General features: G+C 34.8%; 4 protein-coding genes across 9 annotated transcripts; 3 read left to right on the top strand and 1 right to left on the bottom strand.

The window, feature by feature from the left end:
• The first annotated feature begins 22,841 nt into the window (after window positions 1-22,841).
• On the top strand, window positions 22,842-30,638 carry LOC136223821 (uncharacterized). Its single transcript, XM_066011994.1, has 5 exons — window positions 22,842-23,000; window positions 24,433-24,546; window positions 25,956-26,035; window positions 26,642-26,766; window positions 30,406-30,638. The coding sequence occupies exons 1-5, from the start codon at window positions 22,948-22,950 to the stop codon at window positions 30,475-30,477; spliced, it is 444 nt and encodes a 147-aa protein (XP_065868066.1). The 5' UTR covers window positions 22,842-22,947; the 3' UTR covers window positions 30,478-30,638.
• Window positions 30,639-36,933: 6,295 nt separating this feature from the next.
• Window positions 36,934-37,873, top strand: LOC136224686 (SPX domain-containing protein 1-like). The gene is made up of 3 exons (XM_066013093.1): window positions 36,934-37,221; window positions 37,301-37,430; window positions 37,543-37,873. Exons 1-3 carry the CDS (start codon window positions 36,934-36,936, stop codon window positions 37,725-37,727), a joined length of 603 nt encoding a protein of 200 aa, XP_065869165.1. The 3' UTR covers window positions 37,728-37,873.
• Window positions 37,874-55,913: 18,040 nt separating this feature from the next.
• Window positions 55,914-58,744, top strand: LOC136224716 (uncharacterized). 6 transcript variants are annotated; one of them, XM_066013122.1, is made up of 3 exons: window positions 55,914-56,147; window positions 56,572-56,659; window positions 57,828-58,744. In XM_066013122.1, exons 2-3 carry the CDS (start codon window positions 56,644-56,646, stop codon window positions 58,538-58,540), a joined length of 729 nt encoding a protein of 242 aa, XP_065869194.1. In that variant the 5' UTR covers window positions 55,914-56,147; window positions 56,572-56,643; the 3' UTR covers window positions 58,541-58,744. The 6 variants fall into 6 exon arrangements, with proteins under 6 accessions (XP_065869194.1, XP_065869197.1, XP_065869198.1 ...); XM_066013125.1 differs by having other exon boundaries at window positions 56,554-56,659; XM_066013123.1 differs by lacking the exon at window positions 55,914-56,147 and adding an exon at window positions 56,154-56,436.
• A 6,138-nt stretch (window positions 58,745-64,882) lies between these two features.
• Window positions 64,883-67,921, bottom strand: LOC136222333 (septin and tuftelin-interacting protein 1 homolog 1). The gene has a single exon (XM_066009979.1). It carries the CDS (start codon window positions 67,794-67,796, stop codon window positions 65,238-65,240), a length of 2,559 nt encoding a protein of 852 aa, XP_065866051.1. The 5' UTR covers window positions 67,797-67,921; the 3' UTR covers window positions 64,883-65,237.
• Between the last annotated feature and the right edge of the window lie 4,168 nt (window positions 67,922-72,089).

Raw genomic sequence — 72,089 nt, 5'->3', positions numbered from 1 at the left:
ATTAACTACCCCCAAACTCTTGGCTAGGGTAAGACCAGAATAAATACCCCACAATTCAGCCATGAAGGAAGAACCTTTGCCAAGATTATGAGAGAATCTAGAAATCCAAGCACCCCCATCATCTCTCAGGACACCACCTGCAGCAATGTTACCATTGGCAAGACAAGAGCCATCCGTATTCAGCTTTATCAAACCCTCCCGAGGTCTTCTCCAGCAAAGAAGGTGAATATCCTTTCTTTGAATACATCTATCAAGAGAGTCTTCCTTAAAACTATCAATAACCTGATAAATCTTTTTAGCAAAAAAGTCAACCAAGTTAGGGATATTAAAAGAATTAGTATCAAAAATTTCCTTATTTCTCCAATCCCAGATTTGGTGACAGACAATAGCAAAGAAAATTTCACCATGGTCCAGATTAGTAAGCAAAATCCCATTCACACCATCCTTAAACCACTCCAGATTGGAATGGGGGAAGAACATATCAATCATATGACTAGGGAGAATTTTCCTCCAAATAGCTTTACTTCTCTCACAACCCCTAAGAGCATGACAAATGGTTTCTTCATGCCCTCTACATCTGCTACAATCTCCAGACTCCACCAAATGGCGCCTTTTTCTATCTGAATTAGTGAGAAGTCTGTTTTTTATTCCAAGCCACAAGAAACTTCTAACTCTATATGGCACTTTCATTGACCATAACACTTTCCAAATATCTGAAAGAGGGTCTTCATCACTGTTGCTAAACGCCTCAAAGGCAGACTTACACGTATAAGCACCATTATTGGTAGAAGCCCAACAATAATTATCCTTATCCTCATCCATGCTACTAATCTTAACTCCTCTAATACTTATTTAATTTGAATAAGGATCATGTTTTAAGCATGACTAAATACCTACATAAACTTACATTCATTCTCGTTTAGAAGATTAATTTACCTTATGTGAATTAATGAACATTGATTCTACATTAAACTCTGTTTAAAGCATTTATTTGTTTCATTACTCCAATTTACTAAGGATAACCCTTTGGTTTACCTTGAATTTAATGTTTTAATTTGTGTTCTCAAGTTTCAGGTATACATGTTTTCATTTATAGGACAAATTTGCACATGAATTTTATCAAAACGGAGTTTATTTTATTCGCGACCCGCGACCTGTAGGGGGGTTTGAGTCCGATTTTTGACAAAAATTAAGTTTTTCCTATTCCTCCCCTAAACTCCTAAAACACCTAAATTCATACCTATATATCCCTATCACTTACACAAATATTCCACAACTCTATTTTAAAAACATTTCTTCTTCCATACTTAATTCCACACCATATCACTTTTACTTTTTACCACATTTTTATCTAACCCACATACTTCAGTCAATTACACACTCTATAACCTACTCCTCTATTTTTATATCTCACCTAAACATAAGAAGGTTACTCACAAGGTTTCCTCTACCTCTAATAAATTGTTTGCATGTTGAATATAGATCCATTCAGCATTATTTCAGATTAGGACGGCAAGTGGTACAAGCATTATTATGGACATCGTGCATAGTGAAACACATATTATTGTATTGGTTACTCTTTCCTATTCTAAGAGGAATGTGAGGATTACATTTAGGGATTTAGGTTAATTTAATGAAGTTGGGGATGACGAGATGCGTATTTGGTTTGGATATCATACAAAATAATTTATTGTTAAGCCCTCAATTTTCAAACTAATCCGGTTTGGACATATTTTGCCTAGATTAGATAAATTTATTGGATCAGGATTCGCCGTCCGGCTTTGTTTGTTACTTTTGGATTACATCTTCAAGAATTTCGTCGTAGGTAGGATTGGACTACTTTTGGACAATTAAGTCCATGTTTCCATTTTCAACCAATAAGCACGTTACTATGTGTACTTTGATTCCGAGTTTTGTTTTGGATGCTACGAGTATTTTGGACTGGTTTTCCATCACTTACTCTAAATTATTTTCCGATGTTGGATTATGCCACAACTTTTACACATTCATTTAGTGGTTAGCCAATGTTGGCTAGTTTTCCAAGTTCGATGTTGGTACTTCAAGTTCACATGGTAATAATATTAACGAGGATGGTAATGAGCAGGCGAATTTTGGTAGGGGTGCCGATATGCATGAGGATGAAGAGGATGAAGAGGATGAAGAGGGTACGGAAGAGGAGCATGTTGAAACACAAGTACAAGAGCTTGTTGAAGAAGCCCACTGTTGATGATCAAGTTCATTTGCACCAAATTTTGAACCAAATGCATGCACACAACCGTTAAAAGGTTTATGCGTCGATGATATTATGAAGAACAATCACGAGATGAGTTCACGCTTCAACGCGGTGGATGCCTATATACATACTTTCCGGAGCGATCATACGTCAACCCATTGCAAGTTGTTATCATTTTTTTCCGTCATCACAACGTTCTGACCGCACTGTCTCCACTGGTTACACCTTCACAAGAATAGGTTTTATCTTATCTTTTCTCAACTCATTTATTCTTTTCTGTTATTTTTTTATTAAGTTTGGCACAATTTCAAATTCTATTTATGTTGGATAAAATTCATTTCATATTTATATATTTTCTTCATTCGTATGCTTTATTTCGTACAATTTTTCGTGTTTTATCATTTTTGCACCAATGAGGACATGGTCCAATTTAAGTGTGGGAGGAGATATTACATATATCATTTTATTTTTAGTACGAATAATGCAACGAATACTTTTTATGCAACATTTATAAATGCAACACTTGTTTTATGTAAATGCAACATATATTGCAACACAATTTATTTAACATTATTTTTATAAAACTTTATATTTTCATATGTTTAAAATATTTTAACTTATGATTATTTTTAGGTTATCGTTATCGTTAGAAATAATATTTCTATACGGGCAACATTTTTCAAATTTTTCATAAATCTCCGATACGATTTTAAGTATAAAAATTGTCTCGAGTAAATGTATTAATGTAAATAAATTCTTTTCAATCTCTATTTTATATCATGCAATTCATGATACGATAAATCTTATTTTAAATTTTCAATTAGGTTTATAGGCATTAAATTGAACTAACAATTTTTAGCTCGGTTTGATTTCGTCTTACATTAACACCAATTGAAGTTTTTAAAAAAACTTTAGCCATAATACATGTTGAATTTTAAGTCAATATAGGATGAATGTGCTATCTTTCTTTTTCCCAAGATACAATTTTATAATTCATATTAATTAATCAATTAGTTGAATTCTTAACTTTTGGCCACGATTGAGACCAACCTTATCACAATCGAGGTATGAAAGGGAAGAAAATTAAGTACCGTTTACTTTTGGCCACGGTTGCGACCACCCTTATCACAATCGAGGTATGGAAGGAACGTTTAAACAAAAATAATAAGCGTGTTTAAGTTTAAAGTAACGATTGCGTCCACCCATGGCATGGTCGGTACCTCTTAAGCAAACACAAAGCAATAAAATACGTATAAGGTTACGATCAAGACCACCCTTATCTCGGGCGTAACCAAGTAAATAAATTAATCCAAGTACTTATTTAAAAATAATATATCTCATATATTAGTTTAGGTTTGGGAAATGAAATTTTTTGCTTTGAAATACCTTGAGACGAAAGACTCAATAACATGCGTGCTTATATCGTCCCGAATACTTCAGTTTTAAAATAAAAATACAAGACGAATGATATATCGTATTTATACTAAGTTAGTTTGATATTTTGCGTATAAATTTGCCATGTGAAGTTAGTCTTTTCGGCTTAACTAATTTAAAAAGGAATGCAAAGATATATGTTTTATTTTCATAAAGAGATTAGTTAAAGAATAAAATCAGTGAAATTTTGCTCGGGACTAGCAAAAGATTAAGTGTGGAGATTTGTTAAGCCCAAAATATACCTAAAATATCATCAATATTTACATCAGTTTTGCTATGAATTCGTGCTGTTTATGTCTGTTTAGAATATTTTTACGTTCGAATATGTTTCTTTCTTGCAAGGTACCTAAATATTTGGTAAAATCCAAATAGGAACTAAAAGAGGTCAAAAACGAAGGAAAAACCCTAAGTTAGGAGCCAAAAGACGAAGAAATCAGCACACCGATATAAGGAAGACAAGAACGAAGTCAGAAATAGGAGAAAAAAATTCTAATTCTCGGTTGAGAATCCAAATTCTCGGTAGAGAATTTGGGGGCCGCGACCGAGAATCCCAAATTCTCGGTCGCGACATGCGTCGGCCAAATTTCCCTTCCTTTGTTTCGAAGACCAAAAATCACTTCCCCATTCTCGGCCGAGAATTGCCATTCTCGGTAAGATCAGAAATTCTGCCAAGCACAATAAACACATGTTTAAATTCCAAGAAACGCGTTCGTTCGGGTGGATAGAAACGTCTCTTCACAACGGACACGACTCTTCAATCACGACTCTTCAACATCTATAAATAAAGTATTGATTTGAGAGTTGACATATATAGAGAGAGTTAGATTTTAAGATTAGTGCAAAAGTTATGCAAAAACTCTGACTCAGAAATGAGTCAGAGATTAGAAGTTCGATTCTGTTCAAAGCAATATCATGTACACACATTGTTTATTCAATAATAACAAACACAGTAGCGTTTAGACATTGTTCAAATTTAGTTTACATTTTGGTAGTAGACAGACCCCGTCTCTATTACGAAGATTCAACGAGAAGATTGAGTAGAGTATCCGCCCTGAGCCTGACAAACTCTAAACGAAATCCAAGGAAAGGATTGACAACCCGTTCACTTGCAAGTCGTCGAATGTTTCCATGCTCCATGTTCTCTGTAAACTTGTATCAATTTATATTTCATCTAATAAAGTCTGTTCTATTCGATAAATTTTTATGCAGCACTTTGGTAAAGGATCCGAAGTGGATTGATGCTGGTGTTTTCATTAAAACGTAGTTTAATTCAAAATCTTTACAATGAAACTTTGTTGAACACTTAGACAAATTATTATCTTGGTAGAGTTTTAATTTGGTTAAGGAAGCAATCTAAACCAGTTAGGAGGATTGTTGCGTTCAAAGCCTAAAAATTAGAGGTTCCGTCATTTATTTCATCGTCATAATTTATACAAAGTTTAAAGTTGTTTTCTTTGCTTAATGCAAACGAATATATTTGTTTACTTTTCTAAAAAGTACTAAACGTTCCTGTCTTGCAAATTCATTCTTAAAACAGAATATTTTCTAACGTCTTCATACTCTAATCTAATTCTCATTCTAATTAATATTGAGGGTTATTAATTTGGTAAAATAGTGGGAGCAATTTAAAATAAAATTAAAGTCCTATGTTTTAAATTGAAATATATTAAAGCAAATGAATAACATCCGTCACTCTATCTCACTCTCAAGTTAAAGTAAATACTCTGAATCATCATATCTAAAATGGATCTACATAATATTTTAACAAATTGAATAGTTCAAAATTCACCGACTACTTTGGCAAACTCAAAATTGTTTTGAAGTTCGAAAAGATTGGGCATGCCGATGCCCAATGCCCTAGTAGATGATGCTCCTGTCAAAAGATTGTTGTTTACCGGAAGCACCAATCAGATGACAAACGTACAGGATGTATAACACTTGCAGCTATGGCACTTTGTGTCAAGACGATTGACTACATCACCGAAGCTTTGTAGTATTAGCTTTGTAATGGATAATGAATTAAGTGTCGACTTAGTTCTCGATCCTTCTTGGAGATTTATTCATAAGTTCATCATGAACTGTAAATTGAATAACTTAGAGACCTCTATAAAAGAGCTCTTGAATATGCTCAAGTCAGTTGAGCCCAAATCTTAAGAAAGTGATGTCAACACTTGTTATTGAGAGATCTAACGAGAGAAAAGGAAGTTTATGTTGGTCCCTTATAACAGTGCAAGTATAGTTCCAAGGGGGGGTTAGGAACTATTTAAACTTTTTCTTAAGTTTGGGCAAACTTCTTTTCTTAAGAGAAAAGGTTTTAACAGCGGCGCTGAGTGATCAGTAAGATACTGGCTTAGTCAACTGGTGACTAGGTCAGTTTCTTAACTTGAGTCAGGAGATAGCACTTAAAGTCTATTCCTGAGCTCAGATGTTCGATGCGCACAACTCAGCTTGACCTTTTTACTTGGTTAGTTTTGGTTATTTAAGCAAGCAATATATATAAGGAGTTTAAGGTAAGAAATACGTTACTCAGCAGATTTATCCAGGTTCGGCTTCTTCTAAGCCTACGTCCTGTCCCCGGAACACGTTCCGAGATTTCAAATCCTCTACTGAGCTCTTTAAAGGTAGAGCCTCAAACCTTTTACAATCTTAGCAACTGAGTATAACAAGAGTACCTTCCTCTATACCTCTACTCAATCCTAATCTCTTGCTGAGTACTATAACCGAGTACTCAGCCTCTCCTTTCTAATCTCTAGAAATGATAAGTGTTTGTCCTAAACAATGATTTGCTAAGACACCTTAGATGATTGAATAATCACTCTAGACTTTTACACAAAAGATATTGAATGTAGTGTAAGATTGCTTTGCTTTTTGCTTGCAGAACTTTGCGTAGATATTTGGTCAGCGTAATGGCTTGATCAAGTTCTGTAAGTGTTGAAGCATCTGATGGCACTCTATTTATAGAGATGTCTGGGCATCGGTCATTTCGAATTTCGAAATAACCGTTGGAGGGAAACGGCTTCCTGTCGTTGTCATCCTGACTTGCTCAGAGCTTTCTTTTTCTTCTGTTGGGACTGACTTGACCCATGCTGTGTTCTTGCTGATGTTCTCGCTTGTTTTTTCTTCCCCATTTTGTCAGCATCGGGAGGAGGAATTCTAAAGCTGTCGGTTAAGACAGCCCTGGTTAGCTCGTTGGAAAGTGCTTTAAGTCGGTCAACGCTTTTATTTACACCATCAAAAATGGCAACTCCCTGATTTGAGACTTCTTCAGGTATTTTGAGTTCGGCAGCGCTGATCATACTGACGATGAAAGCTTCAGACTTACCAATCCATATAAGTGCATCAGTCAGTCCAGCAATGACTTGATGAAAGGTAAAAGTCATATGTCACGTCTGACATCCTATTTCAAAAAAATTTCTTTTCCTTCTGATGTAACTGCAGGCTTAATTTCTTTTCTGTAGACTCATTCTGTGAATTTCATTGATAATCAAATCTCCAGGTTATCTTTGAAAAAACTTAAATTTTTTTTTATCTGCAAACGTTAAATAACAACGAGGATTTAGTCTTAGTGACCAACCTCAAAATAAAAAAAACTATAAAAATAAATAAATACATATATTATAAACCAAGGTTCGAAATAAAACACGAAAAATCTAAATTTTTTTTAAAAATTTGGCGTTCCCCGGCAACGGCGCCAAAAACTTGTTGAGCGATTTCCGCAAGTGCACGGTATACGCTTGTAGTAATAAAAGATATCGATCCCACAGGGAACGTTTTTTAACAAAAACTTATTTTGAATTGGTTAAATATACTTTTAAGATTTATAATAAGGAAAATCGTTAAATCAGATTTAGTTTTGAAATTGTTAGAATGAGAATTAGATTAGAGTATGAAGACGTTAGAAAATATTCTGTTTTAAGAATGAATTTGCAAGACAGGAACGTTTAGTACTTTTTAGAAAAGTAAACAAATATATTCGTTTGCATTAAGCAAAGAAAACAACTTTAAACTTTGTATAAATTATGACGATGAAATAAATGACGGAACCTCTAATTTTTAGGCTTTGAACGCAACAATCCTCCTAACTGGTTTAGATTGCTTCGTTAACCAAATTAAAACTCTACCGAGATAATAATTTGTCTAAGTGTTCAACAAAGTTTCCTTGTAAAGATTTTGAATTAAACTACGTTTTAATGAAAACACCAGCATCAATCCACTTCGGATCCTTTACCAAAGTGCTACATAAAAATTTATCAAATAGAACGGACTTTATTAGATGAAATATAAATTGATACAAGTTTACAGAGAACATGGAGCATGGAAACATTCGACGACTTGCAAGTGAACGTGTTGTCAATCCTTTCCTTGGGTTTCGTTAGAGTTTGTCAGGCTCAGGGCGGATCCTCTACTCAATCTTCTCGTTGAATCTTCGTAATAGAGACGGGGTCTGTCTACTACCAAAATGTAAACTAAATTTGAAAACAATGTCTAAACGCTACTGTGTTTGTTATTATTGAATAAACAATGTGTGTACATCATATTGCTTTGAACAGAATCGAACTTCTAATCTCTGACTCATTTCTGAGTCAGAGTTTTTGCATAACTCTTGCACTAATCTTAAAATCTAACTCTCTCTATATATCTCAACTCTCAAATCAATACTCTATTTATAGATGTTGAAGAGTCGTGTCCGTTGTGAAGAGTCGTGTCCGCTGTGAAGAGACGTTTCTATCCACCCGAACGAACGCGTTTCTTGGAATTTAAACATGTGTTTATTGTGTTTGGCAGAATTTCTGATCTTACCGAGAATGGCAATTCTCGGCCAAGAATGGGGAAGTGATTTTTGGTCTTCGAAACAAAGGAAGGGAAATTTGGCCGACGCGTGTCGCGACCGAGAATTTGGGATTCTCGGTCGTGGGCCCCAAATTCTCAATTTGGATTCTCAACCGAGAATTGGAATTTTTCTCCTATTTCTGACTTCGTTCTTGTCTTCCTTATATCGGTGTGCTGATTTCTTCGTCTTTTGGCTCCTAACTTAGGGTTTTTCCTTCGTTTTTGACCTCTTTTAGTTCCTATTTGGATTTTACCAAATATTTAGGTACCTTGCAAGAAAGAAACATATCCGAACGTAAAAATATTTTAAACAGGCATAAACAGCACGAATTCATAGCAAAACTGATGTAAATATTGATGATATTTTAGGTATATTTTGGGCTTAACAATCAACATCAATTTCTATACTACTAAAGAATACTTCAACTAATTTGAAGGGACTTAGATGAGAAGAGAAATTACAATAGAGAGTAGATAAGGCAGGACACGCAGGTCATATTTTCCAAAATACCAAAAGACGAAATAACTATTATAGAGGGTCCAAATATGTCCATAACTCCAAACATGTAAAGACTCAATTAAATAAATTTAATTGGTTGATTACATAAACCCTTTATGTAATATTTAAGTTAATCAAATTAAACATTTAGATTAATTACATTTTCAAATTAATCTTTAATTAACTTTACTATCTAATTAACCTTTAATTAATTTTGTATCATCTATATTTTATCTTAATTAAAATATATCAAACATAAACTTAATTAGACAATTCAAAATACAACTATACAAAATATTAATTATTTGTGTTCAATTATTTTACCAAGATTATTTAACGTGTTTAATTCAACTGTATCACATACAAATAATTAAACTTTGTAAAATCAATTCCAGAACACAAAACTTTTAAGATGAGAGATTATACATCATTGTGTTTAATCATTTTACCAAAACCGTTTAAAGTGATTAACTAATATATCAAGTATATTTACGGTTTGCAAAATCAAATTAAAACACATACTATTACCATATCCTTTTATTAATTATAACGATTAATAAATTTATATGGGCTGATTCATTGTTTCTAAATTTTAATTTTGTACCAATGAAATAGTTTATCTAATTAACCGTATTAAAACATATTAATTAGACAACTGAATTCAATCTATACAATTTAAAATAGACAACGATTAAATCATGTGGATCAATTAATTCTATATATATTAATTTTAGTTTTCTGAAAAAATCAAAATATTTCAAGAAGAATTAAAACATAAAATAAACATGACGGGACGAAAACCGGATTCGTCCCCATCGTGGATCATATCCACAGCATTGGGCGGTGTTGCTGCCAAAATTTACAGCAACCTTTTATTATGTTTTAGAGTTAGGGTCCAACTCTTCAAAAGAAGTTGGACCCAAACTCTTCTCTTTAAAAGAGAAGTGGCGGACACAGTAGCTTTTGCTTCTGTGTTCACCATTATTATTATTATTTTTATTTTATAAATTAAAAAAAAAAACTTTAATTTATTATATATATATATATATATATATATATATATTTATAAAAACTGATTTATATTTATATATAATATTTTCAAATATATATGTAATTAATCGATTCTAACCATTTCGTTTAAATCGTTTTAACAAAATCAAATTTTTCAAAATTAATCTAATTAACTATTTTAACGATTCAAACAGTTAAAACCCTTAATCCACAGAACACGTATATCACATATACAAATATTGTTTTAATCAATCATTTAATTATACAAACTGCTTTGCTAATTAACCGAATCATAAAACATCTTAATCTCGTCTTAACCATTTATCTTTAGATTAATTAAAGAAATCAAATTTGTTAATTAACCTAATAATAAATATGTTCAATCTGATTGAACACCGTTTTATTTACATATATGAAATAACAGATTAACATACGCTCTGATACCAATGAAGGAAAATAGACAAGCCTAGGCGCAGCGGAATAATAAAATTTTATCTATTTTATCTATTTCCCTTTTCCCAGATCTGTTAATTGTTATTTCATATAAAGAGGGATAGTATGAAAATACCTTTTCTGAAGAACTATCTACAGTTACAAACGAAGTGCCCACAACTCTTAATCTGTGTATCACGAACAACAAAAGAAACAACACAGAAAAGAATAATTAATTAGTAATCAACCTTTATAATAGCAATCGCAATGATTGCCTCTAACAGAAATCGATACGAGATCAAAGAGAGAGTAAGAAAGATTGTAATTAGCCGAGACGGTTTCGGAACGGTTCCTCTTGCCTCCTTATTGTGTTGGGTCGAAATTATGGGGTTAGGGAGTCTATTTATAGACTTCTCAAAACCCTAATCCCAGTTGTGTTAGGTAATTAAATAATTGGAATCTTATTCGGAATAGGATTCCTAATTAGATAATTAAATAAACACTTTACTATTATCTAAATAATAACTAATTATATCTAGATAATTAGACGAAAGAGTAAGAAAGAAAAGGAGAGAGACGTGAATGGCGATCTAGGGTTTTCCGCCGCTGCTTCAATTTTCTGCCACCGCCGTTTGATTCTATCACAGCCGATCTCCGATGATCCCTTCTAAGGTTGCCGCCGCCGACCTTTGATTCTGATGGTGCTTTCGCGTTCGACATAGAAAGAGGAAAGGGCATGTTTTGCTTTAATGGAGTTTCCGCCACCGATGATAAGGGTTCCGCTGCTAGGGGTGTCGCCGCCGATCTCTGCTAGGGTTGCCGTCGCCGATCTCTGCTAAGGCTTCCGTCACCTCCGATCCGCCGCCGATCTCTGTTAAGGCTTCCGTCACCTCCGATCCGCCGCCGATCTCTACTAATGTGTTTCCGCCGATCTAGAAAATCAAGAAAAAAATGAACAGAAATTAAATATTCTTTCAAAATTGTAGAGTAAAAATTTAATTGAAATATTTCAGAAAAGAGATTGAAATGGTGATTATTTAGAATCGATGATCTGATATCTGTCTCTCCTCATGGAGTGTATTATCGTCTTCTCTGTATGAGATGCAACACTAAATCTAATTGGTTTAAAACGTAATCGCACCGTCATCACAAAATAACCCTATCCTAAAATATATCCAACCAACCACTTTTTGCAGAAACCTGAGAAAAGAAACTGTAGTTTATCATGGACAAAGCGAAAAGCTTGGCAGCAACATATGCTCGATTACAAATTAACCCTGCCGAAACCGATGAGTTGGAGGTTGGGGAGGAAGCCGTTATCGATGAAGGAAAGCAATTCTGGTTTGTGGTTGGAAGATTTTTGAACACTCGGACAATGCACTTTGAATCTATGAAAAATACATTGGCTTCAATCTGGAAACCAGTAAAAGGCGTTACCATTACTGAGACTGATGAGGAAGGAAGATATCTCTTTCAATTCTATCATGAAAGGGATGCGGCTCGAGTACTGAATGATGGACCATGGACTTTTAACCAGAATTTATTGATCATCAGAGCTCTTGACATACAGGAATAAGCAACGCAGGTGGAATTATCAGAATTAATAATATGGGTGCAAGTATCAGATTTGCCTATTGGTTTCCAAACTCCAACGATATGTAATATTCTAGGAAATAAGTTAGGCACTTTTTTGGAGGCAGATCCAAGAAATTTTACGGGTCAGAGAAGAAGTTATCTTCGCATCAAGGTAGCCATTGATATCACCTTGCCTATTCGCACTGGTCAGAAGATGAAAAGAAGTGGAGGTACTTGCTTTTGGGTGGATTTTCGCTATGAAAGACTACCACAGTTTTGTTTCTACTGTGGAATTATTGGACATACTGATAAATTCTGTAGCCTACTGTTTGATAATCCTGACAATCCCACAGAAAGGATGTACGGTACTCATCTACGTGCGCAATTGAGGAAAACAGGAGTACAAATAGGTCGTGAATGGCTAAGGGAGCAAGTATCAGATGGAGAAGGATATTCAGAATCTGATGGAGAGCCAAAAAATCAGATACAAAGCGATAAAGAGATGGAGGAGGCGATAGCCATCGATCCCAAACGAAGTAGGAAAGAATGTACTTCAAATAGCAACACAACAAACTGTACCGTACAGTTAAAACACGGTCAAGTAGCAGGTTCTGGAGACCAGACCCGTGAAAACTCATGAGTTGCTTAAGTTGGAACTGTCGTGGAGTGGGCAATCCACGAACAGTGAATGTCCTTAGGGACTTGATTCGAGCCCACAAGCCGTTGATTCTATTTCTTATGGAAACAAAGGTTAAATCGGAAAAAATAAAAAGATTATGTACTAAATTGGGATTTCATCAATACTTCAATGTGGATTGTCAGGGTATTGGAGGGGGATTAGCACTTATATGGAAAGAGTCGGTTTCAGTACAGATTTTATCTTCAACACAAAATTTTATTGATGCACAAATTTCTACCCCTCAGTTACAAATGTGGCGTTTAACTGGCTTTTATGGTTATCCGGAATGAACAAGAAGGCGCGAATCATGGGACTTATTGAGATCTCTGAATACCAACCCAACTCAAGCATGGTGTTGTATTGGGGACTTTAATGATCTCCTCTCACTGGATGACAAACGTGGTGGTAATCGTCATCCAAATTGGTTGTATGAAGGTTTCCGAAACGCTGTTACGGACTGTCAGTTATCAAGTATGAATATGCAGGGGCATCAGTTTACGTGGGAAGTGGGACGAAACACGAATCGCTGGATTGAGGAGCGTCTTGATCGTGCCTTAGTTAATTCGGCATGGAAGGAACGATTTGCGAACTCAAAATTACACAACCTGATCACTGTTGCATCGGATCACTCGGCACTATTGTTTGAAGTAAAAGCATGGTTACCAGTTAGAGGGACCAAACGTTTTCGCTTTGAAAACGGATGGCTGCGGGAACAACAATGTGGTGAAGTAATCAAAGTGACATGGGAAAATATGGGTGAAGCGGAATTACAATCCAAAATAAAAGCATGTCAGGAAGCTTTGCAAAATTGGAGTCGAAAATTGGCTCAAAATTTTCGAATTGACTTGGATAGATGGCGATGGCAGATAAAATGATATAGAGGCAGTAGAGACAGATATGGGATTGAGAAGTATCGAATTGCTTCAGTGGCATATGACAAAGTGATTCAACAGCAGGCTGATTTCTGGCAACAAAGAGCAAAACTATTCTGGCTACAGGAAGGAGATACTAATTCCAAATATTTTCATCTACATGCTTCAGCCAGACAGAAACGGAACAATTTCACCCAATTACGTGATGACAATGGTGAGTGGCGGGACTGGAATACAGGAATGTTGCAATTGTTGATTGACTATTACAGCGATATCTTTACATCTCGGGGCTGTTCCGACACACCAATAACATCACTAATTCAATCCAAGGTTACTCAGATAGACAATGAAGCACTTATTTCAACATTTACTGATGAAGAGATTAAGGCAGCCTGCTTTTCCATGCACCCAGATAAAAGCCCAGGACCTGATGGGTTAAATCCGGCATTTTATCAACATTTCTGGGGTGTGATTGGGTCTGATGTAACCAAAACCTGTTGTATGATCTTACAGAATACGCATATACCAACACTAATGAATGATACTCTGATTGTGTTGATACCAAAGAAAGCGACAGTTGACAAGGTAACCGATTTGCGCCCTATTGCTTTATGTAATGTTATTATTCGTATTCTTTCCAAAGCTATAGCAAATCACTTTAAACAAGTGCTACCTAAGCTCATTTCTGAATATCAAAGTGCTTTCCTATCTAATAGACTGATTACGGATAATATCATTGTGGCTTATGAGGTTATACATAAGTTGAAAGGCATGAGACAAGGGAAGCATGGTACTGCTGCTCTTAAATTAGATATGAGCAAGGCTTATGACAGGGTTGAATGGCAATTCTTACAGAATATAATGGAAAAAATGGGTTTTAATACAGTATGGATTAATTGGCTAATGATATGTGTCAGATATACCATCACTCATGGTGGTAATGAAATTGGGCCAATTATACCATCAAGAGGTATACGCCAGGGGGATCCACTGTCCCCTTTCCTATTTTTGGTTTGTAGTGAAGGATTATTAGCACTTATTCAGGAAAAAGAAAACCAAGGAGAACTACATGGTTGTCGAATTGCTAATACTGCACCTTCAATATCCCATTTATTCTTCGCGGATGATAGTTATTTGTTTTTCTGTGCAAACTTGCGGGAAGCTTCTGTCATTCAGGGAATTCTTCAAGCTTATGAATTAGCATCAGGTCAGAAGATAAATTTTGATAAATCCACACTATTCTTCAGTCAGAATTCAAATAATACAGTGAGAGAAAGTGTAACTTCAGCACTTGGGGTGCAGGAGGTAATGGATATGGGATGTTATCTATGTGCACCAATATCAGTTGGAAGAGGTAAACTTAGAGTATTTAAGTATCTGAAAGAGCGAATATGGAATAGAATCAATGGATGGAAAGAAAAATTTCTCTCAAGGGCAGGCAAGGAGATTTTAATTAAATCAGTTTTGCAATCTATTCCATCATACATTATGAGCGTGTTCTTGATGCCGATACAAATCTGTTCAGATATTAACCGAATTCTCAATAAATTCTGGTGGGAATCTTCAGGAACAACGCACTCTGGTATTCATTGGCAGCGTTGGGAGATATTATGTCGGCCAAAATGCAATGGTGGAATGGGGTTCAGAAATCTTCATACCTTTAATTTAGCGCCGTTAGCAAAACAAGGCTGGAGGATATTATAAAACCCAAACTCACTGGTTGCAAGGTTATTACGAGCCAGATACCATCCTAATACTTCATTTTTATCAGCAGATTATGGTCACAATCCATCTTTTATTTGGCGAAGTATTATTGCTGGCCGTGAATTACTGTGTAAAGGAATCCGATGCAAAGTTGGTGATGGAAGATTGATAAATATATGGATAGATCCTTGGCTACCGGATTCGGTACATCCGACTCCAACAAGCCTGATTCCTCTTACTCATCCGTCAGAAATGGTACGCAGTCTGCTACTTGATTCTGGACTTTGGAACCAACAGATACTCAATCAGCATTTTAATAATCGTGACAGGCAACTGATTATGGCTATTCCACAAAGACATATGGGTCGAACAGATGGATGGTATTGGATGTTTAATCAGAATGGGATGTACACTGTTAGTAGTGGATACCGAATTGATAATCCCTTGCTTACTACTACCCCTCAACCAGTGGATTGGAATGTATGTTGGGCATTGAAGGTACCTCCTCGAGTCAGAAATTGCATTTGGCGTTTTTTCGCTAATACACTTCCTACGGCATCCAATCTGATTCGCAGACATGTTTTAATTGATAATATATGCAAGTGTTGTCAATCAGTTGGTGAAGATGAGGAGCATATATTTCTTCAATGTCCGATCGCCTCCGTTGCATGGGAGGTATTTTTTGGTGATAATCGGATGCGAAGAGTGGGATCAATTCGAGTGTGGCTGGCAACGGAATTGAACAAATTGAATAAAATGACAGCTGCAACAGTGGTAATGATAATCTGGTCATTATGGAAGGCACGGAACCTATATGTCTAGGATCGGAAATGTACATCTCCAAATCGGATAGTATGTGAAGCACAACAGGAATTAGAAAGCTGGCGGAAGGCACAAGCAACACGAGTAATTCCTATGAGTTACCCGACAGCAGCAAACGCTACCTGGCAGAGACCACTTGAGAATCATTGGTATTGTAATGTCGACACAGGTACGTTCAAAGAGGATGGATACTGTTCTGTTGGATTCTTAATCAGAAATCATCAGGGCCAGTGTGAATTTGCAATGCATTGTGCAATTGAGGGGCATTTTGAGCCAATTATAGCCGAGGCTATGGCAGTACGTGAGGCGTTATCCTGGTTGAAATCCATTCCACAACGACGAGTTACAATTCAAACTGATTGTTTATCAGTAGTGATGGCAATCACACAACCATCGGTGCAGTTTTCTTATTTATCTGATATCATTCAAGATTGTCTTTCTATTATGCAAGATTTAGATTTTATAGCTATTTCTTTTGTTAAACGTTCAGCGAATCAGGCAGCTCATACTCTAGCTAGGGCAGTCAGGTCTAAGTCTGTACGTAGTGAGTGGGATAGTCCTCCTACTTTTTTGTTTGATGTTCTTCGTTCAGATTTAAATCAATATAAAGTTCTTTGATTAAAAAAAAATCTAGATAATTATTATTAATCAAATTAATAATTAATTAATTTTAGGTATAATTAATTAGAGTTTCAATCACATAAAAACTTCTAATTAATATTATCAGATAATCTTTTAATTAAATCATAATTATAATCAAATTATAATTATCAATCAAATTAATTTATCCCCTAATATATATATAAATTTCGGCCCATATAGTGTGTCTTTACTAATTACATTTTCGTCCTCCGATTCCAAGTCCCATATGCGACCCATTAGGTTTTTGCCACTAGCCGTATATATCCTTTGAAATTATTCATCACGATTAATTCCAACATGTATATAACGGAATACCGTCGCGAGCTGTTACTAGCAGAACCTATGATATTCCCCTAGAGCAATTAAGAAGTCAGGTTGATAACTGACGTCAACCTTTCTGTATTAGGTACAGTATAATACGATCCTTCATCGACTATATCCTGTCGGTCAATTCCTTATAACCATGGAATGTGTCAAGGTTACATATAACGAAGAGTCCGGTTTTACTTGTACAGGTTGAATTTACTCTGAAAAGATAATTTAAGTGAAATGTTCATTTCTACTCTTAACTGTATCACGTTGCAAGGATTTCAGTCAATTCACCACAAGCGGCCATTTGGATATATCTCCCACTTATCGGGAGTGACGAATGCTCAATTTGACATTAACCATTCTGCAATCACATTGCGTGATACCCAACCCTGCTCTCACACACCCTAGGCTCTCACCTATTGGATCGTGCTCGCACAGAATCAAAGTACCAGACTCCATAATCCAGAATTACTAATTAACGAATGTTTCAGTCTGAGGATTAGTTATACCTACTAACACCAATGAGATGAACAGTTGACACATTAGATAAATCAATCCATTCTGTTATCTCAAGTCGGGTCCCAATCCTAATGAACTCCTTCACCGGATCCATGTAACTGTCTAGATATCCGAATATCTAAAGCTTGTGAGATCAGCTTTCTGTCTCGACAGAAAACACGGTTACATGCAAGTCTCAACAGTAATATGCCAACCCTTATGACATATTACTTGACTTGGGTTTACTTTAATTTTATTGGTCTATTATAAAGTACAGTCTCACTTCATGCTTGTATGAACACTTTATAACTACTTAAATAAACTTAGGGTTACTTTCTTTATGAAAGATTTGCGCCTTTATATATAGTTACATTTTAATGCTATATATCTGATTAAACAAATGATTAAATAAACAATTTATTCATTAATATTTATATCCTAAAACAATTGTCTATAGGACATAAACCCCAACACGTCCCGACTGGACTGGACCCGAATTTTATTTTATTTTTTATCCGTTTTAACTTCTTTGAATTTTTCTTCAACATTTTAATTAGTAAAAAACGGAACCTTATTTATCTCCTGGTCTCACTCCACGTTCTAACATGTATATGAACGTTCTAACGTTCATATTTCTGTAGCCTATAAATACAACAAGTTTCCAACTTTGAAGACACAGTTTTTTCTTTTAATCTCTTCAATCAAACTTTCTGGGCAATTAAAAATACTCTCTTGCTGTTCCATCATCTTCGACTTTGAGTGCACAAGTTCGAAGGTTTCTGTGTTAACCTTGGGGAGCGACCGGAATTACAGATTGCACCTCGGTCTGCCGAAATCGCTTTCAAGGCAGTGGCATCCGCTACGGCACAGTTCGATTTCTGTTCTTAAATTCCAATCGGTTTTTTCTGTAACCCTTATCCAATTCCTACAAGCAGTACTGACACATGTATACTTATAAATTTTAGCAATAAAATGTATCTAACTACAAACGATCCAAATGAAAATATCCAATATCAGAGAAAATTCTCGAGACTCAAATGCACAAGTAAACTTATAAGAGAGCAACTGGAAATTTCTAAAATCCCAAAAGCCAATTAACAAAATTGGATCTTCTTAATTTGTAAACTCAAAATTCCAAATGGAAGCTTGGAATTCTTTCTAAATTCATAATTATCAACTAAATCTAAATAACTCATATGTTTAAATTTTCTTAAAACTGCATTACAAGGTCATAACATGCCTTTAACTGTGGATATACATGTAAGGTTACTAGATGCCTAAAATTGAAGTTCGAAACAGTATATTAATGCTAGTTGCACCCTCAACTTATTATACATGACTACCATGAACTAGGTACACTAATTACACAAAGAATTACTAGATGGATTAAGTAGTTTCTTACTCCACAAAGCAAATTCATTTTAATTGATAACAACATATTACTTACAAAGAATATGATAACAAGAAAATGTATTTCAAATATCTAAACACAAGAAAAAACAAATAATAAAAAATTAGCAGCCAATAACACCTGAACCAGACTAATATCTAAGCATCAAAGTATGTAACAAGTTGTATTTCAACAAGGTAAGTGCATAATACAAAATACAACAAACCTAATATTTGTTTTAACAATAAGAAGCGTTGTACCTCGAATTAACAAATACTCGCAGAAAACATATTGAAAAAAATTGATTGTTATTGCCGCAAACTACAGTATCTCAAAATCACCCCACGGCCTCAACCCAAGTTGCAGTTCGTTATTGGAAAGGAACTGCTGACATTTGTCTTCAATTCACCAATTTTTTCTGAAAGAAAGAAAAGAAAAAAGATTGTTCTGTTTTGGGAATTTTGATGAAGGAAGGAGAAAATTGAGAAACGATCAGAAAGATGAAGCAGCAAAACCTCAGGCAATGAAGGGGCTCGATTTGTAAAGAATGAGTTAACAGAAGAATTTATTTTTGAATTAGTAACCAAACTTTATTGCTATTAGGAGCAGCTATAGAGGTTAATCGACCGGCAGGAGGAGGCTAGGTCATCGGAGCAATGATGAACGGACAGTTAAGTATTTAGGATATCTGAATTATTGAATGGAAAAATTATTAGAGAAATGAGAAAGAGAAATTTGAGGAGGTAACTGGAACAAAAGGTAACAAGAAATGAGAAAGAGAAATTTGAGGAGGTAACTGGAACAAAAGGTAACAAGTAGAAATGTGTAGAATTCTAAAAGAATAAGAGGTGATGTGTTTCTGTATTACAACAAAGTACATGTACTTTGTAAATCAAATTTTGTTTAGCCTTTAGGAATAATAAAAGTATCTAATATAATGGTTGGAAACTAAATTTTCGCATCATGCTCTAACAAAAATAAAGTTCAGCTAGCATCTCATTTCTAAAAACAGATATGGGTGCGTAATTTAGTCGAAAATATATAACTAGTAAGAGCAAGACTCTAGCCATTAAGAAAACTTTCAAGTTTTTCATCTGAATTTTGGGATTTTTCTCAGCTTTTAGCGGGAAGATAAGCTCCTTTTTTATATTACTTTGGTTTTTTTTATTGAATAATTTTTTATCAATCTACTACTATGGTACGCATAATAATTTCTCTTTTATTTTGAGTTGTTTTATTCTCTTGTATTTATTCTTATATGGGTAGTCGTTGTTTTTCTCCCGATATTGGTAGTTGTTGTTTGTCTCCCTCTATAGAGTTTTGTCTAACATCATATAGATTTGGCTCATTGGAAGAAAAAAAACTCTCAAGTCGATTATGGTGGAGTTTGTTTTCCGATATTATGTCAAACACAGTTCCAAGCACTATCTATCATTGCTTTATCACAATCTATGATATTGAAAATACAGATTCAAACTCCTCTAATATACTTTTTTATTGTAATTTTTTAAATTATTTTCTCCAAACGAAACATTTATAATTTTTTCTATAAAAAGAAATCGTCAGCGACAACCATCCGTAGGGATGACAACGGGTAGGGTAACCGCGGATAGTGTCAATCTCAAACTCTTACCCGTTTATTTTTCAATTACCCGTACCTGTCTCATTACCCTAACGGGTATACCTTTTGCATCTCATACCCATTTCATTTAATTCACGGGTACCCATACTCGTTAAAAATCAATACATAAAACAAAAAATTTTACAAATTTTACAAAGTATAAATTTAATATATCATCCATCTAAAAATTAAACAAATTAAACCTTAATCAATAAAAAGAAAGTAGCTTAATAGTATTATGCAATGGTTGAAGAACAAAAGATTGAGGTTTGAATCCATCTTACATTTAAGAAAACAATAATATTTTTTAATATATAAGAGATTTATGACGGGTACCCTAGGGTACGAATAGTTCCATTACGATCGGATGATACCGATACCCGCGGGTACAGTACATGTTGCCATCCCCAGGGCCGACTCTAGGGGGAGGCCGCATAGGGCCTCCGATCGGAATTTATTTCAAATTTGATAATTATTAAGATTTCTATGGTTAAAAACTATATAGACTTAGATTTATAATAAAAAAAAAATAGTGTTCGGCTGAATAATAAAGGCATGGTGAAGGTGTTTGTAGGGGTGAGAGTTCGATTCCCCTGGATTAGTATTTTTCTGTTCAAATTTTCTCTTATTTTTCTTTCTTTTTTTTTTTTGACATCTTTACTGATTTTTCTTTAACTTTTTTTTATATTGGAAAACAATGTATAAACTATTATTTTGTTATTGTAGTGATTTTTAAATTTTAAATTTTTTATAAATTACAAGACAAAATTCACTTATAAATTACAATTTTTAATTTGGTGTTAAATGTTATTTAGATTCTGATTTATTTAAAATTTTAATATTAGGCCACTAATTTATTATTTGGTCACATTTAGACCATAAACTATTTAAATTAATGAAATTTAACTCAATTTTAATGATTCCTTGGATCAGCATTTTTGTTTTCACATTTTCTTTTATCTTTTTTTTTCTTTTGACAATACATATACTGGTTGTTCCTGAACTTTTTTCCATATTTGGAAACAAGGTATAAACTATTATTTTGTTATTGTAGTGATTTTTAAATTTTTTATTTTTATAAATTACAAGACGAAATGCACTTATAAATTACAATTTGTAATTTAGTGTAAAATGTTATTTATACTTTAATTTATTTAAAATTTTAATATTTGACCACTAATTTATTATTTGGTCATATTTGGACTATAAACTATTCAAATTGATGAAATTCCACTTAATTTTGATGAAGTCTTGATAAAATCTTTTCCTCATGATATGTGGTGATATTTTGACATGTGGACTTGACATGACGTACATTTTAAAGTTTATTTACCCAAATAATTAATAAGATTAAGACAAGAAAACAAATCTCTAAACTAAAATTTATCAAGTCTAATTGTCAAAATATCATCATATGTCAATAATTCTATTAAGTTTCCATCCAAATTGAATGAAATTTCACCAATTGGGATAGTTCAGTGGCCAAATGATAAAATTTTGGATGGATCAACCAATCTTTAATCACCAAGATAAATTCTTCTCTTTCTTTCCTAGAATCTTGCGATTCGGTTCGAGTTCAGCCGATCAAGATTAATTTTTAGGAATTAATACTTTGTCGTCTGCTTGCTTCTCTTATGACTGGTGAGAAGACACTTGATTTTATATATATAAAAGAAAACTCGATTTTACATATACAAAAGCAAGAAGAATACTAATTTATTAGCTTTAGGTTATTATTATATAACTTGAATTATAGTTAATAATATATTGGTATTTACTATTTATTATTTCTAAAATAGTATTAAATTTAAATATGAAAAAAATACACAATATGTCTCGGGCCACAAAAATGATGGAGACGGTCTAGGCCATCCCTAACCATCCGTGCAATTTATGGGAAATTTACACAGAAATTCAGATTTGAAAAATTATTTACAACTATGTCAAGTAATGATTTTAAATTATGTCAAATTAGTAAAATCAGCATTTTTAATATATTTTAAGGATTAGAATTTATAAATTATGTATCTAGGATATATTTTCTAGGGTTAAGGATTTATGAATTGGGTCTAGAATTTTTAAATTAGGATGTAAAATCATATTTTATTTGTAATATATAGAAAATAATGACATATTAAGAATTAAGTTTGATAATACGATTTAGTTGTAATTTTGTAGTTATTTATGATATTCATGTATTTGACCCGCAATTTATCCAACTTGAGGCCATGAAATTAGCTACAGTGGGCCGTGAACATAAAATGTTCAAAGTTTTGGGGAATAATTGAAAAGTGCATTGTTGAAGCTGTGACTTTGAATTTTGACAATTTAATACAGAACAAAGTAAAAACGCGAACTGGAGAGAAAGGTAAGGCGAAAGGAGACCCAACAAAATGATACTTGCAGTGTTGTTTGCAAATGTGGAAGGCAACATCTTGATCGAACGGTACTCATAAATCTCATCCACTTTTTTCTCTCGATGATTCAGTGATTAAAGATTGATTGAATCTTCATTTCTTCTTGTTTTTGTTCAACTTTTCTTTTTGGAATCATAGATAGATATCTTGATTATGAATACCCTTTGTGATTAGGTGAGATAGATCTAACTGGATTGGGATCTTGAAAGGATGCAATTCGTTTTTCTTTGCTAAACATTGATACTATATATGTATCATGCTCTTAAATTTGGTTTGTAGTGGGGAGAAAATTCAGTTCGTTGGTTTGACGTTTATGCAGATTCAAATGACTTCTTAATTTCATTCGTGGAAAAGGCTTTAGAGAGTTGACAGGGGGATTAGTAATACTAATTATTAGATGAATTTGGGATTCTTGCACAGGACAGAATCATAATATTTCAAGTAATGTGATTGCATGCGGCTGTTGTCTTGTTCAAGTCATAGGAGTCAACCATATGTTTTCTACATGAATTAGAGAAGAACCAAAATCAAAATGGATAGGTTTTAATTGGAAACTGCAAAAAGGGTGTTTCCCTTGGTTTATGTCTGTACTGAAGCTAGACCAAGCTACAGGACTGATTTTGTTGTTTGCATAGGGCATATCCTGTGAGAATGGCAAGACATTGGCTTGTAGTTACCTCAAAGGCACCACTTCCTTTAGCATCAAAGAGTGATGTAACTGTGTTAATATTTCACATATTCATAATAGAATGTTATAGCATTTGATGGGGCTGAAGTTGATTGTTTCATTTAATTTCAGATTGTATCTCCAAAAGATCCATTGATGCGCTTCTATTAGGTCTGTGGCATCAAAATTACAAATATCATCTAAACATGTGATCTTACATTCTATCAAGCCTGATATATTATGATTATATGAGTATCATATATTTGTATCAGAACAAATTTCAGTGAGTTTCACATAAACTTTAGCATATATGTGTTCTCATTGATTATTTTTTATGTGCATTTTGGGTTTTCCATTTGCAGTTCTCCGTTTTCTCTGTTGTATTTGTCACGTACCAATAACCATGGACCTAGAAACCAGCACTAAGTGTGGGTATCTTTTATTTATCATGCAATGGATTCGATCACACCATGTCATTCATAAGTAACGGTGCTGCTTTTCATTTCTGAATGAGCTCGGATGTTAAAGTTTAAGGAATAAATATCCTCTCTTTTTTAGACAGAAATGTGGAAACTCTCCCATCATAGGAAATTCTTTGATATGTCATGTCTTAAAACAAAGAGCAGATTTTCTTACAGAAATGGAGGAGAACTTGTTGTTGTGGTTGAAGTGGTGGATTTCAGTTGATGAGAATATTGACTGTTTTATGGAAGGAACTACTTTTTTCTTTTACCTCTTTCAATTAGAGCTGCCAAAAGATGATTCTAATTGTTCATCGGTTAATATTATTGCAGATTTAGTGGAGTTCCAGCTGAGGAACGATTGCATTGGAGATCTTTCTTAGTTAAGCTGGGGCAAGATAATCTTAGAGGTGTAAAAAATGAAGAGCTTCTTGTTGCTTCCCACAAGTATGTTACTTCTGCTCTCCAGAGAGAATCTTGTTTCTTTATGTTGGAAATCAGAATCTTGTTGGTGCATTTCACAACCAAAATATTGTTTTTAAATTGCATACTATTATGTATCTCTACACCCAAGATAGATTTTCAATTTTGTGATCTATATTTTCCAGGATACTGGTTTCTTGTTTCCTAGAGCTATTAATCTTTGGTTCTTATCTCCAATTTTTGTTGATGACCAGGTACATACCTTGAAAAGTGCCTTAGGTAATTAACTTGTGATGCAGGAACAATTTTTCATATAATTCATGCGAACTGCAATAGAATAGCTGTACCTCAATGTTATCTTCACATTACAAGTCACTACTGTCTTCTTTTGAGAAAATAATGGTACAAGATATGGTACTGGTTCCATTACAAGTTAAATTTTGAGCTTTTTCCTGCCAGTCCCTGGCATCTGGTTAACAAGATTATTCACACTTTAGACGTTTGTTCAATGGACTTGTAAAGACAATTGAAAAGCAAATAAAATTTTACTTCTTCCATTTGTTTTATTGGTATTTAAACCAAGTACGTGGATCTCACTGCTCTTTTTCTTTTTCATTCTTATTACAAAACATTACAAGGATTCAGTCGAATGTCTTAATGGTTTTATTGTTACTTCCATTTTTACCCAATTATGCAGTCATCTTTTGATTCCAATGTACAACTGATGTTAACAATGGAAAAACTTAGTGCTGCTTTTAAATTCTGTAATCTGTTTTGGACATAAAATGAATGGCATGTATACCTTTCAATATTTCTGGTTGAGACTTATGTCTGGTTAAATATTAAACAATTTACTTTTTGATCACTTGTTGGATGAACTGTAGCTTTTAGAATTGAGCATATGAAGTATGTTACAATTGTTGAATTGCTTGCCCACTGATTATGTAATTCTTATGTTTTAAGGGACGGTGGTTCTTGTTAATTTAGAAGTTTGATTGCATGGTTGTTATTATTACCCTTTTCACTGATTAGTTATGAAGAAGCACTTACGTAACTTGTCCATGGAACTAGAGAACAGGAAAAGTTAAACTGCTACTCTCTTTAGCTTCTCTATAAAACCACAGAAATTACTGGTCTGCCTCATTGCAGCAAAGTATTTGAGGAGAAGGAATTTTTTCGTCCTCACTATTATGATAGGAGTTTAAAGATTGCTCATATGTTGTCTGTAATTCATGATGTTTATAATCTATAGAAACTGCAGTCTAAATTTTTCAGCTCTTGTTATACACAATCTTTTTATTAGTATAATATTACTAACTTAACTTTAAAACTAGTTCTTAACTGTTAGGATTTTTGTTCAACAAAATGGCTTTGTCCCATCCTATCTAAGTCCTCATGAAATATATTTTATTCATTTATTTTTATCTTACCAGGTCAGTTTATATTGTATACACAGTGCTTGGGGATGTCAGCATTTTTGTCGTTGGCAAGGATGATTATGATGAACTTGCCTGTAAGTAATATTATTTATTTTGGAAATTCTATACTTGTTTATGCAAAGATAGGAAGCAAATTAGTTTATTGAAGCGAAGATCATAGTGAGGTTGAAGTCCCTCCAGCTTATAGGCCCTTTTAGTAATTCTTCTGGATTTGTTAACCTAGAAATCAGTGCTTTAATTTTGCTGCTCAACTTAAAGGTTTCTAGCATGCTGTTAGGACCAGGCTCAGATATTCTAATTAGATTTCCTTAACATCTTTACCAAAGACAGACTGCAACCGAAACTCATGTTTTACTATGAAATGGGGAAAAAAATTTCACTCCTGATTCATGAGAAATTATGGCTTTTACTATTTGGACTGCAATGTAGAATTTTATGAGAACATGATAAGAAGCAAGGTGCTATCATATGGTGGTTTTCACCTAGTCAGTTTAGTCAGTCACGGTTAGATCTAGGCTTATTACATCTAAGGTTTAGGATGATTTTAATCTCCACCCTTGAATTCTAATAAGTTTAGATCTAAGGGTGACTGACCAGGTGAAAAGTACCGGCTATCATATTAGTGATGATTTTATTTCTGAGTATTTAATTTTGTTTTTTCCTGGCTGGTGTTTCTGTAGTGGCAGAAGTCATTTTTGCTATTACCTCGTCTGTAAAGGATGTATGTGGGAAGCCTCCAACAGAGCGCCTTTTCCTAGACAAGTATGGAAAGATATGCTTATGCCTGGATGAAATCGTTTGGAAGGTAGAAATGCTAACTGAAAGCTTTTTAGTTTTGATTGGCATTCGAAATCAAACTTCATTTTTAGCTGTTGTGGAATTGTTATGACTTGCCTTATCAAATTGATAGTAAAAAGAGTTTCAGTTACTTCTGGTCATCATATTCAAGATGGTAGAAACTGCGAAGCACTAAGAAGATTTCAAATTTTTTTTTTTTAGTGATAAATGTGCAAGGGTTGCTAGGTCGTCGCCCCGAAGCGGCGCGCCACCCCAGGACCCGGGGGTGGTGTCAAATATGCAAGGGTTGCGGGTAAATAAGCTAGTCCACGGTAATGGTAGGGGTAGGGGTAAGGGTAGTAGGTTACGCTTTGGGACATGGAACATAGGTTCTTTGACAGGAAGATTAGCTGAAATTGTAGATGTTATGAAGAGGAGGAGAATAAATATATTATGCCTACAAGAAACCAAGTGGGTTGGAGCCAAGGCTAGAGAGATAGCTCCTTGGGGTTATAAGCTTTGGTACTCATGAAAGGATAAGGGTAGAAATGGAGTAGGTATTCTTATTAATAGGGCGTATATTGATGAGGTAGTAGCGGTGTCTAGGAAGAGCGATAGAATTATGAGTGTTAAGCTAGTGATAGGGGATGAGGTTGTGAATGTCATTAGTGCATATGCGCCACAAATAGGATTAGATGTGTCTATAAGACAAGCTTTTTGGGATGACTTAGAGGAAGTGGTGCAACAGGTTCCTAGGGGTGAAAAAATGGTACTAGGGGGTGATCTCAATGGACACGTGGGTTCTAGGCGAGATGGGTTTGAGAGTGTTCATGGAGGGTATGGTTTTGGAGATAAGAATGAAGCAGGAAATGATATTTTGGAATTCGCATCAGCCTATGACTTGAGTATCATGAACACATGGTTTATGAAGAGAACATCCCACTTAGTGACTTATCGGAGTGGCGGTAATGCGAGCCAAATTGACTTCTTCTTAGTAAGGAGTGCTTGGAGAAAGAGTTATATTGATTGTAAGGTGATCCCTGGTGAGAGTACGACAACCCAACATAGAGTAGTGGTGCTAGATTTTCGAAGTAGGAAATGTATAAGAAAACAAACACCTCAAGTAGAGACTAAGATTAAGTGGTGGAAATTGCAAGGGGAGAATCAACAAAAATTTGTGGATGAGATGACCAAAAAAGATATTTGGACTTGCAATATGGATTCAGATACAGATTCGATATGGAATAAGATGGAGCATAGTATAAGGGAAGTAGCGAAGGAAGTTCTAGGGGAATCTAAAGGTAGCATGCCACCGGGTAAGGACACATCTTGGTGGACAGAAGAAGTACGACAAGCAGTAAAGAGTAAGAGAGAATCCTATAAACTATTGGGGAAATGTAGGAGTGACGAGAACTACGAAAAATACAAAGAGGCTAAAAGGGAAGTAAAGAAGGTCATACGAGATGCTAGAGCAAAGGTGAATCGGGATCTGTATACAAGATTGGATACGAAAGAAGGGGAAAGAGACATATATAGAATTGCTCGGATGAGAGATAGGAAGACGCGAGATCTCGGAAAAATTAAATGTGTGAAGGATGTGGACCAGAAAGTCCTAGTTGGAGATAAGGATATCAAGGAACGATGGAGGTCCTATTTTGATGACTTATTTAATGGAGATCGCCAACAAGATGTTGGAGATATAAGTATCCATCACGATATGATAAATCATGAATGCCTGCGAAGAATTCAAAAGGGTGAAGTCAAAATGGCATTAAGTAAGATGAAGTTGAAGAAAGCAGTAGGACCTGATGGCATCCCTATTGAGATTTGGAGATGTTTGGGAGAAAGAGGAATCGAATGGTTGACGACGTTCTTCAACAAAATTTGGAGAAACAATAAGATGCCATCAGAATGGAGGAAAAGTACCTTAATCCCTTTGTATAAGAACAAAGGCGATGTCCAAGATTGTGCCAACTATCGGGGAATCAAATTAATGAGTCACACTATGAAACTTTGGGAGCGAGTGATTGAACAAAGGCTAAGGAGGACGGTGAAGATCTCGGAAAACCAGTTTGGCTTTATGCCGGGAAGATCAACTATGGAAGCCATCCATCTATTGAGACAATTAATGGAGCACTATCGAAATAAGAAGAAAGACTTGCATATGGTTTTCATTGACTTGGAGAAAGCATATGATAAGGTACCAAGGGAAGTACTTTGGTGGGCCTTGATAAGGAAAGGCATTTCGCGGAAATATATTGACATCATAAAGGACATGTATGAGGGAGTATGCACGAGTGTACGTACTAGTGTTGGGAAGACTGAAGAGTTTCCTATTACGATTGGAATGCATCAAGGTTCCGCACTAAGCCCATTTCTTTTTGCCATCGTTATGGATGAACTAACAAGTTCACTTCAAGATGGTATACCATGGTGCATGCTGTTTGCAGATGATATTGTGTTGGTTGATGAGACGAAAGAAGGAGTGGAGATGAAGTTGGAACTATGGAGGCAAACTCTAGAATCTAGAGGCTTTAAGTTGAGTCGAAGTAAGACAGAATATTTGGAGTGTAAGTTTAGCGGCCGTAGGAGTAGGGAGGCAGGGACAATCACCCTAGATGGGAGAGTTGTTCAGGCCTCGGATTGCTTCCGGTATTTAGGATCTACTATCCAAACGGATGGAGAAGTAGATGGAGATGTTGCTCATAGGATTAAAGCTGGTTGGTCGAAGTGGAAGAGTGCTACGGGTTTCCTTTGTGATCCCGGCATGCCTAATAGATTGAAGGGAAAATTCTACCGGACGGCAATTAGACCAGCATTGTTATATGGTACGGAGTGTTGGGCAGTGAAACACTGCCACATCCATAAGATGTCGGTGGCGGAGATGCGTATGTTGAGATGGATGTGTGGTCACACGAGAAAGGACCGGGTGCGTAATGAAATAATTAGGACAAAAGTAGGGGTCACATCTATTGAGAATAAAATGAGAGAAAACCGACTAAGGTGGTTTGGCCATGTGAGACGTAGAGCGCTTGATGCGCCGGTTAGGAGAACCGAAGAGTGGCAAAGGGATGTAGTGGTGAGGGGTAGGGGAAGACCTAAGCAAACTTGGAGGAGGGTGATCGAGAGTGATATGAGTTTATTGGGAATTGAGGAAAATATGGTAGTGGATAGGACGGAGTGGAGGGAGCGAATCTGTGTCGCTGACAGGACTTGATTTTCACGGTTTTATATGATGGTTCATGTTAGCCGACCCCGAATCATTTCGGGACTAAGGCTTTGTTGTTGTTGTTGTTGTTTCAAACTGTTACAACAAGTCATGTTGTCTTATAAAAGTCGAAGGCACAAAGTTCCTGATCTTGTTTGATGGCTACTTGCGTATTTTGCTTATTTGGTTTGAACTTGAGTGTGATATCAAAGGCTTAATAATAGACCTTCATCATGACTTGATGAAGGATTTAAATAGAGGAAATATAGCAGAATAGAAACAGCTTCCTCTTGAACTGTCTGGAAATTTCAATTCTGCTATTTAGTAACATGGCAACTTTGTTATAACCTTGTGGCATCTTTGTATTTTTGCTGCGGAGACCTGGTAGATGGCTATGGTTTTTCTATAATTGCCAATTCTTGCATGTCAAAGACTAATTTAGTGTTGGATTATTTGAAGGGATTGCTGGAGAATACAGATAAAGATAGAATTAGAAGACTGATGAGATTAAAACCTCCGACGGAGTTCTGATCTCAGCCCAAAAGCTGCTCTGTATCGCATGGAAAGCTGAGTGGACTTTATCATCTCCAAACATTTGTCATGTGTGTAATTGATCTACACTACTGTACTTTCTTCTGTATTTAGTGGAGGCTGGCTGTTGCATCCTCTTTTAGATATTGTGTTTGTTAAAATTTGTTTGGTAAAACTTAGTTGATGTAAAATGATAAATAGATAGATGATAAAGCCTCTCTTTAGGGTTAAAGAGTAGTAATTAGGGGTAAAAATGTTTATCAAAAGAGATTGATTAATATGCTAATTGAAAAATTTCATAAAATCAGCATTTTCAAAATTAGCCTTTTGGACTCAATAAGCTCTTTCAAACATCTTTTCATCAAACATCATGCCGGTTAAAACCTTTAAAATGACTCAAACCTTTAACTTTTTGCTAATTTTTTCCAAAAAGTTATGTACCAAACAGTGCATAGCTAATAATGCAATATTACATAAAGTAATTCTTTCAGAAATAATTAGTTAAAACATTTGAAATTGTTCCCGCTTCCTGAAAAGTCATCTGTAATGAATGTTAAAAAGAAAAATTACATGTTTAATAATTAAAAAAAAAAAAAAAACAGATGAGTAAACTGTTTTTTTAAATACTAACCATATTTTTTTCAAGACCAAAGTTCTCTCACCTTAATGTTTTTTTTATGACATTGATGATGATCTAAGAAATAAAAAGATTAATTACATGTAAGAAACACATAATGTAAATGAAGTAGTTTTTTTTTTTTTTTAACACATATTCATTGCGCCTCCTCTTTATTGGCATTTTCTACACTGGACTTCTCCAAAAATGATGGTTGATCATCAAATCGTAGCATTTTTTGGGCTATAATAATAGAGTATTGGGACATGAGAGACTTCAGATGGGTTGACGGTGGTGAGACAAGGCTTGATATTTCTTCCTTTGGTGTTAAAAAAGTGTATTTGAAGACAAACACAAGTTTGAATGTTATATATGTTATCTTCAACCAAATTGCTAAGTTGAACCTGGAAAACATGAGTAACCCTGATAATTTTGGCCATAACAGAAGGTATCTCAGTTCTATATTTAAAACCACTTGATAGATTACTTGCAGAAATACCAATCAATTCAACAACCATATACCCAAAAAACACAAAACTTGCAACTCATGTCCCATCTTCAACAATTAATTTGAGCCTATATCTGTGAATTTCAATAGGAATGAAAAATATATTTAAGGCAATAATAGTCATCAATTTACAAATGTAAATAAAGTAACTAATTTGATTATACCATGTAAATGGAAGTTCATCAATAAATCTGCAATTCTTGCACCATAACTTGTCATCAAAATTCTGGATACTGTTTTTACATCTTAGACATGTTGGATGTTACCAACATTCTGAAGAATCCATTTCCTTAATCTTTGCTCTACAAGTAAACTTTGTTCCGTGCATAGGTATGCAAGTCAGTAAAAGAAAAAAAAAATGGCGCATTATTTTTTGAAAAATAATTTCTTTTTTTAAACAAAGTTTTATAACATGACATTGTCTGTGTGAATATCAACAAGCTGATATTCAAAAATAGTCTTTTGGTTCAGGTCCTTTTCAACCTCGATATTAGTGATGCGCGCAATCTAAACAATGTTTTTTTTTCTTTTAAAGAAAATGTATCAATTTTTTATCCTCTTATTAGGAAACCACATTACAAATGAAGTGCATTTAAGGTTTTCGAGAATAAAAGAATACAGAATGAAGATCATGTACTGTACGTTCCAATAAAGGAAATAATTTCAGGAATTTCTAGATTTACGAAGAACTTCGTCGAAGCAAAATTGTTAAGTGCAAATCCATCTACCAAACGAACATAATCTATAACATCAACAATGTGCTTATTCGATATGCAATAAATAAAATATATATAATACCATTGAAAGGTTTAGGTATCATTGAAATATATATAATATTATTGAAATGTCTTTGGAAATTGAAAAAGTAACTCTTCAGTGAACATGACCGCTATCAGCTCCCATAAAGTAACTGGCATTTCTGCTCTACTAAAAAAGGAAACAAATAATTATAAGAAAAAATTATAAAACTGGATCAAATGGGAGAGTCATTTACATATTTAACCCATTTACTCAATCTACTATATATCTAAACTATTTTTGTGTGACTTTTCCAAAATACCATAAATATTAGACCTGGCAATTATCGTGTTTCGTGTCAATATCGTGTTATCTCATATTTATGTTCCATATGGTTTTATATGTTATAAATGCTAGAAAAATGATTTTCGTATCAATCGTGTCGTGTCAGTCGGGTTGGCTCTGTAATCGTGTTTTCGTGTCAGAAATTGCCACCTCTACTAAATATATATATAACACTTAGAAAAATTTTAGCCTTTCGCCTTTCTCCCTCCCGTCTGACTTCGCAGATTTGCGAAGATAATGTTTAGTTCAATAGATGATTTTAATTCGTAGATTTCGCAATATGCGAAGTATGTGAAGATAAAAGACGTATTTTTAAGCATTTTTATCTTCACAGACTTCGCATATTGCAAAATCTGCGAAATAGTATATAACAAAAAAGACATAATAACAAGAGATTCTAACATTAAAATCATAACATTATCAAAATTTACAACAAGATTGTCACAATAACAACATTAAAATCATAACATTATCAAAATTTACAACAAGATTGCCACAATAAACTCCTAACAAATCATTTCAAAGTCAATGTAACCAATCTTGATGGAAATTTCTCCATGTATCAGAAGGAAAGTCATCTCCTCTACACCCAAGTACACCATCTTCCTAAAAGGAATGTTATGTATTCAACCACCTTTAGAAAAATTTAACCGTGTTAAGCAGAAAAATGACGATTTGGCTTCACGAAAACTGATTACGCGAAGTCTGCAAAGCGAAAAATCATGAACTTTTCTTTGCACAGACTTCGCGTAATCCGTTTTCGTGAAGTCAAATCATCACATTTCAGGTTCTTTCTCCTGGCAGACCTTCGCGAAACCAGATTACGCGAAGTGATTTTCTGGAAGAAAAAAACAAAGAGAAAACAATAGATACTTACATTTTTCCTGCCTTTCACCATTAAAATCGTCGATAACCATATGATAAACGCAGAAAAACGATGAAAATAACGTAGAATAACGATTTCTTCGATCTGCACAAGCAGAAAGAAACCAATAGACGAGAAGAAACAGGAAGATGAAGAACCATGACTTAATTTTCTAGCAATAGGAAGATGAAGAATCAAGAGATGACGAGAGGAAGAAGAGAAAGACATGGTGATGAAGAGAAATGGTGCAGATTTCACAATATAAATGAAGAGAGGAAGATCAAAAGTCTGGGAAGGTTAAGGGTATTTTGGGAAAGTCACACAAAAATAATCTAGATATATAGTAGGTTGAGTAAATTGGTTAAATATGTAAATAGGTCTCCCATTTGATCCAATTTTGCAATTTTTTCTAATTATAATCTTACAGGTATTTTGGTTTATATAAGAAGATCATATGTAGGTACTACATAAATATTACCTTTATTCTAAAGACTGATGTCATATTTTATTTTTATTTGGTCTGAAGATCACATTTCTTCAATATTACCAACACCTCGCAATTAAACCGAATGAACCTGCTATCTGAAAACAAAATCAACGCGCACACCACAAACTAAAATATAGTGAATTAGTTTTTTATCTAAAAAAGGCGTAATGTTCCATCTGGATGGATATACATGCATATTTATATACCAATTGATGTGAGTAAATATGTGAAGAGTCTTCTGACATAGATTAAAGTTCCTTCAGTGTTTGAGATAAGACAGAAAAAAATATCTAAGGAGGGGCTGAAGACCGACGACCTCATTCTGATGCTAAAGTTGGCAGAGTTGAGAAATGTGAATACTATAAAGTATGCAATTAGGACTTTTGTGTAAGCAATGCATGTGTACCATAGATGCATAGAAATATGTTTTATTTATAGCGTGACAACGGTAAATCTAGTAGTCTTCCGTATTGTATGCCCTAATTTAGCTCATGGACATATGCCAGCCTTTGAGTGGGGAATATCCACTAGCATCTAGCGACAGTTTGCGATTTCTAAAATTATCATCATGTGATTCCAATCGTGGAATTAAGGACGATTGTTGGTGCAATTTCAGAACTCTTCTTAACTTACATCCATGTGGCTTACCAGTTATATACCCTCGTTTAGCTTGATGCAGAGGCTATCCTCATGACACATGTGCTTACTTCCTCTGATATGAACACATGTCTAGCTTCGTATATTTGTTGTTTTCATATGTCCCCCCCTCGATTTTTTTTCAAGTTGTTTAAGGCTTCGTTCAGTTGCGACGATCAAGAGTTGAAAGTGGAGGAGAGACTATCTAATCATTCCAGTGATGAATTGAAGTAGAAACAAATACCAGAAGCCAAGTCCCTTAATGATGAAACGATAATTGATGTTCTGTGTAACACGTGATCCCTTCTCTGTGGTAAGTGAGGAGTTCAGTCGCACCATACATACGTCATTTTGTGAAGCATGCGATTTCCATAGAGGTCCCTTCCAACCGCCATCGTTCCACCCTAGATATGATGCCATGTGTCACTAGCATGAAGCTTTTTCTTAGAGATTGTTTGGATGATGGTAGGTGATGGTAAGTGTAATTAGGTAACCTTATTTGTTTTGAGGTGTAATTGAGAGATATAGTAAGTGAGGGTAGGTGATGATGAATTTTGTGTTATTTTCCTTACGCTCCAAATTGGAAGCATCATGATACATATCTTTTTCTTACAAAATTAATTTTTGTCTTTTATTTTATTTATACAAATAAAAGGATATAACAACAATTTTATATATAATTACATTATTAAATTATCACCCACCTTGCATTTCATCCAAATACAATAAGTTATTTCATACACCTCATTTACCTTACATTACATTACATTAATTACATTTCAACCAAACAATGTGTTAAGAGCACATGAAGGGATTTGGTTTTCAAATTGAGCGACTTCCATTAAATGTGTTGTTTCATTTCAAAATAAATTATGGTTGGTTTTGGCTCATACGGTTGTCGTTGGTGTTTACATATTCGAGTTTATTGGAAGGGACGTTAATTCTTCTCATTATGTATAGAGCCTTGGTCCTAGGCGAGTTTGTTTTGGCTAAGGAACAAAGTATTTTGGTAGAAATTTACTTTGGGATTTTTCCGTTTCAAGTCCCTAGCTCAGTTTGGATTGTCTGAGACAAGTAGATTCCATTCATCCTATAGTGAATTAAGCTAATTGGGTAAGCTAATAGTTTTTTGTTTTGAAGCAAAGCTAACAGTTAGTATCTAATAATAATTTTTATATTAATTTTTGAATTGAAATTAAATCAATAAATAAGATTATTAGGATTCCAACTCCCTATCACTACTTTTATATCAATTTTATACACATTACTAGGGGCGGAGACCGGAGGGTCCGGCCCCCTCCGGTCACCGGAACCACCATGTCCACGAGTAGTTTCGGTTCTTCTGTCTCCACGAAATTTGAGGATGTGGTGATTCCGGCCCCCCTGTTTCCAAGAAATAATGATTGAGTGCTAAATTAAATAGTATCCAAAATTGGGGCAATCTCTAAATCCAAAATTCTAATTTTTTTTGGCCTGTTTGGTCTTCCTTGAATTCAAATTTCTATTTTTTTTTTTTGCCCTAAATACGATTTTTTCTATTAGACACAAATTTTTTTACATGTTAAAAATCTTAAACACAATATAGCTTAATTTTGAAAAGTTTTATATTGGTACTTAAAAATTGGTTCTTGACCACTCCGATATAACACGTATATATAGGAAAAAAATGTGAACAAATTCAATTTAGAAAAAAAAAAGAAAAATTACATACCACGTGATTGCGCATTACAGCTACAAAATTAAGAACCACAAAGTATAATTGGCTAATTCTGGTAATGTAATGCTATAAAGACCAAAAAGAACACCATCAACTCCTTGTTTTGAACACAGACAAACAGTTGGGATAATTGGATTCCCAGTTCTGTGTGCGATTGGTGCAGATGATGCTTGCCGGCCAAGCTCTTTTATTAAGGTACGTACAGTGGGTAATTAAAAAAGTCCCATTTAGTTAATTCCAAGTTATAACCTTACTCTAAAATTTCTGTTAGGAAATGCATCAAATTTCTTGGATTCTATGTTAGAATGGAATATATTATGCGTCCAAACAAAACTAATTTTCCATTGATTTAAATATTCTTGCGTACGTGGCTCTTTTTGGCTTTGAAGAATAGAATGAACCAACAATGTATTTTTATCTTGGTAGTCGATTGAATCGATGTTACATTAATTAGAATATTAACAGAATATTCTGTCTAAAGAATATTATTAATTAGTTCATTCTCATCTCCAAAAAAAAAAAACAGAAATTAAGAATTGAAAAAATGAAGTACGGAAAGAGGCTAAGAGAGGAGATAGAGAGAACCTTTCCAGAGTGGAAAGGTCAGTTCATATCTTATAAGAAACTGAAGAAGCAATTGAAGCTGATTAATCCTAGATCCAAAGCCAATAATATTATTTATAGAAGATGGCCAAGATTTGCAACCAGAAGATTCTTACAAGTCAATAATATGAGACTAATCATTGGTTTTACTAGATTATTGGATAATGAACTCAAGAAAGTGAACACTTTTTATGTTGATAAGGAGGAAGATTATATCATCCGATTAAAGGTACTTTGCTTTCATTAATCACTTCACTTGTTAATTTCTTCTATATTTGGTTATTTGGCTGAAGCAATTAAAATAGCAGGAGCTGCAAATTAGGGCAGCAAACTTGGAGGATGATGAAGAAGAAATTAAGTTAAAAGTGCAGAAGGATATCTTAAATTTTCATGGAGAAATGGTTCTGCTGCTTAATTACAGTGTCCTCAATTTTACAGGTACGTACCTCTTTCTCTGAAAAAACTCATAGCTACTCCTTACAATCACAGATATTTATATATTATATATAGAACAGTGTAATTGTAAATAAATGAAATGAAATGAAAGCAGGATTGATAAAGATAGTGAAGAAGCACAACAAGAGGACAGGAAAGAAATTCGAATTTACGTCAATGCCCAAGGCTAAGGCTATGCAGCAACCCTTCTTTTCCACAGATTTGCTTTACAAGCTCATGAAGGAGTGTGAAGCAATGTTGGGTCCTCTTTTTCTTCCTCGTGAAGATGCCCCTCTATAAGATAGCCATTTCATTTTTTATGTTTTCTCTATTATATATATATATATATATATATGTTATTGTATTCGCTAGATTATTATCATAAACCACTTATAAGCTGTTGGTTGAAGCAGTTAAAAGCTCATGTTCGAGTTTTACCCCTTTTATGTGTTCCTCCGTCTCGAATTTATATTTGCTTTTGTTAAAACAGAAACACGAAAAACACAATTTTACCGAATACTGTAATAGGTTGAATTGCATACGAAGTCGTTTTCTTTAAGAAGTTGGTCGAATTGCCTTCAAATTAGTGCAAACAGTCGTATAATTCGACCACCTCCAAAATAAAACAGCTCACTCACAGTAAATACGAATTCGTATTGCACAGTATGAACCCGGTCATAATACACTCAATAATTGCTCAGTTTCAATTTTGTAAGGGAAGTATAAAGAATTTTTGCAATGTATACAAAACGAAATAACATAGCTAAATATAAAAGAAAAAATAGGTGTTGAGTTTACTGCTCTAGTAGAGCGAAAATAGGGAGAGAAAATAGAGTAGTGGTGAAACAAGTTACACGATTTGTGTGGACCAAATCAATATAGCTGTTGAGGAAAATAATAATTATGTTAATTAAATGAATTCCTAAAATTAATTAAATAAATAAATAATATTTTCTCAATAAACATAGTGTTTACACCAACACGGTTCAGATCGGTCGGTCAAATGGACGATGACGGCGCGCCCATATGGTGGTCAAGCATCATCTAGGTGACCTTCTTTATAAATAGCATTCCAAAATAATATTTAAGCAATGTGCGATACTTTACACTTCATTTAACTCTTTGAAAACAAAGCCTTTAATGTTTCTTTTACAAATTCAATTTGGACCAAGTGGTCTAGCCCAACAATTCCCCACTTAAATTTTTAAAAAACATTTAACTGAGCAGTGACATAAAGTCAAACATAGACAAGTGTATCTTTCGATTTGAACCTTTACGTAGTGAGTATAATTCAGATTATACTAGAGTAACTCGTAGTCTTGAACTCTATCTTTGGCATTGTATCACACTAAATTCTTTTCGGAGTGTAATTCAAGTAGCTCGTGCGTTTATGGCCATACACATCTGTCCCGGTATAACGGATGCTCTAGAGTTTTGCCCTACACTCATAGGAAGTGGCCCCACTTCCATATTTATATAGGTGAGTATGTCAGAAGTATTCCTGTGACTATGCACTTCACTCTAAATGGAGTATAGATCTCATTAAGAGTTTCTATTATCTCAACCTAATGTCACTTCAGGAAATTCATACTTCAAATGCATGATCTAACTCGTATTACATCACAACTTGGTGTTGCCCATTGAACCTATATCTTAGGATCTCTAGTCTATAGGTTGAGTTACCATTATGTATAATTCATCAATGTAGGGGCATAAGTCCCACGCTTTTTACAGTACTTTGGATTTTCTCTCTAGTTAATCCTTTCATCAAATGATCGGCTAAATTCTCTTCAGAACGTATATGATCCACTCTAACAACTCCTTTAGAGAGTAGCTCTCTAACAGTGTTGTGCTTACGAAGTATCTGTCGTTTTTTACCATTATAATAACGGTTATGGATTTTAGCAATAGTTACGATACTATCGTAGTGGATCAATATTGCTGGAATCGGTTTTTCCCATAAGGGAATCTCGGCTAACAGACTTCTCAACCAACCTACTTTTTCACTAGATGTGGCTAGTGCAATAAGTTCTAATTCCATAGTTGATTGAGCTAAAATAGTCAGTTTCTTAGACTTTCATGAAACATCACCGCCAGTTATACTAAAAATATAGCCACTAGTTCCCTTGTAATCATCTGACATGGTGTTCTAGTCAGCATTGTTATATCCATCATGGAAAGTTAGAAACCTTTGGTAATGTAATCTAAGTTTCATGGTTCTTTTAATGTATCTAATGACCCTTTTTATAGCAGTCCAATGTTCAACACTAGGTCTACTAGTAAATCTACACAATAATCCATGATATAGTAAAACCTCTATATAGGAATACTCTATATAAGAATAACCTTTATTTTGTTATAAAAAAAACTCGGTCCCAACTTGGGCCAGTTATAAATAGGAATAACCTCCCAAACGTTATTTGTTATATACTTTTCAAGTCTCACCTTTAGAAACTATGCATCTATATAGTAATAATTATATATATAATAAGAATTCAAACTAAATTATAAAATATTAAAAAAAACTATTAAAATTATCTATGAGTTGGAAACACGTACTATAACTTGAAATTATAAATATTTAGTATTCTAAATATTGTGTATATTTTTCCCTTAAAACTCTTCCAATTATCTATATATTGAAAACCTAAACTCTAAATTAAAATTCTAAATATTTAATTAGTTCCATTAATGTCTATTGTTATACATTTTATATATAAACCATGCATGGCTATGATAATCTTAACCAATTTCAAGTGGTATTATTTCATATTCCTTAACCATGCCTCCAATTTAAAATTTTATGTGTTGAAAATTTTTATTATACCAAACTCTATTTAGTAATAACCTCCCAATTGTTATACAAATAGCCCGGTCCCAAATGTATTCCTATATAGAGATTTTACTGTATAAGCTATGTCGGGTCTAGTACAATCAGTGGCATAGCGGAGACTGCCAATTATGCTAACATACTTTGATTGTCTTAGGCTCTGTTCTTTATTACTGAATGCTACTGAACTGAACTGAACTGAATGATACTGAATACTGAACTGAACTGAATTTAACTGAATGCTACTGAACTTAACTGAATGATACCGAACTTAACCGAATTTAATCGAACGTAACAATAATGATGATATTAGACTTTAAAATAATTTAATGATAATATTGGACATTAATAAGCTTATAATAATAATAATAATAATAATAATAATAATATTTCTACCAAAAAAAATAATATCAATAATAAATAAACATATTATTAAAGATTAAACTAAATTAAATATCAAATAAAATCTAGGCTCGATAAAATCCTATGACATTAAATAAAAATGAGTCTAATTTAAATTAAAAATATAAATTACATACAAACACAAATTTATATATAATTTAAAGCCTATGAAATTAAATACAAATTTTTATATGAATACACACTCTTAACTTTTTATTACAATTAAGTATTAAGGTACAAAAATACCTTTAACGTTTTGGGTCCGGGGTTATTTTACTCCTAACGTCTAAATATGAATTTTCATATGAATACAAAATCTTGACTCAATTTATCAATGTTAAGGGTAAAATTGCTATTGGCTTCTAATATTAGGGATAAAATTGCACTATTTGAGATATTAAGGTAGTTGAGCCAGTTAATTTTTTAGAGCATTGTAATGTAAACGTATTAATATAATATTTATTTACTTTTCGCAAAATTTGCAAATAAGTTGCACCAAATAATTATAATTATAATAAATAATGATAATATATATAATGACAAAGCATAAATTATATATAAATATAATTATAATGAAAATAGATAAATTAATATATAATAAATTATAATAATTATAATAAATTGCTGAAATTATAAATAAATAATGATAATAATAATAAATTATATATAAATAATAATAATATATAATAATTATAATAAACAATGATAAATTATTGAATACTGAAACTGAATACTGAACTGAACTGAACTGAACTGAACTAAACTAAACTGATTACTACTGAACTGAACTGAACTGATTGTTACTGAAATTAAGTAATAAAGAACAGGGCCTTACACTGTCTCTAGTGTTATTGAAAAGCATTGCACTTGGGTCATAAGGTGTGTACGTAGGTTTACAGTCAAAGTAATTCTTTAGAATCTTCTCAATGAAATTCCATTTTCAGACCTAGTTATCTTGATCCCAAGTATGACATTTGATTCTCCTACATCTTTCATGTCAAAGTTTTCACATAATATAGACTTCATAGTATTCACTGTTGGTCCCTAGTAATTAGTTCCAGGGGGGTTAGGAACTAATTTAACTTTTTCGCGTTTTAATTAAGCTGACTGGAAGTTATTTTGAGAATTTATTAACTTAGCCTTTGGTCAGCTTTGTGAGATATATCTCAGGACAGCTTTAGTCAGATGTTGACCAAAGTTGTTTTCTTGAGAGTTAAGAATTGACACTCTTGGAGGTCAGCTTCTAACTCAGCACCACTTACTTACTCAAGATCAGCTTAGGCAATTTATATATGCTGAGTAAATAAAGCAAACAACACATAAAATTATAAGAGAGATTTTAGAGATTACTCAGTATCACTTATCCTGGTTCGGCCTCTCTACCTACGTCCAGTCCCCAGAGTCCTCCGGGCTTTTTGAATCCAATACTGAGCTCTTTAAAGGTAGAGCACAAACCAATTACAAGGCAGTTGAATATGCAAGAGTACATTCCTCTATTCGTCTACTCAACTCCTACTAAGTGCTACAACCCAGCACCTAGATTTCTCTACCACTGAAATGCTTACAGCCAAGCACTCAGCTTAACACTCTCAATATTCCTATTGATCACAGACTTATTCTTTTTGAACTAAAGAACACTTTAGATGATTACAAATCAATCTAGCATTTACACATAGAATAGAAAAGTTGGTGTAAGATCCTTTTTGTATTTGAGTGCTTTTGAAACTTTCTCTCTTGTATTTTTCTTTCGATGCTTCAGTAATGATCCAAGTTCATCGATTGTCCTTTTATAGAAGGAAATCTGTAGATTTGATCGTTTTGAAATGTCTTAGCCATTAACACCAAAATGGCTCTTTTGGGGAACAATTTCTGGACAGCTTCAGACTGCACCGCCATTCCCTTTCTATGTTTTCTTCAGGCGTCAGGTTTGTCTTCTAGCGTCTGGTTTGTCTTTTTGTACTAGTTGTCTGTTTCCAATAATCCAACGTCCCATGACTCTTGGAATTAGTCTTTTAGGTGTCTTCGAGGTTCCAATTATTGGTGCAAAAGATTGGCAGACTTTGTCCTTTAGTGAACGGATCCTTTATGATGTCCTGACCGTCACTCAGCTTCGTTTGTTCTCTTCGAGTTTTCAACATTCATGCTGAGTTCCTTCTAGGTCAGCTCCGTTTTAACCGCTTTGAAGAAATCTTCAACTTTAGTCAGCTTCGTTTTGCTTCTGAATTTTACTCCACTCAGCTTCCAGTCTGTCATGCTGAGTTCCGTTCTACTCAGCTTTGCTTGTACTGTCTTTTGTCCTGTCTTTACTTTATATATTTTTGCACTCAATATTTAACAAACATATTAGTACAATTAAATCAAAGCATCTAAATTTAATTGCCTCTTAATCATGGATGATTTTGTCAAATCAAAATCTTGTGGAAAGGTGTTTCAACAAACTCCCCCATTTTGATGTTGGCAAAATACATAATTACGGAACTCAGTTATAAGTTACCCCATGATTGATATTTTTGATATGACTCCCCCGTAAGGGTTGCATACATTTTGTTTTAACTTTATTCTAAACCTTCCAAGATTAGATTTAAGACATTTGTGTGTACTGACTCAGTTTTGGAAGGATGTTGTCTCTCAGTTTATTTTTAGTGTTAATGTGTTTAACCTTTTTGATTCGTTTGTTCAAACTTGATTAGTCAGATCAGGAAGAAAACTAATACTTGCTATATTGAGTTTAAGCAACAAAACAAAAAAAAACATATTAACCTAAACAACAAACAACCAAGGATTTAAAGACAGGATATTAAGCTAAGTCTTAAGCTAGAAGCTAAGTCTTAAGCTGGTTTTACTTCTTCTTTCTCTGAGCTGTGAGATCAGCGTGAGCAATGCCTTTTCCTTTGCTTCCAGACGCATTATTACCTGCAGTCTGAGGCTGAGTTCCTCCTTGACTTGTCTCCCCCGTTTTGCCATCATCGGGTTTGTAGAGGAAAGTTTCATTTCGTGCTGCGCAGGAGAGATACTGAGAGTAGCGCTAGAGCCTTTTGGTGCTTTCTCCCAAGCCATCAATTACTAGGACACTATCGTCCTGGATATGCCGAGGAACCCGAAGAGAGCTACTGATCATGCTGAGGAGGCATTCATGAGATTTGCTCAGGCAGGTGAGTGAGCCTGTGATCTGTCCAAAAGCTTGATGGAACAGTTTCAGCAGAGCAGAATCATAAAACATACGCTGGCCATTGTTGATACGCATTGCCTTCATGATAGCTTCTGAAAAGCTCATGAGTTCAGTGTTAGAGATGGGATCAACATCCATTTGGGCTCTGTCGATGTTGAGTAGTCTGACTGCTTCACTTAATTGGTCAATAGTACACTGAGAAGAGGAGGATACTAAATCACGTGTACTAGTCAGCTCAGTATGAAGCTGGGTGAAACATTTTTGAAGTTCGGCAGAGGTGGCAAACTCAGCATTTCCGGGTGGACTTAATTTGGTCAGCTCAGCATTCAATTTGGTAAAACAGTCTTGCAATTCAGCAGACGTAACAGACTCAGGATTGGCAGTTGCTCTAGAGGTGGTCAGTTCCGCTGCTAGCTTAACAAAGTAGCTTTGAAGCTCAGTGGAAGTGACATACCCTGGATTGACTTCTGACAGTTGGTGAATTTTGCCTTCAAGCGAATTCATATGGGTGGCCATTGTAAGCACTAGTTCAGTCAGTTTTGCTATTTGCTCTTGATTTGGTTGCTGAGTTTGAACCGCAGTGATAACGCTAACCAGATCCTTTAGTCCTCGAAGTTCATTCAGAAGCTGAGTAATACCTGACAGGTGGGAGGACTCAGCTTGAGTAGATTGGTGACCATCAGCTTGAGTAGTATGGAAATCTTGAAGCAAGGACTGAGCAGAAGCAATGACACGTCGGCCAGACTCAGTAGCATTCAAGTATGCAAACTTAGCAGTATTACTCTCAGAGGCTGGTACAAAGTTTGATGGTGGTGGAGGAGTTGGTTCTCTGCCAGATTGAGTACCTTGATTGGTACCTGGACTTTGATTGATTGGATGAGCTGAATCATCAACATGTTGTGTTGGGGGTGGAACTTGATTAGATAAGTTAATCTGCTCAGCTTGAAGTGGTGAAGTGGAGACAGGAAGTGTGTTACTTTGAGCAGCTTGAATTGGATCTGCAGGGTTTTTGGCTTGTTCCTCATCCTGAGTAACAGAGGCTTGTTTTTCCACTGGATTTTCTGGTGGTGACTCAGTTTCATTGGAGAAGTACTGGAACTGGATTGTAGAGAGGTCAGTTTCAGGCTCATCAATGGGAAAGTCGTCTATGAGATCAATTTGCTTTTGCGCTTTCTTTTTGAGTCTTCGCCGTGTCTCAGCTCTTGGCGGTGAATGGTCAGTTCGAATACCTTCACTAGACTCAGTAGCAACTGTCTCCTCTTCTACAGGTTGCTCAAAAGGACCCTCAACAGCATTACTTTCTTTCTTTCTCTGCTCAGCATCATCCTGAGATTCTTCAACATTGGGACATTCTTCCTGCTCAGTATTAACTTCTTGGTGTTCAACATGTTGCTCAGTCTCTTCCACAGCTTCCTTTTCTTGGTCAGTTCCATGACCTTCAGGTTGAGTAGAGGCTAGTGGGACAGCTTCCACTATCTTTAAGGAGTTACCCTTTTTCCTTTTCTTTAAAGGGGATTCTGGAGTTTCTTCGTCCTCATCCTCAAGCTCTTCTTGCCTCATTCTTTTCTCAGCTTGTTCCTTAGCCTTGTCAGCTTTAGCTTTTTCCCTTGTTGAAAGCCTTACTTTCTTTGGGACAGCATGAATGTCTTTGGAGCAGGTTTCTACAGACTTTCTCTTCTTCCTTCTCTCAGGCTGAGCTGTCTCAGGTGACTCAGCATGAGCCTCAACATCTTTTGCAGGCTCAGCTTCAAGCTCAGTTTCTGGTTGCTCAGCTTCTTCATCTTCTTCAGCATCTCCAGCTCCTTCATATCCCTTCAAGGGTTGATTGTATAACAGTCCATCCAGTAGAACTGCAGTGATTTCACTTCGCAACGTACTTATTTCATTCACCGTCTCAATTTGCTTGTCCTGTATAATTTTTGTAATGAGAGAGCCCAAGCGGAGTTTCTTACCACTTCGTTGAAACGCTCCAACTAGAAAGACGGGAAGATTGAACGGAGTGTAGGTCAACATGTGCCAGATGAAGCACTGTTCGAAGTTTGATGCGGATGAAGCTGAGCTGAGTTTGGGGAAGATAAAGTTGGTCAGCATGAAATGGACCATCTTTTGTTCTTTACCCATACAGGTGCTGGGTATTTCACCCTTATGGTCTTTGGGTTTATAGAACCCCTTAAGTTTCTCAGTTGTGTCTTTTGGTATTTTCTCCTTTGTCGTTCTAAATTGGATTCCTTCGTCTGGTAAATCTAGCAATGTGGCTAGATAGGCAGGGGTTACGACGATTTTCTGACCTTTAACAGTGGTCTCCAAATAGTCAGAGTCATCTGCATCAACACATAGATTCGAGTAGAATTCCCGTACTAACCTGGGATAGGTTGTTCCTGAAAGAGAGAAGATACCTTTCCACTTGTTCTTCTCGATCCATTCACAGAATGGTTTCTCAGATGAGACAAAACTTGGAGAAAACCATCGGCATTTTAAAACCTCCAGATTGTTGACCTTTGAGTGTACCTTGATCATTTTCCTTTCTATTTCCGTCGAAGGACCCGTGTGGTCAGTGGGTTTGTCTGTGGTTTGAGTTTTAGGGGTTTTGTTTTTGCCGGAAGCCATTTTTGAAGGTTTTGAAGTTCTTAGAGAGAAAGAAGTTTGATTTCGGGAGATTACAATCGTAAGGAATGAAAAGTGGGGATTCTTCCACTTTTTATATAAATTTACGACGGCCCTTAATCATTAACTAGCCGTTTTTACCTAGGGACGTTCAATCGACAAAAATTCTGTCAATTATGACATATTCGGCGCATGGGATTTGCCATTAATGTGCGTCTTCCTAAGGTGCCAGAGGTTACACGTGTAGGTTCACTTTTCGCGAGTGGGTTTTTACTAGGTTTTGCTAGAATTCGAAGCATCCACGATATTGAGTGCCTAACTTTTGTGAAGATAATTTCTCTATCTCTAATTAACTCAACATACGTTACTCACTCAGCATAGAGTGATTACTCAATATGTTTTTCTACTCAGCATAGGATGGCTTTTTCATTTTCAAGCTTAGTAAGGAGTAGATATTTTACTCAACATGGCATTTGCACAATTATTCAAAGTTCCACTCATATGACAATTATTCAATACTGATTTAGTTAGGGTGGATTTGACATACCAATTGCTTCCCTTAGTGTGTTGAATTGTTCTCGTGCCAAGGGCTTTGTGAAGATATCTGCAAGCTGATCATTTGTTGGCACATAGGTCAGCTTGATCTCATCTTTTAGTACATGATCTCTGATGAAGTGATGCCTTATGCTAACATGCTTCATCCTGCTGTGTTGGACTGGATTCTTAGATAGATCGATGGCACTTTTGTTGTCGCATTTGATCTCTATTGTCTTTGTTTTGACTCCGTAATCCTCAAGCTGTTGCTTTATCCATAGGACTTGTGCAACACAGCTTCCAGCAGCCACGTACTCAGCTTCAGTTGTAGACAGAGCTACGGATGATTGCTTCTTGCTGAACCAAGATACTAGGCAGCTACCAAGGAAATGACATCCTCTTGAAGTACTCTTCCGTTCTAGCTTATCTCGTCCATAGTCAGTATCAGTATATCCAATGAGTGTGAAGTCATTTGAGGTTGGATACCATAGACCTGCATCAACTGAGCTTTGCAAATATCTAAAAATTCTTTTTACAGCAGTTAGATGAGATTCCCTGGGGCCAGCTTGATATCTAGCACAATAGCATACTGAGTATTGAATATCCGGTCTACTAGCAGTGAGATAGAGTAAAGAACCTATCATACCTCGATAGAGCTTACTATCAACTAACTTACTCTTCTCATCCTTGCATAGGACAGTATCAGTACCCATGGGGGTGATATTGGTTTGCAATCTACCATGCTGAATTTCTTTAACATTTCCTTGGTGTACTTAGACTGACTTATAAAGATGCCATTCTTACCTTGCTTGATTTGAAGTCCAAGGAAGAAGTTGAGTTCACCCATCATAGACATTTCGAACTCAGTTTGCATCTGTTGGCTAAATTCTTTGCACAAAGATTCGTCAGTAGCACCAAAAATTATATCATCTACATATATCTGTGCAAGTAGGGTATGTTTACCCTTTTTCTTAATAAACAAGGTTGTGTCAGCTTTTCCCCTGACATAGTTCCTGGTCAGCAGGAAGTTGGTCAACCTCTCATACCAAGCTCTTGGAGCTTGCTTTAGGCCGTACAGGGCCTTTTTGAGTTTATAAACGTGGTTTGGAAATTTTGGATCTTCAAACCCAGGAGGTTGATTAACATATACCTCTTCGTTTATAAAGCCATTAAGAAATGCACTTTTCACATCCATTTGATATAGTTTAAAATTCATATAACTAGCATAGGCACACAATATACGTATAGCTTCTAATCTAGCAACAGGAGCAAATGTTTCTCCATAGTCTACCCTCTTGCTGACTATAGCCTTGGGCTACAAGTCGAGCTTTGTTTCTAATCACATTTCCATGCTCATCTAGCTTATTTCTAAAGACCCACTTGGTTGCTATGGGCTTTTGATTCCTAGGTTTAGGTACTAAATCCCATACCTCATTTCTGGTAAATTGGTCAAGCTCTTCTTGCTACTCAGAGAAGTTGTGGTCAATACCACTGATTACACAGAATTCATCAAACTGTTGGTTTTTGAATTCTCCACCATTGTCGCTTCTAATGTGAGCTACTCTTAGGTCTTTGTTATTTTCAAGCTTTTTGATCAATGTGGTAAACATCTCAAAGGTTTCATCCTTGCTACTCAGCAAGATGATCCAAGTGTACCGAGAGAAATCATCTACAATAACCAAGGAAAATTTCTTACCTCCCAAGCTGAATGGCTGGATAGGTCCGAAAAGATCCAAGTGTAGTAATTCCAATGGTCTTTTGGTTGAGACAATATTTTTGCTATGAAATGACTTTTTAGTTTGTTTGCCTTGCTGACAAGCTTTACACAGTTGATCTTTTTCAAACTTTAATTTGGGTAATCCCTCAACTAATTGCTTTCTAACTAATTTGGCAAGAAGGTCCATGCTGACATGCCCAAGTCTTCTATGCCATAGCCAGGAGTTGTCCTCTTTAGGCACTAAGCATATGTTTTTAGAAAACTGTTTTTCTAAGTTTAACATGTATACATTTTCTACACGAGGGGCAGTTAAAATTAACTCATTTGTATTTCCCTCGAGTATTTTCCCTCGAGTATTTGACACTTAGTATCATCAAATACAACCCTTCTGCCGCTCTTGCAAAGCTGGGCTACACTCAGCAGATTGTATTTGAGACCTTTAACTAAGGAGACAGACTCAATAGTTGGGTTACCTCCGATAGTACCTGAGCCGACTATCTTACCCTTCTTGTTGTCTCCAAAGCTTACACTTCCACCTCGTTTAAGCTCTAGTGTGATGAACTGAGTTTCATCACCTGTCATATGCCTTGAGCATGCGCTGTCTATATACCATAGTTTTGACTTCTCCACGCATGTCAAGCTGACCTGCATTTTAAACTATTCATTTTTAGGTACCCAATTCCTTTTGGGTCCTTTCTTGTTAGTGTAAACAGGTGCAAAGTCATATTTTAACTTGTGACGACATACTTTTATGGTGTGGCTTGGCTTACCACAGAAATCACAAAAAGGTACCCTTTGTGGGTTGAACTGAGTATGGTCAGCATTATTGTGTTGGGCATGCCAACATACTTTTGTGGTATGCCCTTTTCTTCCGCAGAATTCACATTGGACAGTCCGCTTGTTATGCCAACACACATCCTTTGTGTGTCCCCTTTTTCCACAACACTCACATTGAGTGAATTGCTTATGCTGACTAGTATTTGCGTACTCATCATGGGGTTTATTTCTATTTGAGCCCTTCCCTTGACTCTGTAACATTGTGATATCCTTTCTAAGTTTCTTTGACTCAGATTGAACCTCCGTGACAACCTTATGTAAGATTTGCATGTTGGTATGCAAGTCAGAGTTGTCCTGGAGAAGATATCGGAGGTCACTCAGCTTGACCTCTTCAATCTCATCACAGCGCCTGCTGAGTGCCTTAATCTTTTTATTACATTTTTTGGTTAGTGTATATAAGTCACTCAGGGCATTTACCATTTCGTTTCTAAGTAAGGGTAAGGATGTTACCTCATTGCTGTGATCCTCCTGGTCAGTTTCATCAGAAAGGTCAGCTTGCTCAGATTGGGATCGGTCAGCTCCATCATCCGCCATAAAGCATATGTTGGCTGTTTCATTTTGCTCAGCTTCAGATGATGTTGATTCGTCATTGTCACTCCATGTGGCTACCATAGCCTTTTTGCTTCCCTTCTTCTCTTTCTTGAGATTGGGACAGCTTGACTTGATATGCCCAGTTTGATGACACTCAAAACATGTGACAGACTTCGAGCTGTCCTTCTTGTACTTGTCACTTGACTCAGCTTTATACTTATCATTTCTTCTAAATGACCTTTTGCTGTTTCTATCATTTCTCCTGAACAGCTTTTTCATCTTTCTGGTGAACATGGCCAATTCCTCATCATCAGTTGACTCCGCTTTAGTTGAGTCAGCTTTCATGACAAGTGACTTTTGTTTCTTGTCTTCTGATTTTTCTTTCTCTTTGGCTTTAAAGTTTTTCATAGAGATTTCATGGGTCATCAGGGATCCGATCAACTCATCATATTTGTAGGTAGTCAAGTCTTGGGCTTCTTCTACAGCTGTTTTCTTTGCTTGCCAGCTCTTGGGCAGACTTCTCAGAATTTTCTTCACCTGTTCTTCTTCAGTGAAGTTCTTTCCAAGCCTTTTTAGCTCATTTATAATGTTTGTGAACCTTGCGTTCATTTCTGAGATGTCTTCATTCTCCTTCATTTCAAACAGCTCGTAGAGTCTCATATGTTGATTGACTTTAGACTCCTTAACTTTGCTTGTGCCTTCATAGGTTACTTCAAGCTTCTTCCAAATCTCTTGTGCTGACTCGCAACCTGAAATCTTATTGTATTCTGCAGCATCTAACGCACAGTGAAGCATGTTTATAGCCGAAGCATTATTTTGTAATTTTCTGAGGTCATCCTCTGTCCACTCAGCCTCACTTTTAACAATTTTCTCATCGTTAACAGTTTTGTATGGCACATGTGGACCTTGAACAATTGCAAGCCATGCACTCATGTTTGTGGCTTGAATAAAGTTTTTCATCCTATTCTTCCAGAATGTATAATTTGACCCAAAGAATAGGGGAGGTCTAGTGATTGATAGTCCCTCAGGGAGTATCTGTGTTGTTTGGTTTCCTGGAAGGAACCGAGTGCTATTCTCACCCATTTTTAGGGATCAGCTCAAGATTGTTAAATCTTTGAGTAGTGAGCTTAGGCTCTGATACCACTTGTTGGTCCCTGGTAATTAGTTCCAAGGGGGGGTTAGGAACTAATTTAACTTTTTCGCGTTTTAATTAAGCTGACTGGAAGTTATTTTGAGAATTTATTAACTTAGCCTTTGGTCAGCTTGGTGAGATATACCTCAGGACAGCTTTAGTCAGATGTTGACCAAAGTTGTTTTCTTGAGAGTTAAGAATTGACACTCTTGGAGGTCAGCTTCTAACTCAGCACCACTTACTTACTCAAGATCAGCTTAAGCAATTTATATATGCTGAGTAAATAAAGCAAACAACACATGTAATTATAAGAGAGAGCTTAGAGATTACTCAGTATCACTTATCCTGGTTCGGCCTCTCTGCCTACGTCTAGTCCCCAGAGTCCTCCGGGCTTTTTGAATCCAATACTGAGCTCTTTAAAGGTAGAGCACAAACCAATTACAAGGCAGTTGAATATGCAAGAGTACCTTCCTCTATTCGTCTACTCAACTCCTACTAAGTGCTACAACCCAGCACCTAGATTTCTCTACCACTGAAATGCTTACAGCCAAGCACTTAGCTTAACACTCTCAATATTCCTATTGATCACAGACTTGTTCTTTTTGAACTAAAGAACACTTTAGATGATTACAAATCAATCTAGCATTTACACATAGAATAGAAAAGTTGGTGTAAGATCCTTTTTGTATTTGAGTGCTTTTGAAACTTTCTCTCTTGTATTTTTCTTTCGATGCTTCAGTAATGATCCAAGTTCATCGATTGTCCTTTTATAGAAGGAAATCTGTAGATTTGATCGTTTTGAAATGTCTTAGCCGTTAACACCAAAACGGCTCTTTTGGGGAACAATTTCTGGACAGCTTCAGACTGCACCGCCATTCCCTTTCTCTGTTTTCTTCAGGCGTCAGGTTTGTCTTCTAGCGTCTGGTTTGTCTTTTTGTACTAGTTGTCTGTTTCCAATAATCCAACGTCCCATGACTCTTGGAATTAGTCTTTTAGGTTTCTTCGAGGTTCCAATTATTGGTGCAGAAGATTGGCAGACTTTGTCCTTTAGTGAACGGATCCTTTATGCTGTCCTGACCGTCACTCAGCTTCGTTTGTTCTCTTCGAGTATTCAACATTCATGCTGAGTTCCTTCTAGGTCAGCTCCGTTTTAACCGCTTTGAAGAAATCTTCAACTTTAGTCAGCTTCGTTTTGCTTCTGAATTTTACTCCACTCAGCTTCCAGTCTGTCATGCTGAGTTCCGTTCTACTCAGCTTTGCTTGTACTGTCTTTTGTCCTATCTTTACTTTATATATTTTTGCACTCAATATTTAACAAACATATTAGTACAATTAAATCAAAGCATCTAAATTTAATTGCCTCTTAATCATGGATGATTTTGTCAAATCAAAATCTTGTGGAAAGGTGTTTCAACATTCACAACATGAATATTAGATCCAAAAATCAGCAATCATCACCATATAAACAGATAATAGTGCAAACACCATTTTCATATTTTATAGAAGATGCATTTATCACTTTCATTCATCTCAAAGCCATTTGAAATAATCAGATTGTCAAAAATTTCATGACGTTGCTTAGGTGCTTATTTTAGACCATATAAAGACTTGTTTAACTTACACATTTTATTGGTTTGCTACAAAGCCCTCGTGTTGATCCATATAGACATCTTCTTCCAATTCATCATCCATTTGATGTACAACAAGATTATGTACAGAAGAAATTGCAATCAAAACACGAATAGATGTAATTCTAGTGACAGGTGTCAAAGAAATCTACATCCTCTCTTTGTCTAAATCCTTTAGCTACAAGGCACGCTTTGTACTTATCAACTGAACCATCGGGTTTCAGTTTCTCTTTAAGGACCCATTTATAACCTATTGGTTTGCAACCTTGTAGTAAGTCTACTAAGTGCCAAGTCATGTTTGATTCTAGTGAGTCCATTTCATGATTGATGGCTTCTTGCCGTAAATCAACATCTAAAGAGGTAAGGGATTCTTCGAGGGTAAGTGGATCATTCTCTACTGTGAATGCATAAAAGTCAGGACTAAAGTCTTTAGAGACTTTAGGTCTCTTACTTCTTCTAAGTTTAGATTCTCCACTCTCATTATGCACTATAGGTCCAACAACAACATACATGTTACTAGATGATCCATCCCATTATTTCTCAAGTTAAAAGAAAATCTATCTTTATAAAAATCAGCATCATTTGATTCCAAAATAACATGTGCATTCAAATAATAGAACCTATATGTTTTACTATTCATAACATACCCAATAAAAACACATGCATACGCCCTATTAGCAAGTTTGACTCTTTTAGGGTAAGGAATTCTAACATAAGCCAAACAGCTCCAAGTTCTAAAATCCCATAAGGAGAGATTTTACTTTTTGACAACAACAGCGGGTATAGGTTAGTTCGCTTGTATCTTATTTATCTACTTTGTGATTCTGCTTTGTGTTCTCCAATTTTCATTGTTTTTTATAAAATGGCTAGTTAATTGGGTTGTACTCGTTTGGAGTTTATTCTTATATTTGCTAATAATAAGTTTTATCTGTTAAGTTACTTGTAATTTCTCTCTTCCATCTCAGATTTATATGCCTCGACTCAAAGTGTCTAACCTCCAATTAAGATGAATCTGAGCTTTTATGTTCATAATTTGTAGAGGCGGAGCCAGCCCGGAGATCGGGTGGCTCTGATTCTCCAGATGTCGGCTCCAACCCTGAGTAGTATCGGGTCGGTACTTGATAGCCTCCTAACTTTAGTTTATCTTTCTATATTTATAGTGTAATTTTAATATTTTAAAATGGTTGATTTGGTTAAGTAGTATCTTTCATAATGCAAGAGGTCATGGGCTCAAATCTTTTTTTTTTTAAATTCCTCTAAATCAATTTTTTAACTTCTAAGACTAAAAGAAAATAGAGTTTTTTCAATGAAGGTGTAAGCAAATGGTTTGAGCATAGTTGTTAAAGTTGAGCCTCACTCTTAGGGATGGCAATGGGTAGTGCTAATCTAAACTCTTACCCATTTATTTTTTAATTACCCGTCCTTTTACCCTAACGGGTATACTTTTTGCATCTCATATCCATCCAATTTAATTCGTGAGTATCCGCGGATACCCTTACCCTTTAAGAATCAATAAATAAAACAAAAAAAATATTACAAATTTAACAATGTATAAATTTAATAAATCATCCATCTAAAAATTGAACAAATTGAACATTAATCAATAAGAATAAAGTAGCTTAGTTGTATCACTAAATGATTGGAGAACAAAAGGTCGGGGTTTAAATCTCATATCTTACATCTAAAAAACAATAATATTTTTTAATATATACAAGAGTTATGACGGATAACGGGTACCGGATACCCTGGAGGTATTCCCATATCCGTCTCATACCCTTTTATACAGGGTACGGCCATTGTCATCCCAACTCACTCTAGGTTCAAGGGAGTGAATCTTGATTGTAGAAAGCAAGGCCCTATTTAAAAGGCTTTCCACTTATGCGCTTCACCTGGGCTTATAGCGTGAATCAATGCACGCCTCTGTTTTTAGATTTATTTTCTTTTTTCATTATTTTATATAAAATAAATATTCTCAACACTAATCTAATTTAAATAAAATTAATTTTAAATTTTTATTTATATAAGAATATCAACACATGTAACTAAATATAGAATGATTAGACATGAGTCTAGCCTTTGTTTGGGGGTTTGGAGGTGAGAGTTAAAGGAAGTAATGGAAAGAAAATGGAATTGATGGGAATGAAAGTTAAAAATTAACTTTGTTTTGGAGCTTATAGAATGTAAACGAGGTTAAATGTTTAACTTCGTTTGTAAGTTTAAATATAAAGGGGAATGAAAGTTAAATTTACTCTGCAGAGATAAAAAAAAAAATTAAAAAACTTTACATTACTCTCATTGATCCCCAATTTGAAGATTAGAATTTGGAAGTTAAATGAAGTAAATATTTAACTTCCATTAATCTTCGTTTACTTCCAAAAAATAAGTCCAAAATAATAGGGTTAATACAATATTTGCCTCTGTATTTTTGCGGAAAAACAGATTTACCCTTAAATCAAATAAACCCACAAAACTATCCCTAAATTTTCCATAAACTTGCAATTATACCATAATCTGACGGAGCTGCTAAACGGCGATGACATCAAACCTTCTTGTCTCCAAAAAAATTGGAACGACAATCAAAATTCATTTGGTTTCTTATTGTTTTCTATTGCTATTACTTTTGGATTAATTATGAGGTTTAGACGCCATTTTATTAGGTTGATTGAGGTTTTATGAAAATGAATTTTAACCAATCTGTTCTTCTAACTTGCTTTTAATCGAAATTGAATGTGCATATTTTTTTCTGTTTGTGATTGGTTGTTCTTTTCTGAAGTTTTTCTGGAGATAAGAAGGTTTGATGTCATCGCTGTTTAACAGCTCCGTCAGATTAGGGTATAATTGCAGGTTTATGGAAAATTCAGGGATAGTTTTGTAGGTTTATTTAATTTAAGGGTAAATCTGTTTTTCCGAGAAAACATAAGGACAAATATGTGTATTAATCCAAAATAATATTAACTTGATATTTAATTTTATATTATTTTCATTTATTTCCATTAACCCCTCCCAAACAAAGACATAAAAATATCCCCTCCCGTGAAGAACACACCTATCAATTTAGGTTGAATAGTTATTTGCAGGACAGATTAATAGGGCAATTCCCCCACTAAAAAAAAAAAAAAAAAAAATGAACCCTGAATTATATTGCCTCCATTTGCAGGGGGCGTATCTGCAATGGGAGCAACGGAGAGCACTTGCCCACTGAAATCTAAAAAGAAGATAAAAAGAAAAAAAAACCCTTATATATATTGTTTTTGAGTTTGCCCCCACCAAAACTTCCATTGCTATCGGCGAAGTTAGACGTTGCTGCACTTCAACTTTCTCGCAAGGTAGAAGAAGGTAAGTACATTAGGTTTTAATTTTTTCTATTAAGGGGAAAGGGTCGTTTTGCGCAGACAAATTAAATAAAATCCCTAACCTTTCCCACTCCAGCACATCAGGCAGCAGACACAAAGTTTCTCCACTATTTCTTTCTCGATCTCTATCTGTCACCAATCTCTAACCCCCTCTCCTTCAATTACGAATTCCCCAGAAACCTAATCTCTTTCACTCTCTCCGTGGTTTGTCTCACTCTTTCAAACCATAATTCTTCTCTCTCACTTCACTTCCAACCAGGAGGAACGATAAGGTTGAATTGAACTCTGCTTCTTCTATCATTCATCTAGTTTCGTTACTTTTCTTATTTGCTTATTATGAATTATGAATTCCTACCATTAAACTCTTCCTTTAATTCTTTAATTCTTAGCCTTTATCTGTGAGTTAGGAGGTTAAAGAGCCGAGAGTTAGAGCATTCTATTATGGGAAGCAATGGAAACGTTACCTTGTTTGGGAGTTGATGGAATGTAAACAAGGTAAACTATTAAAAAGTTTACATTACTTAATGGGTGTAAACTATTACTCTCACTCTCAACAATAAGTTTCCAAACAATGTTAATTTAAAAGTTTACATTTTATTATTTGGGTTCACTTCCATTAATCTGCTCCCAAACAAGGGCTTAATTGCTATTTTGCTGTTAATTCTTACTTTAAGTATGAATTCCTGTTTTGTTGCTTTTAGTTAGTTTGTATCAGGTTTCCTAGTTATGAATTCCTAGTTTGTTTGCTTTTAGTCATGTATCCTGCCCTTTAGTGCTTAAGCAATTTAACTACTTATATGCTTAAGCTTAATTAAATAAGTCCCTTGCCCTTTTAGTGCTACTGTCTGCAAAATTTCAAGAACTAATGAGGTTATGACTCTTGAAGACTTTAAATTAAAGAAAACACATTAAGACTATTTTCTAATATGTTTAACTAAATTATTTTGTAATATATTGCTAATTGAATGAGGGCGAGCCTTGGCGCAACGGTAAAACGTTGTTGCCGTGTGACCTGAGGTCACGGGTTCGAGTCTTAGGAGCGGCCTCTTGCCAATTAAATTGGCAAGGGAAGGCTTGCCCCCAATACACCCTTGTGGTGGGACCCCTCCCCGGACCCTCGCTCAGCGGGGACGCGTAATGCGACCGGGCCGCCCTTTTATATTGCTAATTGAAATGACTACTTTCTAATATATTGTAATTGAAATTATTTATTTATGTTGTTATTGGTTTTTTGTACAACTTTTTTTACACTGCATATATAAACCCCAACTACCTACAAAACATGGATCCGTCCCTGGGTGTGCCTGCTGCTGTTGATGTATCAAAATAGGCATTAAAATATCTGCCTTGGAACTTTTGAGAGAATATCTGGCGATGTGTTTTGACTCTGTAGCTTGAAAATGAATGGTATTCTCTGCATCAAGGAATCTTATCTTATATAGATATTGAGAATACAATCAAAGAAATAAAATGATGATGTCTCTGTTCTCGTGTATTTTGTCCTTATTAAGATGTGAATTTCAGCTTGAGCAAACAAGAACCTTGTTTGATATGGTAGATGTGAATGTCTTGTATGTAAATGCTACTCCTTGAACAATTCTTGAACTGCTTATCCAATAAGCTATATGTAATGTATTCTAATATTTTATGTTCCTATGTAAAGGAATGAGCCGATCACAGGGACAAAAACGAAAACAGCCAGAGTCAGATTCTCCAGCTCAATCTCTGACGGAACATGAGCGTACACTCTATGATGTGATAAGAAGCAAGCAAGACATGGGAATCTGGACCCGAGACATGAAGCGAGAAACTAACCTTCCAGACAATGTGGTAAATAAATCATTGAAGGTGCTTCAGGCAAAAAGTTTGATAAAAGAGGTGGTTAACATTCAAAATAAGGGGAGGAAACATTACATGGCAACGGAATTTCAGCCTTCAAAAGAAATATCTGGAGGAACATGGTATGTTGAAGGAAGCCTTGATACAGAGTTCATAAAGCTTCTGAAAGAGCTGTGCAAGAAGCAAATATATAAGCTGAAAGTTGCTACACTGGAAGGTGTTACTGATTCCATCAAAAGGAGTGGAGTCTTTAATACGGAATTAACAAAACAACAAATCGACGAGATCGTAAGAGCGTTGGTGTTGGATAATGAGATCATAGAAGTGAAGAGTAATGGGATGGGTGAGTTCTCTTGTATACCAATTGGCAAAGTTTGCTATAAATGCGTTAGCAAGGGAAGCATCGGAGGGGATCCCAGAGTCGGGGCGATGGCTTCAATACCGTGTGGAGTTTGTCCAAGGATAAGTCAATGCACACCTGATGGAATTATATCTCCACAAACTTGTTCCTACTATAGCAAGTGGTTGGAGTTTTAACTTAATTGCACTCAGCCTATGGCCTGATTTTGCACCGGTTTAATGGCCAAAAGTTTTCATTTTATGTATACAATTTGATATTGAAATTTAGGTGATTGATCACTTAGAATAGCTCTTTGATTTCTTGTTTTGTTTGGTAGATTGGGAACTTAGGTGATTATGTCTTGTCATTCAGATGAAGATTAATTTATGAATGGTTGACCATTTTAGCGCAGAGTCCATTAAGAGGGAAAATTATAGTGGTTCGGGTTCAATGGTCATTATCACTAATAACCGATAAGGTGGTGTGTATTTTTTTTTTTTTTATTTGCATGGATGGATGATTCTTTAGCCTGGTAATTCATTATTATACAACTCCGACCAAGTCACCAGATTTAATCCCGTTTTTTCTCCTGAAATGTACGTGACAAAGGTGCCCAATAGAAGCTGCTACAAAGATCCATCAGGGTTATGACCCATACCTGCTCAGATATTGATATTCAAGACACAGGAAATCAAATTGTAGTGCAAGCATCATACATAACGGATTTCTAGGCTGATTATTGATTATCATCACATGCAGCTAAAAAAAGCTTAAATATTCATCATTATCTTTAACAACAGATAATCAAAACTTAATACTGTGTTTTGTTTAAAAATTAAAAAAACATATCAATCTATTTGCAAACTTTTAAACCAAATATATGTGTTTACAAATAGGGCAAACCACGTGTATTATTTTTATAATTTTCCCTAGAATGAACCCAATCTTTGATGCAAATTAGCATTTTTACTAGAGACAAAACAATCAAAATGAAGAAAAAACTTCACTGAGTTTTTCTCAGTTTCCTGAGGTATAGATACTCATGAATCATTTCCATCAGCTCAGAGTAAATAAACATTACATTTTAACGGCCTACATGACTTGAAACAAATAATTTAATCAGCTCATATAAGTAACACAAACAAATGACCATGTTGATGTCTAACCAAAAAGCAAAGAATCAGATTAGACACTGAGTCTGAAACAATCAATAGAATTTGCCAAATTATTATAGTCAAGACTCGATTTCTGTTTATAGCAGCATTTAGGTATATCAGCAAGTCTGAACACATAATGTTATTTTCATACATTAACCATTCTCAGCATGTGTCAGTCCAATTTGTGGTACAGGAAACAGCAGTTTTGATCAAGAAGGCCAATTAACCAGGTCCGGACTAGTGATGGAAGAGGGCATTTTCCTCTCGATTGCATTTGGATGCTCCTGACATGTATTACACATTATGTGAATACTTTAGACCCAATTTGGATCCAATTGATAGTTATAAACTCTCGATTTGGTCATTGTCTGACCTATTTCTAGACTTAGGCTCTGTTCTTTATTGCTGAAAAAAACTGAACTGAACTGAATTGAACTGAATACTGCTGAATACAGAACTGAACTGAATTTAACTGAATACTACTGAACTTAACTGAATACTACCGAACTAAACAATAATGATAATATTAGACTTTAAAATAATTTAATTGATAATATTGGACATTAATAAACTTATAATAATAATAATGATGGTTCTAATAAATTTAATAATATCAATAATAAATAAATAAATATATTATTAAAGATAAAACTAAATTGAATATCAAATAAAAGCTCGGCTTGATAAAATTTTGGCTCGATAAAAGCCTATAAAATTAAATAAAAATGAGTCTAATTTAAATTAAAAATACAAATTACATACAAACACAAATTTACATATAATTTAAAGCCTATGAAATCAAATACAAATTTTTATATGAATACAAACTCTTAACTTTTTTATTCTAATTAAGGGTTAAAGTGTAAAAATATCCCTAACGTTTTGGGTCATAGGTAATTTTACCCCTAACATCTAAAATGGTGCAATTTTATCCCTAACATTGATAAATTCGATAAATTTGAGTGCAATTCCTAATTTTTAAATATGGAAGCATACTTTAGTTTTAATTTTTTTATTAAACGATATATACTTTAATAAACTATCATTTCTTGACTATCGTTTCTTAACTTTTATCTAATTTATAGATAATGATAAACTATAAATAATAATAATAATAAATAATAATAAATTAAATAATAATTATTATTATAATAAATTATATATAAATAATTATAATATAATAAATAAGGATAAATTACTGAATACTGAAACTGAACTGATTGTTACTGAAATTAAGTGATAAAGAACAGGACCTTATAAGATTTCTAGAAGCTTTCCCCCAAACATTATCATGGGTTTCTGTACTAACCAGAACCAATGTTATCAGGCTCGGACCGGACCGGCCGGTCCGAGCCTGTCCGAGTATTTGCATGGTGGAAAAACCGGTGAGACCCGGGATTGGACCGGGACCCGGTGTGACCCCGGGTCTGAAGACATGGTGAGAAAAATTAAGGCGAGGTCAAGCCAAGGGACCCTATTTCGGTACGGCATTCGCGTCGCCCACGTCGTGCGGGTGCGCCCCTAACCCAACAGTTAATCGATTGCACCCCCCCTGCGCGTGAGAGAGCATTTTCCCTAGTAATTAGTTAAAGGCTTGTAAATATCATTTACTTATAAACTAGTTAAGTTTCTCCTTTCTTTCCTATATGGGATGTGAATGTTTAATTTCCTTTTAACTTCTTCCAAACAATTTTAAGGTGTTCACTTTGAGCATCAACTTCTCATTCATCACTTGTCCTTTTTGAGTTTATAATATATTTTTAAAAAGATCTCATGACATATAATACGTTGATATGTTTGAATTTGACATATAATACGTTAATTAACAAAAAATAACAAACCAAATGTTATTTATAATTTATTTTGGATATATATAATGTATAAAATTAATTTTAAATTAGTTATATATATTTAATATATGTAAATATTATTTATTTATTTATTACGTCATCCGGTTCGACCAATCCGAGCCATCCGGTCCGACCAAGTGACCCGTGATCCAGTTACCAATCCGGTTTGATGTCCGGTCCGGTTCTGATAACATTGACCAGAAGAAGGTTTTCATTACTGGGATCTTATCTCTTGGTGCCTACAGTTAGGAAGAAGGAAATGGAAAGAAAAAGCTACATATGGAAATGGAAAAAATTCCATGGATTAGAACAAAATACCATAGTTGCAACATTTATCCCATATATAACAGTGTAAGGATACCCATGAAATAATATATAAAATCATAAATTACAAGAATCAAAATTTCAAAAATGCAACAATAATGAAATACTAAAACTAAACAATAAGTTATTTCCTTAAGCAGTGACTAGTTTATTCAATTGAAGGTATTAAATCTCAAGGATTCACATATATAGTTCTGCTTTTAAATGAAGAACACTAGTCTAATTACGAAATGACAATTTCCATACAATTCCTTAAGTTCAGCTACTAGCAATTATTTATTAGGGGAAACAACACTCAAAATTGGAGCAATCCAACAAGTAATTAAGAACCCCATTACATTTTAACTAAGCTCAAGAGCAGAAAACACAAATGAATGATGAAAATTAAAAAATGACCTGTTCAACAGCACCCTTTTGGCGTGCAGAAGCAATGAAGTGTGATTATGATAGCCACCAGGGGAGGGGAGGGGAGGGGGCAGGGCTAATGGAGAATAAGAAGGAAAGATAGAAAGCAACAACTCACTTAGCTCTTTTACTTGAATTGTAGGATAACAAGTAGAGAATCATCACATTCAAGTTGTGGTTCTAATACTTGGACCATGACCATCTCATCTGAAGCCAAGCCATAATAAAAACAGATAATAATTAGGGTAAAGTTCAAATAAAACCCATGTGGTTTCACTAATAATTTTCAGATAAAGGACTGTGGTTTACTTTTTGTCAAAACGAGGACTGAGGTTTTCAAATTTAGCAAAATAAGGACTTTTTCGATTAACACTATTAAAATCACCCTTGACGACTTCAAAAATGACATATTTTAAAAACTACTAATATTCTAAGCAACTTTAATTCTTCAACTTTTTTATTTCGAGATTATTTAGATGATATCTGGTAAGGAGAGAGAAAGGTAATGTTTAGAGAGAGAAAGTTCCAAAAAATATGATTTTCTAAAATCGAAAATGTAGTTCCATAGAAAATATGGCATTGAACAACTTTAATTCTTGAAAATTTTCATTTTCAGGTCGTTAAAGATAGCTTTAATAGCATTATTAAAAGTGTGAAACCTCAATCCTCATTTTGACAAAAAGTAAACCATAGTCCTTTATCTGAAAATTAGTGAAACCACATGGGTTTTATTTGAACTTTACCCTAATAATTAACATTATTGAGCGAGTCACAAGTGAAAATGCAAAAATGATCACGCAGCGCTAGCATAACTGAGAAAAAGCAGATGCAGGACTTGGATTTGTCTTCATTATCAGTCTAAAGTTAAAACAAAGCCCTATAAGCTTACTGAATGTGTGTGCATCATAAAATACTATTCAGTAAACACAGTCCTAACTTGTCTATATTAGATATTATTCCATGAACCAAACCGCACCTAAAAGTATCAGCTGTTCAGAACAATACTGGAAACTAGTAGTTTTGCCATACTAGCAGTTGAAAGAATCTCAAGCATTTGCTTTATATTGGAAAATTTAGCTCAAAACTTCTATTATGTCGTAGAATCCTGTATCCTGAACATTTAAACAGGACATCATATTCTATACAGTAATTAGGATTGCAATGCTTTTACTAATTTGGATTAGATGTGAAAGTGTTTAGAATAAGGATTAAAACAGACAAAATAATTGATAGAGTTGCTTATGAAGCTGTCATAAGCCGAAACCTCATCATTCTCAAATCCTAATGGTTCCCTATTCACCACTCATATCCTATTTCACTCACCACCAACAGAAAATAACGCAGCATAACGACAGCATACATTCTAGCAAAAGAATCAAAATATCATAGTATAACTTTATTTATCCAATCCAAATTGAAAATCCTGCTTGTGAACACCACTGATTATAGGGGAAAGAGATAAGATAGGTGCTTCATTCAATACAGGCACTTGAAACAGAATGTGAGAATTATCATGAGAATTTAGTCTTGCAAATTTACTATATATTGCTTCAAAGGATTTTATTTGTGGCATTAACTTATGATCAACATATCCAACCTGATTCCCAGAGCTACATACATACTCATAAAAGAAATACAAATAATAACCTCCTAAGTAGAAATAAAAAGATTAACAACCAAAGAACATTCATGACACATGAATCCCTTCAAAATTAAAAAGCAGTGGCTCATAAAATCTAACCAAGGAACTAGGAAATGTAGCTAATAAAAGCTGGAATTCTTAATTTCCCACTAATGAAGTGCATTCATGACACTAAAGTTTGTCCTATACATCTATTTACTATTACTGCAACAAGTAAATAAATTAAAAGAATTAATTGAAAGTAATAGATAATCACAATCTAAGATGAATATCAAATTAAAGACCGAAATTGCAAAGCCCACTGACAGATAATGATAAGAACAGAGAATCCTCAGAAATCAAACCATTACAGCAACTTAGTTCAAAGATGCACACAACCCCAAATTTCAGAAGATTAACAAGTGTTATTTAACAAGTGCTAATATAACTAAAGCCAAAGACAGAGTTATTTAACAAATGAATTCCTGGCTCACCTTATCAAATCAAGGTCTGCCGTAGAATTTGAGAAACCTAAAGTAGCGAATCATTTGACGAAATCTAGTCTTCTTTCTGCTCTTCATTTACTGAATTTGAGAAACCTGCACAATTGATCAGAATCATTCAGTAAAAATTTCACTTCGATATTGTAAACATTTACACAATTGATCTGTTTAAAAATCCACCGTACAAGGACTCTTTTTTATATGGGCTGTCCAAATGGACTTCTTTACATAAAGCCCATGGGGCGGTTTTAAAAAAGGCCACAATTAAAAGGCTGCTAAAGCCTTCTTTTTTTTGTAGTGTCCTAAGTTAACGTAACACTGATAACAGTTGAGGAAGCGAACATTACCTTCAACTCTGGCAACCCAATAACGCATGCACATTCAACAAACATGTTCTACTCAAGTTACCAAATAGCCAGCCTTATTGCTGCAGCAAGAATTCCACCAGTAGCATCAATTACAATAGCACGCTATACCACCCACATGTATCTCAAGAAAACCATTTCCATATTCAAGCACATACTCTTCCCATATTACTTCTACATATATAATATATAAATACTGAAAATACAAAAATTTAAAACCCTGATGTTGGAATTCATTCAAAGAATTATACCTATGTGTTACTTGGAGAGATGCTGCTTTTCGTACAAATATATATATATATATGAAAATAGAATTTAAGAGAAAGGGGAGGCAGTTAATTATTGTAATTTGACCTACAAAAAGGTATATACAACAAGAGTGATCAAAGAACACCATCCAAACAAGTCTGATCATAACAAAGGTAACGCCCAAGGATTTCTTTCATACAATAAAGCCAGCCCTGTTCATCATAAACGGGCAGATGGGAAAATCTGACCTCTTAACTTCACCCTTCCTCTTATAGGTCCGGTCTCCCAGTTGTACATTCTACAGATCTCAAATCGCACACCCGAAGTGCTTCCTTCCTTCTCTCCAAGTGGCAGCTCTGCGTATTGATGGGCACCTTTTCTATGACCTGGAAGACTAGTTACTGCAAATCCTCTAAATACTCATCGTTTCTTTGTAGCCGTAGTTTTATGCATCTCGAGCAGCTTATCAAGGTTTGTTAGGAACCAATCTTCCTCTTTTTGGGCATACAGCCTCTGATGCACAGAGTCTACATATATGCTAATGTTACCGTATCCATAAATCTGGTGACCATTATATGTTCTGCCAGGTTTAGGCTTAAATAGCAAGCCATGATGCTGAGCATGGGCTTCTACCACTTCTTTCAAAGTCATCTCCAGACCAGCAGACGTACCATCTGTATGAGTAGTACTTCCTGTGGCTGCTTGCTGCTGAGAATGAGCTGTAGCTCTCTGCTGAGCCTCAAACTGCTTTTGCTCCTGTGCCCTAAGATAACTAAGGTTCTCCCTCAAGCCAGGTTGAAGCACTTCCATGCCTTCAAGTGCCCGGTCAATCATGTTGAGACCAAGCGTAAATTGATACCTAATATTTTCATGTGCCTGTAGCTCTGGTGGAAGGAGTCCCTTCCATCCTATGTACCATTGATGAACCTCCTGTAAGTTTGGATTTGAACACAACCAATGATACAAAACCTGCAGCCACTTGACAAAGAAAAACCTTTCCATCAGATCGACCATTAGATGAATTGGAATGGCACAAGTCCATGCCATAACCCAGTTAAAATGGTCAAGATTCTGACGAGCAGGGTTTATCTGGAACTCTTGTAATGCAAGCTCCAACTTCGGAAGTATAAATCTGCGCATAAGACTTTCCCAACTGCCTGCATCAAACACTGTTCTCCATGGTGACAGGATAGCAAAAGCAGATGAATCACTTGCATGCCAATCACCAAGAACCATACTCAGCTTCATACGGATCTTCTCATACAAATATTCCAATTTTTGTCCCAACTGAGGCAGCCATGGATGCACCCAAACATGAATTGGGATAGTTTCCCGACGAGGATCCCACGTCTCCACAGCTCGAGACAATTTTGGCAGGACAACAATATCCAATATATTCTGGATAACTACTGCAGGTAGTAACTTTTCCCAAGTCTCCAAAAATTTAAGCATTGGTTCAGGATCCCTAGGCTCCCAAGTATTAATACCAGATATTCTTACCGCAGGAACAACTACTTCTGACACTAACTGTGCATAAGGTGTAGCCACACTCCATATATCATTACTGTCCTCGTCCTGCAAGACATTCTTCCATAATTCTACCACTTCGAATCCATGGAATGGTTTTCGGAGAGGATCCCACTCCTGAAATATTCTAATAAACAAAGGCAAAGCAAATGAACAGGCAATTGATGACAAGTTGCAAAGCTTGTAATCATCTGCAAACTCCCTTCGCAACCCTATAAAATAGTTGGCTAATAGATCCAAAGTCAAGTTTCCAGAGGAATTTTGTTCCTCAATGTGGCTCAACAAGTTCATGATCTCCTCCATGTTATCCAGTTGTTTCTTCTGGCGTGATGCCTCTAGATCCAATTTCTCCTTCTCCTTTTGCAAGCTAATAGCTGTTTCCCTCTCATTTCTCAAATCTCTATCGATTTTCTGAATATCAAGCTCTACCATGTCAACAATCAACCTGACATTGTGCTGAAGTTCTGGCATTGGAATATCATTTTCCCTAGCTTCCTCTTCAGCATTCAGATTCTCCAGATTTGTCAAAACTCTCACCTGTGGACCGCGCATATCAAGCACCTTCTGTACAACTTCAAAACCCTGTTCCTCCTTCTGTGCTAACAGCTCCTCGGCTGTTATATACTCCTCTTGCTTCTTCTTCTTCCCCCTCATCCATAGCCTCTGCTTTGCTTTTCCCGTAGTTTGACTCTGAATTTGGCTTTGATTCGTGCTCTTCTTTTCTTCCTCTACTAGAGCTAACTTAGCTGAAGCTTCTTTAAAATCGTTGAACCCAATACCCATATTAGTTGGCCTTTTCTTTGCTTCAATAGGGGCTACAATCCCTTGAGCATTCTTCCCCAATCCTCCTCCTGCATAACCCATTTTCTCCAGCAACCTCATCCCAATTCCTTTTGTATGCTTCTCAAACTCCCCAACATCGCCAGCTTTCAATTCCTTCTTTTTCCCTCCTCCCTTCTCTTTCTTCTCCAATCTCTCCTTCTCCCTCTTCTGTGCGCCTTCTTTTATCCTCCTACCAAACTCACTCGGCAAGAAAATATCCTCCTCATCTTCCTCGCCGCCGTCGTCACTCCTTTTAACCCCACTATTAAACCCTAAGCCCATCCCTGATCCCGACCCTAAACCAGGCCTGTCATTGTCCTTGACAAACATATTCTCAGGCTCCTCTTTTTCGATTTCCTGGTTTGGCATTATGGTACCTGTTGAGACGAAATTGACAGGCTTAGTAAGGTCAGCCTTCCGCCCGAAATCGCGATCCTTTTTACGCTTTCGGCCGCTGCCGCCTTCATCATCAGAATCGGAATAGTCTGCAAAAACCCCATAAAGAACGTCATCTTTGGTTTGCTTCCTTTTCTCTTTGCGGCTCCGGTAATAAAACTCGCCATTAATCCATTGGCTATCCTCGAAATCATTCTCCATGCCAAATCTCTCCATGTCCTGGTAATCATCCATCTTGACTTTGTAATCTCCAATGACAAAAAAATTTCTTCAATCTCTACTGAGTTGTGTATGCCTGATAATTTTAGAGGAAACAAATTGGAAGACGAAACCCCTAAATCCTAATCCCTAATCCGAACTAAACAAAGAGGAAAATGGGCCTCCAGTCCACTACCGACTCTTTTACGGAAAAACTAGTAGTATAAAATTAGTGTAATGTGCGGGATTTAGAATACATTATAATTTATAGCATTTTTTTATAATTAATTTATTAGTAGTGTTCTATCAAAGTAAGTTGCTGTTTGATAAAACTAAAAATTAAATGCTAAAAAAATAAATACTGAATTTTAAGGGTTGAATATTATAAGTGCTGAAAATATTGAATGATATAACTTTTATAAAAATATTAGTAGATACTGTTTAACTTAAAACGTTAAGTTAATATCAAAATAAGTGATTTTTAACTTAATTAACCAATTTAAGTGGTGGATAAACAATCGTTATCAAACGCACTTAAATTAAATATATGATTAACATTTTAATTTAAGCAATTAAGTGGTTTATCAAACAAGGCGTGTTCTTGGATTTCTTCATTCACCTTATATCTCGATTTATTTCGAATCCCGTAAATGAGATTTAAAACATCTTAAACTTAAATTTAATAAACCTATGTCTAATGGTTTATTTGGATGCTATGGTATATTGGAGTAACCAATTAGAGGACACTATATCATTAATCATAATTTAACTTTTTTTTAGATTAAACTATTATTTTTGTATTTTATTGTGTTGGTTTATTATTTTCTAACATATCAAATATTCATATTTGCGAACGAGGGGAGCTATGGAGCTGGCACTGTTATCCGAGACAGTGTGGATGCGTTTCTACAAGGCTTAAGCATGCATTCGATAGGCTCAGTGACAGACAAAATGGCAGAGGCGTTGGTATTAAAAAATAGCATGGAGTGGTGTGTGGTTTCGGGTCACCGACACATCATGTTTGAATCAAGCGCAAAAGAGGTAGTCGAGAGTATGTACACGGCGTAGGAACTTGACTGAGTATGGTAGGGTTTTAGAAGATATAAGATTAATTCTTAACCATCCACAATTTTTCGTAGTTTTCGTTTCAAGGTTAGCGAACGAAGCGGCCCATGTCTTGGTACGGCGCGCTCGGTCCTATGCTAATTCTTTTATTCATTCAACTAGGGGCGGAACCAGGGGGGTCGGGGGGGGGGGGGGGGTCCAGCCCCGGCCAGCCGCCCGAGAATTGAGAAAAAAAAATTTAGTAATGGTGTCTCGTAATATTTTGGAGAGATTATATTGACTCTATGTAGTATTGTATAAATGTTCAAAGGTAGATGAGATGGTTAAAGATACTTGCTTTTATTTGAGAGGTCATGTGTTCAATTCCCTTCAACCTCATTTTATTTTAAAAAATTTTATTTTTAAATGGACTCTTTATTTTTATTTTCTTAACACTTTTGAATTCATTTTTAATATGTCTTTACCATTAAAAAAAAATAAACATATTTAATATTCAATTAGTTCAATGCTAGTTTTCTAAAAAAATGATAATATTTTTACAGTTTTAATGCGTTGGAGGCTAAAAAAATTTTGCTCAGCCCTACTTTGCAAAATTTACCGTCAACCGCACAGTTAATTTCGAATTTTTTTTAACGTTTTGAATTTTTTTATTGATATGTTTAAGCCTCGAGTCATTCGGGGTCCTGGTTCCGCCACTGCATTCAACTATTCCTATAATTCTAGAGAGCAACCTATTTAGGGATGCCTCTTTCCGTTCATAATAAAGCATTTTTTCCTCAAAAAAAAAATATTGATATTTTTATTTTTACTCTTGTCATATATCAGTTATTGTTTTTCTATTTCGGTTTATTTATTGCTTTATCTATTCCACTTTATAAATTATTCTACTAAGTTAGTTTTTTCTCAAATATTAGTGGTTCTAATTTTTCAAAAATTTAAACATTAAATTTTTGTTTTGGTCCATGCAATTTTTAACATTCTAAGACTTGTTCTCCAACTATTATATTGTGAGCGAATTTTTTATTAGTTAACCAATATAATTCATTAATTTGATTATATATTAATTGTACTTCTTAATTTGTGTGAAATACCTTAGAATGACTTATATAATGGAATAAAGAGACTATTAGTTATAGTATTATTTAAGGTAAATAATTATAAGGTCTTTATCTCAGATCCATTCAGAGAAGAGATGTACACCTTGTAGGTTGGAGCAGGCCTAATGATAGGGTGGTTAAATTAAATAAAGATGGTTCCTGCCTTAGCGATGGGAAGATTGCCGCTGGAGGTGTTCTCAGAGATTCGAGGGGTGCCTGGCTGTCTGGGTTCACACAGAATCTAGGATTGGGCTCCTCCTTCTCTGCTGAGCTCTGTGGTATTCTCTCTGCTATCAAGTTAGCCAAAAGACTGGGTATAAGGAGGCTTTTTGTGGAATCTGATAACTTGGAGGCCATCAATATGATCTCTGATAATCATGTTATTTGTCTTAATAGCAGCAACCTTATCAAAGCTATCAAGCGGCTTTCCTCGTCCTTTGATTCCCTACAGTTCAGCCACATTTTCAGAGAGCAAAATCGAGTGGCGGATCGCTTGGCGGCAGCTGGTCACGAGGGGATGCTTGGCGTCACTCCTCTTTCTGACCCTCCGATTTATCTTTCTTCCCTGCTTATTGAGGATAGGATTGGGATTAGCTTTCCTAGGCTAATCCCAGGTTAGTTGTCTTTGTCTGTTTGTTTTTTTCTTCCTGTTTCTACCAAAAAAAAAACACACTAGTAAGTCCATCATATTATTCTAAAGTCCTTAAGTTTTATTTTATTCAATTCTTTAATCTTTCCATTTATTTTTGTAAATAAAAGTTCAAAATTGCCCCTAGTTATATACATAAAAAAATCTATTTTTAGTGTCAAAATTAATCTAAATATTTTAATAAACATTTTGAACTACATATGCTCCGAAATTAATATACTTGAGAAAATGTATTATTTATTTTCTTAAATTTTAATTATTTATTTCTTTATTTTTGAATATAATATATTTAAACTAAAATTAAATATTATTATTATTATTTTAAAAATCATATTTTTTTTTGTTCTTCTTTCCTAAAATTTATTAGATATGTAAACAATTATTTTTTACAATATTATAGTCTTACTCCTATTTTGATAATATTTGAAATATTTTTCATTCATTTTTTTGTTAATAAATTTTACGTTATTAAATTAAAGTTCTATAACTATATAAAATTTATAAATCAATCATTTTATATTGAAGATATTGTGATTATATAAGAAAAAAAAAGAAAAAATAAATGTTTTATAAAACATAGAATAAAGGGTAACTTTGGTATTTTAAAATTTATTTAAGACCATTGACTCAAGCATAAGAACTAAGGAGTTACCAAAAGCAAAAAACGGGAGGACTATATAATTATTTCTAAAAACAGATGGACTAAGTAGTATATTAGGTAAAAACATAGGGACCTTATAATTATTTACCCTGTTATTTATATCTTCCAAATACGTTCCTTTTCTTTTTGAATTTGGTTTTTGACACTTTTTCTGTTTGTTTAACTGGTTTTCCAGTTTTCCTAAAATTGGGAAATTGGAAATATATTCACACATTAATGATACTCTTGATTTTCTTCGTTATTTTCTAATTTCCATTGTCGTTTTTTTGTTTTCACAAAATTTTCAAAATTCTCATTGTGGATTCGGTAGAATTTGGTGTCTGTTCTTTGTAACTGCTAATCAGTTTGTTCCGTGAAAAGTCAAAGGGATACAGTTGTTTTTTCAATTTCTAATTCCTTTATTTTCACACGTGTCTCTTCTTTTCTCCTAATTTTTCAGTTTGGTGTGTTGTTTTTCATTCTCAAATTCTATTTCAAAAATTTGTTGTAGCAATTGTATCAGTTTGGTTTGGGTGGTTGTTTTTCAAGTTCACACTATCATCTAAAGGTATGTTTTTCTTTAACTACTTATTTTCATTCCAAAATCTAAATCAGTAAAGGATATATATACTAGTATGAGAAAATGATTCTGTAAATTATTTTTTATGTTTTTGGAAACTGCATTTTATTTTTAACTTAGATTGTGGAAGTTAAAATGTTGTTTCAATTCATAATTCAAAAAAGTTCATCATGTTTCTAATCTTTTGTTCCATTTTTTAGTTTTTGGGTTTTTCATATGACAATGCCTATCAACTTTCAATTTTGGATGTGGCAGAGAACGTATTACCAAACAAATAATTCAAAGAAACTCGTATAAG

This window comes from Euphorbia lathyris, chromosome 3 (genome assembly GCF_963576675.1).
Source record: "Euphorbia lathyris chromosome 3, ddEupLath1.1, whole genome shotgun sequence".
Taxonomy (NCBI): Eukaryota; Viridiplantae; Streptophyta; class Magnoliopsida; order Malpighiales; family Euphorbiaceae; genus Euphorbia; species Euphorbia lathyris.
Note: the sequence above shows the minus strand (reverse complement) of the source record. Positions and strands in the feature narration are given on the sequence as shown.

Coding starts and splice junctions, on each gene's coding strand:
- LOC136222333 (XM_066009979.1), bottom strand. CDS start 67,796: ATGGATGATTACCAGGACATGGAGAGATTTGGCATGGAGAATGATTTC.
- LOC136223821 (XM_066011994.1), top strand. CDS start 22,948: ATGATACTTGCAGTGTTGTTTGCAAATGTGGAAGGCAACATCTTGATC. Junction 24,547..25,955: donor CTTCTTGTTGCTTCCCACAA/GTATGTTACTTC, acceptor TTATCTTACCAG/GTCAGTTTATATTGTATACA. Junction 26,036..26,641: donor TGATTATGATGAACTTGCCT/GTAAGTAATATT, acceptor GTGTTTCTGTAG/TGGCAGAAGTCATTTTTGCT.
- LOC136224686 (XM_066013093.1), top strand. CDS start 36,934: ATGAAGTACGGAAAGAGGCTAAGAGAGGAGATAGAGAGAACCTTTCCA. Junction 37,222..37,300: donor ATTATATCATCCGATTAAAG/GTACTTTGCTTT, acceptor TTAAAATAGCAG/GAGCTGCAAATTAGGGCAGC. Junction 37,431..37,542: donor CAGTGTCCTCAATTTTACAG/GTACGTACCTCT, acceptor AAATGAAAGCAG/GATTGATAAAGATAGTGAAG.